This window comes from Haematobia irritans, chromosome 2 (genome assembly GCF_050003625.1).
Source record: "Haematobia irritans isolate KBUSLIRL chromosome 2, ASM5000362v1, whole genome shotgun sequence".
NCBI lineage: Eukaryota > Metazoa > Arthropoda > Insecta > Diptera > Muscidae > Haematobia > Haematobia irritans.
In genome coordinates, this window is record NC_134398.1 from 63,470,895 (window position 1) to 63,542,983 (window position 72,089).

The 72,089-nt window shown below is 33.0% G+C and overlaps 1 protein-coding gene across 1 annotated transcript; it reads left to right on the forward strand.

Annotated features, from left to right (window-relative positions):
* The first annotated feature begins 19,667 nt into the window (after positions 1-19,667).
* LOC142225261 (serine protease inhibitor 77Ba-like) lies at positions 19,668-47,355 on the forward strand. The gene is made up of 6 exons (XM_075295034.1): positions 19,668-19,830; positions 35,029-35,413; positions 35,495-35,771; positions 35,828-36,023; positions 46,197-46,375; positions 47,019-47,355. The coding sequence occupies exons 1-6, from the start codon at positions 19,812-19,814 to the stop codon at positions 47,283-47,285; spliced, it is 1,323 nt and encodes a 440-aa protein (XP_075151149.1). The 5' UTR covers positions 19,668-19,811; the 3' UTR covers positions 47,286-47,355.
* Positions 47,356-72,089: the final 24,734 nt, after the last annotated feature.

Genomic DNA, 72,089 nt, shown 5'->3' on the forward strand with positions numbered 1-72,089 from the left:
TGAAAAATGACATCACTACTTTACATCTTAAGTTTTTGAATAGTTTTTAGTTTTATTGCTTCACTTTTATTCATAGCGCGCTATCACCCAAATGAGAAGTAGCATAGACTTGCATAAAAAAATAGAATAAAGGAATACACTCAAGCACATTATAAAAGACAATTTAATGCCGCGAACGGAAATTTTACAACTTCAATGAAACTTCTTCGTTATTTCAAAGAAAATGTTTCGTACTTTTTATGAAGAAATTTTAACGCAGAATGTTTCGTAAAATATTCGTAAAAACTTCTTCACAAAATTCATGAAATGTGAAGAAAGTTTCGTTAAAAGTACGAACTTTTTACGAAGAAAAGTTAATGTAGAATGTTTCGTAGAAGTTTCGTATATTCGTAAAATGTTCTTCGTAAAATTTACGAAAATGAATGAAAATTTCGTTATTTTAATGAAGAATTCAGGAAGAATAGTTAATGAAGAATTCTTCGTAAAATTAACGAAGAGAATTCTTTCGGTGTGAAAGAAATCATCCAAATCGGTTCATATATATATATATATTTATATATATATATATATATATATATATATATATATATATATATATATATATATATATATATATATATATATATATATATATATATATATATATATATATATATATATATATATATATATATATATATATATATATATATATATATATATATATATATATATATATATATATATATAATATATATATATATATATATATATATATATATATATATATATATATATATATATATATATATATATATATATATATATATATATATATATATATATATACCAATTTTGGCCATAATACTCTAATTATTAACCAATGGTTTTCAAGTTTCAAATTTTTATGTATTTTCCGATCATATCTAGACCTACGTGTAACTCTTACATTATAACATTTCCCGATTTTCACGAATTTGCATTTATTACCCACATTAATTGAGCGATTTCCTCTTTTTTTTAATAATGGACTCAATATTAGTTACACTCAGAGACGAGTGAACCCAGTTATTTTTAACTAACGAGGGTTAATATTGAACTTCGTATGTCGCTAAAGAAGCATGTACACATAGCAAGTTCAACATTTTCTTATAGGTTAGTAATTTGTTTTAACTTTTGTCAAGTTCAAATTTAACTATTCAGAAGTAAAAAATTAACTAAATAATACATTTTTTAAAACGAAAAAATTAATGTTCTGGATTTCCTAGTTCACCTGGTGACTTGGAGCAAGGAAACCTCAAGGGGAGGATCCCCATTTCTACATTTCATATTATATTATTTAGTACTCTGTAGTACAAATCCTTTAGAATCATTTATTAGATTTTATTTTTATCATTTTATAAAATTTTACCTGTCCGGACGGAGGATCGAACCGCGTACCATCAGTTTTCTAACTAAACACACTATCCACTGGGCCACTTAGCTCTTTACTCATCAACAACCAACAGTTACGACGTTCAATTTTCTGAGTGTATAGACTAACTTTGTATGCGCAAATTCAACTATAGCTACAAGTATATATAAAATCAGACATTTGCCCCTTTATGTTCTTAAATATGGAAATGCGGTTTATCTCTCAAACCTATACCAATGTTACCGCACAAATGCTTATATTTACTAACATAATAGGGGTGGTTTAGGCTATGATATAGTCGGCCCCGCCCGACTTTCTACTTTACTTACTTGTTTAAACATTGTTTTAATATTTTCCGCAATTTTCTTTGAGGTTTACGGGGATTATTTTTTACCATATTGACCACTTTGAGCTCTTCCGAACGGATAATTTTTTGGACGCCCAGACCGAGGCTTTGAAGCTAGAATGCCTGTTTCTTTGTAATTATTAATTACGCGCTGGACAGAAGAATACGTTCTTCCAATAATTTCACCAATTTTTCTGAAGCTTTGTCCTTCTTTCCACAATTTAATAATTATTTTCCTTTCAGATATGCTTTTTAAATTTATTAATATTTATAAAAAAGCATGTGTAACTTAAACTTGTAATGATAATGAACTGAAAGTGATCAACAATAAGAAGGAACATCTTAAAATGTAACGGTAGTTTCGAAATTACAAAGTGAACTCAGATTTTTTGGTTGTCGACATTTTTTCTTATGAGACAAAAGTACCGTTAGATCAAAAATGCAAAAGCAAATTTCTATTTTTGTTTTCTAATTTAAGAAATATAAAGAAACAACATATACAACAAAATTTAACTTGATTTATTTTTATGTTGTTTATTAATTAATAAAATATCAATTGCAGACTTTATGGGCTATGTGTATGTAGAAAAATGCACCCACAGTTACATTTTTCAACAATCTTGGTACAATTTTATATATGGGCATAACTCTTCGATACATCAACGAAAGTTTAAAATCCCTGACCCATTATGTCAGACTTCTCTAGGCCTGACACAAATGTAACGTTTTTGGGATTTTTTAGCACAAATCTGTGGCGGAACATTGTTTTCTGGTCTATGGTAACACTAGTCACGAACGTCAACATTAGCCTAAAACAAAATTTTAACTTAACGCTTACAAGTTCAAATTCATTGATAACGTCGATGAATTAACAACCTCATATCAAAACAGGTTTTCTCAATGCGATACTCAGTCACATCTTCTCTTCACTTTGGCATATATACAATCAACAGCTTTGATTTATACGTCACGAGTATTTCTCATCATTGAATGAGTGCTAAAGTCTGACGTATTCTCGAATCAAATGTAGTCAGAGAGAGAGAGAGAGAGAGAGAGAGAGAGAGAGAGAGCCAAGTATGCATTGGGGCATAACACATTTTTATTAATGCATGCTATACACGATACAATTTTATTGTATGATTAAACATTTAAGCGTTGAGTTTTGTTTTACACATCTCCAGCTCTAAACCACACTATGGCTTGGAATAAGAGTCGAGTGTATGGACACTATACCAGCCTTCTAAACAATAAATTATTAACCCTATTCGTACCAAGCTATATTTTATGTGTAACGTTAAGTACCATGCATTGACTATAAGTTACTGGTATTAAAAAAACGAGAAATTCTAAAAACTTTTTAATATTTTATTTTTTTATAAGGTAAATTAAAAAGACAATTCATGTTTAAACACACAAAAAACAAAACCCTTTTCGTATCATTTTAAAGTTATAATGTATAAAATATAATGTCTATATCAGAGCTCCCGACCCAATTTGCTTCGCGACATATATTTTGACTTTAAGTCTAAAAGTGACGAAAATGGTTTCAAAATTTTTAAAATGTGTGAATACAAAAGTGGGTACTGGTTCTGATATTTTAGCAAGAAATTTAGCCGTTACAAATATAGTGAACGACCAATAATGGAAAACTTACAACAAATTATAGAATTGCATGTAACTTCTATTCTTTTCTCACTGTGTTTATAAATGAACATTTCGAAATGTACGAATGGTATGCTCTTTTGTAGTATATTATTGATGTTTTGTTGAACTTAACAATTAGTGTTGTTTTAACAAATTTAATGATACAAAACCTGCTCAACCAAAAATGACGCTGCGGCCCCATGGAGCCTCGTGGTTCCCCCCTAGGGGAACGCGCCCCCCATTTCGGAAGCTCTGAAACTGTACAATCACTAAACAGAAATAAATTGTTGTATGTTTATCGACTTTATATCTGTTACTAATTGCAATACTGTTAGTATTTCACATTTTTCCTTCTCTTCATCAGTGCTTGGGATTTTACACAAGTAATACACAAAAAGGTTGATAAACACAACAAAAAATTTCAACAAAAAAATCATATTTGATTGTTTTCTTAACAAAACTATTTAATGGAGGAATACGTGGAGATATGGGTCGATCTGACTTAACTGTCATCAAATACGCAACTTTTAATTTTAAAAGTGATCCAAAGTCACTGCTTTGTAAGAATAGGGTTAAATGAGAGTATTAGGTTAGGTTAGGTTAGGTTAGGTGGCAGCCCGATGTATCAGGCTCACTTAGACTATTCAGTCCATTGTGGTACCACATTGGTGAACTTCTCTCTTATCACTGAGTGCTGCCCGATTCCATGTTAAGCTCAATGACAAGGGACCTCCTTTTTATAGCCGAGTCCGAACGGCGTTCCACATTGCAGTGAAACCACTTAGAGAAGCTTTGAAACCCTCAGAAATGTCACCAGCATTACTGAGGTGGGATAATCCACCGCTGAAAAACTTTTTGGTGTTCGGTCGAAGCAGGAATCGAACCCACGACCTTGTGTATGCAAGGCGGGCATGCTAACCATTGCACCACGGTGGCTCCCAAATGAGAGTATTAAGTCCAAATGACTTCAAGTAGAAATTATAATATGTTTTAAGCAAAAATGTGGAAAGGCATCTCCAATTTTTTTAACGTTTTTACCTTTGTAGTAAAGATGCAAAAAGTTAAAAAAAATTTAAAGACGATCGCATTAAATTTTTTTTTAATTTTTGCATCATTAAAATCCTAAACGACACAGTTTTAATTTATTTATATTTAATCAAAAAGTTGATTAAAGTTAAAATCGTTATAATTTACCCAAAAACATACATATTTCTTCCAAAATATGTTTGGGGCATATGTCAAAGACGCAATTCTTTGAGGGGGTACAAACGTATATAGATGCACGCAAAGAAAAAAAAAACGTTTGGAAAACGTGTACCGAAAACGTTTTTCTTTTGTTAGAGTTTTTTGAATTTCTTCGAAAATTTTAAACTTTATCACCAAAAAAATTATTTGTTGCAAAACTTTTTATTTTTTCAATAACAGAAAATATTTTTGAACCAACAACACAGTCAGTTTCGTTTATATCAAGCACTGTTCTTTTCTGTCTTTAAGTCTTTAATAAGACACATTTTACAGTTTCATAGTAAAAATTTAATATAGTAGTATGTAACATATCTGGAATATATGCAAAAAACGAAGCAGGGATCAGACGTACAAACCATTGCTCCACGGTGCCGAACTAAATGTATGTTTTTGTTAAATAAAGTTTGTTTAATCGACTCGTGGGCGCCGAAAACGATTATATATAAATATAACTGTTTGATTGTTGATGTCAATAATAGCCTAGTGGATAGTGTGTTGGCTTACAAATTGTATGGTCCGCGGTTCGATTCTCCCTCCAGGCGAAAGGTAAAATTTATAAAATCGAATAATTTCTTCTACATTGTTTGTATTACAGAACAAGTATATAAAGTAGAAAGCAGTAAGTTCGGCCGGGCCGAATCTTAAATACCCACCACCATGAATCAAATATTATAGTTTCCTGTGAAAATTTCAGGGGGATTTGATGACAAGCAGATCAGTTCAACCAGTACACTTCCCGAAGATAAATTCAAAGATTTTACCTATGAAGACTAGATCAGATTCTGAATTTAAAAGAACCATATTTGTTTGAGTTTTAGAGGAATCATAAACATCGTGTGCAAATGTGCAAGAAAACGTTGAAATAGCGCCTTGATTTAAAATCTAACATCTGTAGATTTTTACCCTCATTATTTAAATGATTACCAGAAGTAAAATCTGGAAACTATAATTCAGTTTCAAGCAATTTTCATTATCAGTGCACATGGACCGATATTCACCATTTACAGCACACCTCTTTATGTTCCCAAAATACTTCTAGATTTAAAATTTCATGCAAATTTGATAAAAGCTATGGTTTCTAAGAGCCCAAGAAGTAAAATCGGGAGATCGGTCTATTTGGGAGATAAACCAAAACATGGACCAATACACGCCATTTTCGGCTCTCATATTTAAGGTCCTAAAATACCTCTAGATTTCTCATTTCAGGCAAATTAGATAAAAACTACGGTTTCTAGAAGCCCAAAAAGTAATATCGGGAGATCGGTCTATATGGGGGCTATATAAAACATGGACCTATACTCACCATTTTCGGCATACATTTTTATGGTCCTAAAATACCTCTAGATTTCCAATTTGAGGCAAGTTGGATAAAAACTACGGTTTCTAACATATAAGCCCAAGAATAAAATCTGGAGATCGGTCTATATGGGGGCTATATAAAACATGGTCCGATACTCACCATTTTCATCACGCCTTGGATAGAAACTAAGGTTTATATGAGCCCAAGACCCCAAATCGGGAGGTCGGTTTATATGGGGACTATATCAAAACTTGGACCTATATAGCCCATCTTCGAACTTGACCTGCCTGCAAAAAGACGAGTTTGTGCGAAATTTCAGCACGATTGCTTTATTATTGAAGACTGTAGTGTGATTACAACAGACAGACAGACAGACGGACATGGCTATATCGTCTTAGAATTTCTCCCTGATTAAGAATATATATACCCTATATGGTCCGAAATTTCGATGTGTTACAAACGGAATGAAAAAACTTATTATACCCCCGTCACCATTCTATGGTGGTGGGTATAAAAAGGTGCTAAAAACTAAAAAAAAAACACATGGAAGTGCGAAAGATTTGAGGGAGTATGTAATTAGCCAGAAAAGATTGCTTTTTATACCCTCCACCATAGGATGGGGGTATATTAACTTTGTCATTCCGTTTGTAACACATCGAAATATTGCTCTAAGACCCCATAAAGTATATAAATTCTGGGTCGTGGTGAAATTCTGAGTCGATCTAAACATGTCCGTCCGTCCGTCCGTCTGTCCGTCCGTCCGTCTGTCTGTCTGTCCGGCTGTCCGTCCGTCTGTGGAAATCACGCTAACTTCCGAACGAAACAAGCTATCGACTTGATACTTGGCACAAGTAGTTGTTATTGATGTAGGTCGGATGGTATTGAAAATGGGCCATATCGGACCACGTTTACGTATAGCCCCCATATAAACCGATCCCCAAATTTGGCTTGGGGAGCCTCCCGGAGCAGCAAAATTCGTCCGATCCGGTTGAAATTTGGTACGTGGTCTTAGTATACGGTATCTAACAACCATACAAAAATTGGTCCATATCGGTCCATAATTATATATAGCCCTCATATAAACCGATCCCCAGATTTGACCTCCGGAGCCTCTTGGAGGGGCAAAATTCATCCGATCCGATTGAAATTTGGTACCTGATGTTAGTATATGGTCTCTAAGAACCATGCAAAAATTGGTCCATATCGGTCCATTATTATATATAGCCCCCATATAAACCGATCCCCAGATTTGACCTCCGGAGACTTTTGGATGGGCAAAATTCATCCGGTCCGGTTGAAATTTGGTACCTGATGTTAGTATACAGCCTCTAACAACCATGCAAAAATTGGTCCATATCGGTCCATAATTATATATAGCTCCCATATAAACCGATCCCCAGATTTGACCACCGGAGCCTCTTGGAGGAGCAAAATTCATCCGATCCGGTTGAAATTTAGTACGTGGTCTTAGTATACGGTTTTTAAAACCATGCAAAAATTGGTCCATATCGGTCCATAATTATATATAGCCCCCATATAAACCGATCCCCAGATTTGACCTCCGGAGCCTCTTGGAGGGGCAAAATTCATCCGATCCGGTTGAAATTTGGTACCTGATGTTAGTTTACGGCCTCTAATAACCATGCAAAAATTAGTCCATATTGGTAAATAATTATATATAGCCCCCATATAAACCGATCCCCATATTTGAACTCCGGAACCTCTTGGAGGAGCAAAAGTCATCCGATACGGTTGAAATTTGGTACATTTTCTCAATATATGGCCTCTAACAGCCATGTAAAAATTGGTCCATATCGGTCTTTAGTTATATATAGCCGATGACTTATTACACAAAAATTGGTCCATATCGCCAAAAATAATCTACCAAAACTTTATTTCCATAGAAAATTTTGTCAAATTTTATTACTATAGAAAGTTTTGTCAAAATTTCATTTCTATACAAAGTTTTGTAAAAAGTTTATTTCTGTACAAATGTTTGTCAAAATTTTATTTCCATAGAAAATTTTGTCAAAATTTTATTTCTATAGAAAATTTTGTAATCTACCAAAACTTTATTTCCATAGAAAATTTTGTCAAATTTTATTACTATAGAAAGTTTTGTTAAAATTTCATTTCTATAGAAAGTTTTGTCAAAAGTTTATTTCTATAGAAATGTTTGTCAAAATTTTATTTCTATAGAAAATTTTGTAAAAAATTTATTTCTGTAGAAAATTTTGTCAACATTTTATTTATATACAAAATTTTGTCAAAATTTCATTCCTATACAAAATTTTGTCAACATTTTATTTCTATAGAAATTTTTGTCAAAATTGTATTGCTATAGAAAATTTTGTCAACATTTTACTTCCATAGAAAATTTTGTCAACATATTATTTCTATAGAAAATTTTGTCAAGTTTTTATTTCTATAGAAAATTTTGTCAAATTTTTATTTCTATAGAGAATTTTGTCAAAATTTTATTTCTATAGAAAATTTTGTCAAGGTTTCATTTCTATAGAAAATTTTGTCAAAATTTTATTTCTATAGAAAATTTTGTCAAACTAGATTATATACGTATTTAATCGGCCTTTTTATACCCTCCACCATAGGATGGGGGTATATTAACTTTCATCGAAATATTGCTCTAAGACCCCATAAAGTATATATATTCTGGGTCGTGGTGAAATTCTGAGTCGATCTAAGCATGCCCGTCAGTCCGTCCGTCTGTCCGTCTGTCCGTCCGTCTGTCCGGCTGTCCGTCCGTCTGTGGAAATCACGCTAACTTCCGAACGAAACAAGCTATCGACTTGATACTTGGCACAAGTAGTTGTTATTGATGTAGGTCGGATGGTATTGAAAATGGGCCATATCGGACCACGTTTACGTATAGCCCCCATATAAACCGATCCCCAAATTTGGCTTGGGGAGCCTCCCGGAGCAGCAAAATTCGTCCGATCCGGTTGAAATTTGGTACGTGGTCTTAGTATACGGTATCTAACAACCATACAAAAATTGGTCCATATCGGTCCATAATTATATATAGCCCCCATATAAACCGATCCCCAGATTTGACCTCCGGAGCCTCTTGGAGGGGCAAAATTCATCCGATCCGATTGAAATTTGGTACCTGATGTTAGTATATGGTCTCTAAGAACCATGCAAAAATTGGTCCATATCGGTCCATTATTATATATAGCCCCCATATAAACCGATCCCCAGATTTGACCTCCGGAGACTTTTGGATGGGCAAAATTCATCCGATCCGGTTGAAATTTGGTACCTGATGTTAGTATACGGCCTCTAACAACCATGCAAAAATTGGTCCATATCGGTCCATAATTATATATAGCTCCCATATAAACCGATCCCCAGATTTGACCACCGGAGCCTCTTGGAGGAGCAAAATTCATCCGATCCGGTTGAAATTTAGTACGTGGTCTTAGTATACGGTTTTTAACAACCATGCAAAAATTGGTCCATATCGGTCCATAATTATATATAGCCCCCATATAAACCGATCCCCAGATTTGACCTCCGGAGGCTCTTGGAGGGGCAAAATTCATCCGATCCGGTTGAAATTTGGTACCTGATGTTAGTTTACGGCCTCTAATAACCATGCAAAAATTGGTCCATATCGGTCCATAATTATATATAGCCCCCATATAAACCGATCCCCAGATTTGACCTCCGGAGCCTCTTGGAAGAGCAAAATTCATCCGATCCAGTTGAAATTTGGTACATGGTGTAAGTATATGGTCTCTAACAACCTTGCAAAAAATTGGTCCATATCGGTCCATAATTATATATAGTTCCCATATAAACCGTCCCCAGATTTGACGTCCGGAACCTCTTGGAGGAGCAAAAGTCATCCGATACGGTTGAAATTTGGTACATTTTCTCAATATATGGCCTCTAACAGCCATGTAAAAATTGGTCCATATCGGTCTTTAGTTATATATAGCCGATGACTTATTACACAAAAATTGGTCCATATCGCCAAAAATAATCTACCAAAACTTTATTTCCATAGAAAATTTTGTCAAATTTTATTACTATAGAAAGTTTTGTCAAAATTTCATTTCTATACAAAGTTTTGTCAAAAGTTTATTTCTATACAAATGTTTGTCAAAATTTTATTTCCATAGAAAATTTTGTCAAAATTTTATTTCTATAGAAAATTTTGTAATCTACCAAAACTTTATTTCCATAGAAAATTTTGTCAAATTTTATTACTATAGAAAGTTTTGTTAAAATTTCATTTCTATAGAAAGTTTTGTCAAAAGTTTATTTCTATAGAAATGTTTGTCAAAATTTTATTTCTATAGAAAATTTTGTAAAAAATTTATTTCTGTAGAAAATTTTGTCAACATTTTATTTCTATACAAAATTTTGTCAAAATTTCATTCCTATACAAAATTTTGTCAACATTTTATTTCTATAGAAATTTTTGTCAAAATTGTATTGCTATAGAAAATTTTGTCAACATTTTACTTCCATAGAAAATTTTGTCAACATATTATTTCTATAGAAAATTTTGTCAAGTTTTTATTTCTATAGAAAATTTTGTCAAATTTTTATTTCTATAGAAAATTTTGTCAAAATTTTATTTCTATAGAAAATTTTGTCAAGGTTTCATTTCTATAGAAAATTTTGTCAAAATTTTATTTCTATAGAAAATTTTGTCAAACTAGATTATATACGTATTTAATCGGCCTTTTTTTGTTTAATATATACCCCGTATGGGCTAACTTACAATTTAGAAGACAGTGTTAAAAAGTTTTACGATACCTTACCATCGGCAAGTGTTATCGCAACCCAAGTAATTCGATTGTGGATGACAGCCTTTAGTAGAAGTTCCTACGCAATCCATGGTGGAGGGTACATAAGATTCGGCCTGGCCGAACTTACGGCCGTATTAACTTGTTTTAGTTAGTCTTTATGAAATTGTTTTTACATCTTCCGAAGAAACTTCCCTACAGCGAAAAGCAAATGGGAAACGATCTTTGTTTGTCTAAAATTTCGCTTGGGAGGAAAGAATTATTTTGTGTGTGTGTGTGTAGCATTCACACCCAAGAAAAAATACTTTTCTCCGAAAGGGAATTCTAGACAAACGAAATCCCCTTTACTATATCGTATTTTTTATAGAGCAAATAAACTCGAATTTATGAAAAGCAAAGCAACGGTTATCTTTGATATTTTTTAGCGTTAAAAGAAAACTTTGCTTGCCTAAAAATTCGTTCCTCAGAAAAGAAAAATCTTCTTTCGGTGCACTTAGGTTAGCTTAGTTATAGTGGCAGCCCGTAATTTCAGACTCACTTAGACTATTGGGACCATTGTGGTGAACTTCTTTCCGATCAATGAGTGCACTGAAAGAAAAGTACATCATCAAATTAATGAAACAAAATCATCAAAAAATCTTCATCAAATTGATGTAGAAATTACATTGTTTTTATGAAATCGTTATTCAATTTGATGTTTTCTGTTTTCAGTTGAAAAACCCCGTCATCAACTCAATGAAGAAATTTACATCAATTTTTGGTCATCATTTTGATGAAAATCTTTCATTCATTTAATGAAATCAGTAATCAAGTTGAAGAAAATTTTCATCACATGTTATTCATTTATATTTTTCCGCCCCCCATATATGACAAACTCTAACAATTACAATTATTTCCAAATATTTTAATTATAATAAACTTTTTTAAGAGATGATTTAATTAAAATTTGGAAAAATAGAAAATAAAACAAAAATCTTCAAATGGGACATACTTGTGTTTTTTGTGCTTTTATCGCTAAAACACACACACAAAAGCAATGCCTTTGAGAAAATCCGTTATGTCTGCTGCGTGTGAAATTTTTTGAAGAATAAATAAATTCATTTGTGAAGTGACATTTATTGTGATCGCACGTTCATAAAATAGCTTTTAATACTTTTGCGAATTTGAGATATTTTAAGTGTTGTAAGTTTAACATAAACGGAGTGCTATATAGTTCGAGAAATTTTAGTAATATATAAAAATATTTGTGGCGTTTACAAACATTTTAAAGGTTTCTAAAATACGATATGTAACAGCGCATTCACACAAAAATTTCCTGTAGAAGGCATCTTGCAGGAAATACATTGCGGCTCCAAGAGAAACCCCAACGGCCTGCGAGATTAGCGATTTGGAAAAAAATATAGTAAGCAAGAAGTATATACCACAAGAAGTAAGCATCGAGAGGCACTGTGAAGAGACTTTTCTCACCCTGGAAAATTAGGTGAAGTACCCGTCATAGAAGACCTTTTCTGACTGAGAAACTGAATTCCTACCGCATCGACAGATCTGACGATGGGATATTGACGTACTGAATACGTCAAAAATTTGACGAATACGATAACCACACGGATGAAAAAGACTGTTTTTCATATGTTTGGCTATAAACATTATATGTTTGGAACACAAATTTTTAAACACAATATTTTTGAGTGCAAGCATATAATGTTCAAAAAATAGCATAACATGTTTGGGACATATATGTTAATATGTTAGAACATATTATGTTTGGGACATAAAATGTTTGTAAATATAATATGCTTGGATGCAAACATATATTCATTTAGAAATAGCCTATAAACATATATGTGTTTAGTAGCTTGGAGCGCTATTTAACAGGGAGCGATATTGAATTAAGTTGGTGGTTGTTGCTTGTTATTACAAAATTAACATTTTATTTTTCCTTGGGCAATTGATCAGCTACTTCTTTGATCCTTACAAACTGTGTGGTCCGCTGTTCGAATCCCCGTCCGGCAAAACGTAAAATTAAAATAAAAAAAAATCATACAATTGAATAATTTCTTCTACAATGTTTGTATTACAGAAAAAGGTGCTAAGAACTAAAAAATCTCGTGGAAGTGAGAAAGATGTGTGGGAATATACAATTGGGCAGAAACAAAATTTTGAGCATTCAGGTCGAAAACCTATCTTGTTAGCACCTATATTACCTGTTTAGTTTCATAATTCATTATGATTGTAAATATATAAATAAATAATTAAAATTTTGAGCACAATATTGTTTGGGAGAATTTTTTTAAGCATATAATATTTTTGGGTGCAAAATGCTTCCAAACATATTATATGTTCACATAATAACATATTGTTTTTTGGAAGACAACATTATTGAATTTGGATGCAAAAATACGAAATGTTTGGAACTTAGACTACCCAAACATGTATTGTTTATACCAATATGCTTTCAAACATATTATATATTGGAAGAGATCAAACATATAAATGTTTGGGCAATACCCAAAAATGTATATGCTTGAAGCAAAATATGTTTGGGAGTACATGTTACAGAAGCGATTTTTTGTGAGCGTGCATAGTGATATATTTAGGGCCTGGCCACAGTATAAAGAATTTCGAGGAGCACAGTTGGTAAGTAACTAAATTTAAACGTTCACCTTAATTTAATATTCTTACTACATGTATATGTTGTTATTTCGTTTAGATTAACATGGACTTCGGAGTACTGCATAAATACTGCACATCAATATTAGACTGGGTACACGGACGAAAAAGACTGTTTTTCATATGTTTGGGTATAAACATTATATGTATGGAACTCAAATTTTTAAACACAATATTTTTGAGTGCAAACATATAATGTTCATAAACTAGCATAATATGTTTGGGACATATATCTTAATATGTTAGAACATATTATGTTTGGGACATAAAATGTTTGTAAATATAATATGCTTGGATGCAAACATATATTAATTTAGAAATAGCCCATAAACATATATGTGTTTACAAAGAGAGACAAAGTGTATGCTGGAAGTAAAATAATGAAAGTAACCAATTGGCGCATTACAAATATATATACACAAAGAAAATTTCATTAAATATAGGAAAAATACTATGTGTGAATATAAACAAGTATAAATTTACATATTATGAGTAAAAATATATATTTTGTGATATAAGACTTCGCCAAAAATTGTATATGCTTAAGTAAAATATTAAAATGAGTATTCGGAGAGAAAACTCATTCGGAACCAAGATAAAATACATTTGAAAAAAGAGCATGAGTTTTGTTTATCATTTTAGCATTACGGGCACAATTTTTTTGTTTCGTCAAAACAAATCGGAACGTAGGACGAGTAAGTCAAAATATTCAAACAAAGGTAATTAAAGGGATCTTCATAAAAACTAACGAAAGGGCAATTTTGATATTGATTCCGAACCAAAGAAGCGGAGAATACAAGTAAGGATGCTTTTAAGACACAATTATCTTTTAAATGGGGTTTTGTGTACTTGACTCTACGAAGCACATTTCAATTTTTCGCTTTTTCAGCTTTTTTTCATATGCTATAAAATGTCCGTTAAAAACAAGACTTCCAGTAGAAATTACGCTATGTTTCAAGTAAAAAATGTCTTTAAAATAAAGTATTGAACAAGTATATACGGCCGTAAGTTCGGCCAGGCCGAATCTTATGTACCCTCCACCATGGATTGCGTAGGAACTTCTACTAAAGGCTGTCATCCACAATCGAATTACTTGGGTTGCGATAACACTTGCCGATGGCAAGGTATCGTAAAACTTTTTAACACTGTCTTCAAAATTGTAAGTTAGCCCATACGGGGTATATATTAAACAAAAAAAGGCCGATTAAATACGTATATAATATAGTTTGACAAAATTTTCTATAGAAATGAAAACTTGACAAAATCTTCTATAGAAATAAAATTTTGACAAAATTTTCTATAGAAATAAAAACTTGACAAAATTTTCTATAGAAATAAAATGTTGACAAAATTTTCTATGGAAGTAAAATGTTGACAAAATTTTGTATAGAAATGAAATGTTGACAAAATTTTCTACAGAAATAAATTTTTTACAAAATTTTCTATAAAAATAAAATTTTGACAAAACTTTCTATGGAAATAAAATTTTGACAAACATTTCTATAGAAATAAACGTTTGACAAAACTTTCTATAGAAATGAAATTTTGACACAACTTTCTATAGTAATAAAATTTGACAAAATTTTCTATGGAAATAAAGTTTTGGTAGATTATTTTTGGCGATATGGACCAATTTTTGTGTAATAAGTCATAGGCTATATATAACTAAAGACCGATATTGACCAATTTTTACATGGCTGTTAGAGGCCATATACTAACACCATGTACCAAATTTCAACTGGATCGGATGAATTTCGCTCCTCCAAGAGGCTCCTGAGGTCAAATCTGGGGATCGGTTTATATGGGAGCTATATATAATTATGAACCGATATGGACCAATTTTTGCATGGTTGTTAGAGACTATATACTAACACCACGTACTAAATTTCAATTGGATCGGATGAATTTTGCTCCTCCAAGAGGCTCCGGAGTTCAAATCTGGGGATCGGTTTATATGGGAGCTATATATAATTATGAACCGATATGGACCAATTTTTGCATGGTTGTTAGAGGCCGTATACTAACATCAGGTACCAAATTTCAACAGGATCGGATGAATTTTGCCCCTCCAATAGGCTCCGGAGGTCAAATCTGGGGATCGGTTTATATGGGGGCTATATATAATTATGGACCGATATGGACCAATTTTTGCATGGTTGTTAGAGACCGTATACTAACATCAGGTACCACATTTCAACCGGATCGGATGAATTTTCCCCTCCAAGAGGCTCCGGAGGTCAAATCTGGGGATCGGTTTATATGGGGGCTATATATAATTATGGACCGACATGGACCAATTTTTGCATGGGTGTTAGAGACCGTATACTAAGACCACGTACTAAATTTCAACCGGATCGGATGAATTTTGCTCCTCCAAGAGGCTCCGGAGGTCAAATCTGGGGATCGGTTTATATGGGAGCTATATATAATTATGGACCGATATGGACCAATTTTTACATGGTTGTTAGAGGCCGTATACTAACATCAGGTACCAAATTTCAACCGGATCGGATGAATTTTGCTGCTCCGGGAAGCTCCCCAAGCCAAATTTGGGGATCGGTTTATATGGGGGCTATACGTAAACGTGGTCCGATATGGCCGATTTTCAATACCATCCGACCTACATCAATAACAACTACTTGTGCCAAGTTTCAAGTCGATAGCTTGTTTCGTTCGGAAGTTAGCGTGATTTCCACAGACGGACGGACAGCCGGACAGACGGACAGACGGACGGACGGACGGACATGCTTAGATCGACTCAGAATTTCACCACGACCCAGAATATATATATATATATATATATATATATATATATATATATATATATATATATATATATATATATATATATATATATATATATATATATATATATATGACAAAGTTAATATACCCCCATCCTATGGTGGAGGGTATAAAAACATATCCTATTTTTGAATCACTTTTGCCTTGTAGTCAAGATGCAAAAATGCAACAAGTTTAAAGACAGTTTCATTAATTTTAAAGAATTTTTCTGAATTATTAAAGTCAAATTGACCTTAGTCCAAAATTTGTTCTTTCATTTTATGATACCCATTTTTAAGTCAAATCACTTAATTATAACAACAACACGACTTCATTGAAAGTATCGACCTTTGAAGATCTATAAAAACAAAGATTAGTTCCTCTTTATTAATGAGTAGTCCAAGAGGAGTTGACGGATTTTTTCGAAAATAAAAGTGGGCATTGAGTTCGAGTTTTGCCGCTAAAATTATTTCTCATTTTATCGGCAAAACCAGAATAACATTACAATTTTTTCCGGTAAATTGTATTATAACATGGTGGGGAAAGATCCAAAGCAACAATTGAATAAGTTTATTTTCTTTAAAAGAAATTATTAAAGAAAAGTAAAAGGGTAAACATGGCCATTTTAACGTGATAATGCCAATTTATACCGGCCTTTAGAATTAAATGAAAACAGCACCAAAATAAATGTATGTGCTGTTTTAAAATTACTGTTTAGAATTTAAATATAATGTGCTTTTGAATGGTTATCGTTAACCTTAGGATTCGATTGAAAAATATTTATATATACTCGACTTCACGTTCTTCTTTTGTAAGAGTTTTTGAATTTCTTCGAAAATTTTAAACTTGTATACAAAAACCTTTATTTGTTACACAATTTTTATTGTTGCAATAAAAAAATAATATTTGATTTGAACTCAGTACATTTCGTTTATATCAAGCACTTTTCTTTTCAGACTTTAAGTCTTTTATAAAACACACTCTACAATTTCGTAGTAAAAATTTAATATAATAGTATGTAATGCTGAACACCTTTTCGGGAACTTCCGAACGTATCTGGAATATATGTTAAAAAATATATTTAAAAAAAAATGGGATCGAACCCAGGTCCCCTGTCACGCAAGGCGGACGACCAACCACTGCTCCACGCTGCCAACAAATGTATGTTTAACAATGTTATGTTGTTAAACAATGTTATGTTTGCATCGGCTCGTGGGCGCCGCAAGCTATGCTATATAAATATAACTTATAACGATAATTATCTCTTGATGACCATAACAGCTACGTAGGCCAGTGGTTAGTGTGCTGGCTTACAAACTGTGTGGTCCGCTGTTCGAATCCCCGTCCGGCAAAAGGTAAAATTAAAAAAATTATAAAATATAATAATTTCTTCTAAAATGTTTGTATTACAGAAAAAGTGAGAAAACTGTGAGGGAATACACAATTAGGCAGAAAAAAATTTGAGCACAATCTTCTTTGGGAGAAAATTCTTCTAAGCATATAATATTTTTGGGTTCAAAATGTTTCCAAACATATTATATGTTCACATAAGAACATATAGTTTTTTGGAAGACAACATTATTGAATTTGGATGGAAAAATACAAAATGTTTGGATCTTAGACTACCCAAATATATTATATTGTTTAGACCAATATGCTTTCAAACATATTATATATTGGAAGAAATCAAACATATAAATGTTTGGACAATACCCAAAAATTTATATGCTTGAAGCAAAATATGTTTGGGAGTATATGTTACAGAGGCGATTTTTTTTGAGGGTGTAACCAAACTGATATAGTATATTGGTACAATTTAATTGAGAAAGAACACTAAGTTAAAAATGCTGGCATTAGACAGGTTTTTGGTAAAATTGATGTGCCAAACTCAGGTTTGTTATGAAAAAAAAAATTAGTACAATTATGCATATCATTAAATAACTAATATTTAAATCTGCCTTTATAGCCTCATCATTTATGATGCGTTTGACTTGGTGTCTATATGGCTACTTATTTCCTACATCAAAATACGTCCGAAATGATAAAAATGGAAAATACGTATGAAGAATACTCCCAAGAATCGTCAATATTTCTAGCAGAAAGTAAATATCCCAGAAGTAGATGACCACCTACATTTTTTAAAAAAGACAAATTGGAATATTAAACCTTTTATTGTTGTTATTGGAGATATCAATTTAGAAAATGGTGACTACAATTATTATATTAATATAGACCAAGAGTAAAATATTAAATCAGCTAACACAAAACACTTTTCGAAAATATTAATAATTTTAAGCGAATAATAATGGCTTATATTCCAATAGGGCCAATAAAAAGATTTCTCATTTATAAGTATATTTATGTTAATATTATATGAAACGCTGAAAACGTCTTATATTTATGTCAATTTGTGATTAATATCATATGTATACTTTTTCCATTCACAAATCTAAGTTAATATTGAAATTTATAATCCATTAATAATCGCAAGTGTAGTGAATATTATTTTTAAGATTTTTTGATAAAAATAATATTTCCTAATTCACTTAAAATATTTGTAATTATATTGGATATAGTACAATTTAGAACTAGTTTCTAAGGCGGAAACCAAAGTTCAGTTCGATGTCAGTGTTTCATGGGTTAAATGTAAAATATACATTAGTTTGTTGCAATGTAGTCATTGAAGTAATGTAATTTTAATGAATAAATTACGAACTTTTGATGAATACTTTCCATTGGAATGATGCAGAATTTTCATTGTATAGAGACTATCGGACATCAATTTGAATACCGTTTTTCATCGAAAGGAAGATACAAATACATCAATTAAATGACACTTTTTCTTCAAGATGATGCAATTATTTTATTAAATTGATATATTTGATGAAAAATTGATGTAAAATTCTTCATTACGATGATGAAATGCGTTGTAAGCTCAAAATCGAAGAAACATTTCATCAAATTAATGTTGAAAATCATCATATTGATGAAGTTTTTCCGTTCAGTATGCTGCACGATTCTATGTTTAGCTCAATAGCAAGGGAGCTCCTTTTTATAGCCGAGTGCAAGCGACATTTCAAGGTGGACATGCTAACCATTGCACGACTATGAATTGACGTTTGTTGTAGCGTATATGGTTCTTCCGACATTAGGTCTTTCTGGTTTGAATTGAGTGAATTTGCTTTTCCATTCATTAGATGCGAATGATCATTCTGTTGGTTTAAGACGCAACGTGTATACCCCGCATGGATGAGAGCACACATCGCTCATTGTTAGATTTGGGTGCTGAGCGAGTATTTATTTTTAAACTTAGTATTCAGTTGCCAAACTGACTTACGGGTGTGTGGTCAGTGAAGTTCTTACTGGCGCGTTATTATTTTCATTTCATTGGAGTTGTCACCGGTAGAAGCCCAAAAGAACAACGAAAACCCCCTTAAAAATATATAATATATTTTGGATTACAATACATAATATCAATGTCTTAGCTGCAATCGATTTCCTTATCACAATTCATAATTATACAGTGTTAAAGATCAAGTCTGTGGAATATCGTCACAAACGTCAAGTATTTTTAAGTGACCACCAGTGTGTAGTGAATGTAAATAATACCAGCAAATCGTTCTTAATTGCGGAATTAAGCTTCTATAAAATATGGATATCCATACGTCAGGTAAGTTAGTGAAGGATCGAAATGAATGAGTACTGTTTGTTCTCCCAATTGGTCTTTTTTTTAGTTTGATGTAAAATAAAAATAATCATGCGTTAATATAAATGTCCACACCGAGAGTAAAACCAATTTTAGATTAGTTTTTGAAGCCTTCAAAATAAACAATAAACACGGCTGACTGGTTAGTTACATTATTGCCATATACGAAATAAATGCAAAAATTGTGAGATTTCCATTAAAAATGGCATGCGTGCTTTTCAATACTGAACAACGAAAATAAATGTTTACTCATACAAAATTATTCCTTTCCGGTACCTTCCGGATAAATGATTCAATGTTGTCTTCCAATGCGTCAACTGAAATGGTCTTGTATGTATGCACTAAAAAAAACATATTGTCGTGAGGCCAAAGATTGAGGCCGTAAATAAGTGAGGTCCTTAAAATAAGAATGCCAATTTTGCTTACCATAGAAGTCGCATTTCTCTGATATAAGGTTTTTTCCTTGTCGATAAACTTTCAATGAAGTCGTTTTGTCCATAGTTAAGAGATTCAATTTAAAATTGGGATATTGAAGAACATTTTTCGTTCTACTAAATTCTACTTGGCTTTAATATTTCTGAAAACCTTCAAAACTAAAGAAATTATCTTTAAATTTGGTGACTTTTTGCATCTTGGCTACAAAGCTAAAAAGCGTTTAGAAATAGGAGATGTTTTTCAACACTTTATTTTAAAGACGTCTTCTACTTGAAGTCGAGTCAAAATTTAGAAATTTAAGTTGCCGTTAACACGTTTTTAATGGACTTTAATAGCTCAAGAAGAAAAAAGCTGAAAAAACGAATACATTAAAATTTGTTTCGTAGAATCAAAGTACCCAAAAATCAAATTTAAAAGAGAATTGAGTCTTAAATGTGTCCTTACTTCAATTTTCAAATGTGTCCTTATTTTCAGTTTTGATGAGTATCAGAGGCCCAATTACTGCGAACAGGTGAATCGATGATTGATGGTCATTATTAACCCTTTAAGTATACAAAATTTCATCGAAAGCAGTTCATATATACACTGTTAGAAAAATATGTTTTTCATATGTTCCGATATAAACAAAATGTTTTTCAGGCACAATTTTTAAACACAATATATTTAAGTGCCAACATGTAATGTTCCTAAACTAACACTAAATGTTTGGGACACATATGTTAATATGTTAAAATATATTATGTTTGGGACATGAATGTTTCATAAAAATAATATGTGTGAATGTAAACATATATAAATTTACAAATTTCGAGTAAACATATATATGTTTACAATTTCTGTGAACCGGTTGTATCTTGTTTCGGGAAACTGCTTTATGATAAGGCCAAAAATTTGATATGCTTAAGTCTAAATATTATTTAATTTGAATATTAGAATGAGTATTTGGAGTAAAGAGAATAGACATTCGGAACCAAGAGCATAGAGATTTGAAAAAAACAGCATGTGTTTTCGCCTTGAGAGGAGAATTTTATGTATGCGAGGACAAGTGTTTTGTTTATCATTTTGGCATTATGGACACACATTTTTAACGGTCTTAAAGGTAAAAATGAAATTAAGTACAAAACACGATAAGTTTTAAAGGCATTTAAAATGGTGTAAAATGCTAGTAAAAAAACGGTTCACGCCTAAATAAATTTATGTGTACATTATAAAATTATTTATGTATGTTTATACACACAAACAAATATTTTTCTGATTCAATCACGAAATTAATTGATCCAATTAATTTTTTTAATTGAAATGTCTTCAATGACAAAAATGATAGTATCAATCACAGTTTTAATTGGGTATAGAAACAATCCTTGATTAAAAAATTAATTGATGTCATTAGCAATTTTCAATTAATTTTTTAATTGATTCAATTAAAAATGTAATTGATTTTGAATGCAAACCCCAATTAATTGTTTATTTAAAAAGGTAACTATTTTCAACTACTTTCTGAATTGACTTAGAGTTTTTATTTTGATTAAGAAATGTTCACCACTTTTTTTAACTGACACTGGCTATTAGTCTTCTGAATTTGATTAAAAAGTTAATTCTATCCATTAATTTTTTAATTAAAAATTTTTAAATTTTCAATCATTGACTTAATTAACCTAATGTTTCTATCTTGATTAAAAAGTTAATTGTATCAATTAATTTATTACTTGAAAAAACATTCAACTTCAATTAACTTTTTAATTGGAAATATTCTGGTGATATTTTTTTCTGTGTACTCTTCTTTTGTTAGAGTTTTTGATTTTCTTCCAAAATTTCAAACTTTTATACCAAAAAAAGTTTTTTGTTATAAAATTTTTATTTTTGCAATAAAAAAAATAATATTTTATTCAAAAGCCATTTCGTTTATATCAAGCACTGTTTCTGACAGTAAATATTTAATAACCCACATTTCGAAGTTTCATATAAAAATTTAATATAGTATAAATGTCTAAATTACAAAAAAATTGGTTCGGTCGGAGCAGGAATTGAACCCACGACCCTTTGCATGCAAGGCAGACATGCTAACCACTGCTCCACGTGGCCAATAAATGTATGTTTCTTTTAAATAATGTTATGTTTGCATGGGCTCGTGGGCGCTGCAAACTATGCTATATAAATGTAACTTATAACGATAATTGTCTACTGGTGACTATAACTGCTACGTAGCCCAGTGAATAGTGTGTTGGCTTACAAACTGTATGGCCCTCGGTTCGATTCTCCGTCCAGGCGAAAGGTAAAATTTAAAAAATTTTTAAAATTTAATAATTTCTTTAACATTATTTGTATTACAGAAAAAGGTACCAAGAACTAAAAATTTCGTGGAAGTGAAAATTATGTGAGGGAATGAGCACAATCTTCTTTGGGGAAAATTCTTCAAAGCATATAATATTTTTGGGTTCAAACGCTTCCAAACATATAATATGTTCACATAAAACAAACATATTAATGTTTCGGCAGTATCCAATAATATATGTGCTTCCTGCAAAATATGTTTGGAACATATGTTAGAGAAGCGATTTTTTTTGAGGGTGTAGATATAGCTCGCTCGATTTTCCCAATTTTTGCCATAAAACCTTTATTATTGACCGATCTGACTCTACGTTGGCTAAATCTAATCTTCTAACCTAAGGATGTCAAAAATAATAGAAATGGGTTAAGGTTTAGATATAGCTCCCACATATATGTATCTTTTCAAATTTGGCCATAATACTCCTATTTATTATATAGATATTTTCAATTTCAAGCAAATGGGATTGAAATTTATGTCCGTAAAGAAAGGTGCCGAATTTGGTATTTCACTGACAAAAAAACATGCCCTGTTCCAAAGATTTTGTCTTTACACTAATGATTTTGGTATTGATTCCGAACCAAAGATATGGAGATTTGCAGTAAGTAAAAATGCTTTATTTTGTCAAGCTTGAGATCTAAAGTAAGAATAAATTTAAAACACAATTCCCTTTCAACCAGATTTCACCTATGAAGACTAACTCAGATTCTGTATTTATAACATAATTTTCGTTTGAGTTTTGAAGGAATCATAAACATCTCGTTTACGTATGAAAGAAAACAAGTATAAACGGCCGTAAGTTCGGCCAGGCCGAATCTTATGTACCCTCCACCATGGATTGCGTAGAAACTTCTACGAAAAACTGTCATCCACAATCGAATTACTTGGGTTGTGGTCTCTTAAATCGTTTTCTAAATTGTGAGTTAGTCCATACGTGATATACATTAGACAAAAACAAGTATGTGTAGGTAAGTCTACAAATAATTACGAATCGATATGGACTTTTGCACGGTACGTAGGGAGCCAGAATTGAAATATGGGGGTCTCTTATATGGGGGCTATAAACAATTATTGATATGGACCAATTTTTATGTGATTGGGAATCTATTTATCTGAGGGCTATATATAACTATAGACCGATATGGACCTAGTTAGGCATGGTTGTTAACGGCGATATACTAGCACAATGTACCAAATTTCAACTGACTCGGATGAAATTTGCTCCTCCAAGAGGCTCCAAAACCAAATCTCGGGATCGGTTTATATGGGGTCTATATATGTTTATGGACTGATATGGACCACTTTTGGCATGGTTGTTAAATATCATATACTACCACCACGTACAAAATTTCAACCAGATCGGATGAATTTTGCTTCTCCAAAAGGCACCGGAGGTCAAATCTGGGGATCGGTTTATTTGGGTGCTATATATAATTATGGACTGACTCCTGCATGGTTGTTGGATACCATATACTAACATCACGTACCAAATTTCGACCGAATCGGATGAATTTTGCTCTTCCAAGGGGCTCCGGAGGTCAAATCAGGGGATCGGTTTATATGGGGGCTATATATCATTATGGACCGATTCCGACCAATTTTTGCATGGGACCATATACTAACACCATGTACCAAATTTCAGCCGGATCGGATGAAATTCGCTTCTCTTAGAGGCCTCGCAAGCCAAATTTTGGGGTCCGTTTATATGGAGGCTATACGTAAAAGTGGACCGATATGGCCCATTTGCAATACCATCCGACCTACATCAATAACAACTTGTGCCAAGTTTCAAGTCGATAGCTTGTTTCGTTCGGAAGTTAGCGTGATTTCAACAGACGGACGGACGGACGGACATGCTCAGATCGACTCGGAATTTTACCACGACCCGAATATATACACACAAAAAAAATAAAATATGAATTTGTACATAAATTGGTACATTTTTAATAATTTATGGACTCTTTCATAAAATAGATGTACGTTTACGTAATATATTTTTGCGTAAATATTTGTTATTATAATTCATGAAATTTACATAATATATCCAAAATACTGGTTTTCTCTTAGCGTGAGAGAGCCACAATATAGTGTTACTCTCATAGGTATTCAATACAAGCATACCATAGGTATTCAATACAATTGTATATACGAGACAATAAAGCCAAACATAGCGTTTTCTAAGTTAACACATGTCTTTACTGTGTTTGGTTTGTTCAGTCCAGTTTGATTCGCCGTCGTGATCGGAAGATTATTTATTACTGGAAAGGATGATGAAATAAAGCAACTTTAACCACGCTTCAATTGCTCATGTTTATAACTAAATTAAAATAAGATAAAATTATGTTTTCTTGCTTGCTGGGCTTTAACGGATTTGTGTAATTAATGGGCCCTTTATGTATGCAATTAGGGCAAATGAAATGCAAAAGAAAAAAAGAAAAGTTACATTTAATGTATGACGTTTTAATGACTATTATGTAAAAGTAAATATTTTGTCAGTATCGAAAAATATGTATACTTCATTTATAATATAAAAAATTTCATTAAAATTATGTATTCATTCGTACTCATTCAAAACCAGTATTTTTTAAAATTATGAATCGTTTTCATACAAGTTATGAATTCAGTGTTTGGAAAATTTTTAAGAACACTATTCATAAAATAAATGTATTATTTTTTTGTGTGTATACTTTATGGGGGTCTTAGAGCAATATTTCGATGTGTTACAAACGGAATGACAAAGTTAATATACCCCCCATCCTATGGTGAAGGGTATAATGATGAAATAACGCCTTGATTTGAAATCTAAAGTCTTTATATTTTTACCCTAATTATTAAAATGATTAGAAAGTAAAATCTGAAAATTTTACATTCAGTTTCAAGCTATTTTACATTCAGTTTCAAGCACTGATCATGAAGTGCGCCTTCCATATCCTCAGGAAGTGAAATCGGACTATATGAAGGCCTTACCACATGGACCGATAAAAACTAAAGACCAAAGATTTAAATCGGAAGATCAGTCTATATGGGTGTTATGCCAAAAATATTCACCGATACACACCAAATTCACCACACCTAATTGTGTGTACAGAATCTAGACACCAAATCGGATGGTGGGTTTATAAGCGGAATATATCAAATCGATACACAATATATTCGGAACACTTATTTATGGTCCTAAAAAACCTCTAGATATCCAATTTCAGGCAACTTGGATAAAAGCTACGGTTTCTAGAAGCCCTAGAAGTAAATTCGGGAGATCGATCTATATGGGGGCTATAACAAACCATAGACCGATACATACGAGGGCAGTTCGGAAACTTCTTAGCCTAGCACAAAAAGCGCGGTATAAACAGAAAAAAGTTAAGTGTTTTGGAAACTTCCATCTCTGTTATGAATACATGTTAAATTTTGTTTCGATCTGGAAACTCCTTCATATAGAATCAGGTGTTCAAAAAAGACGCATCCGCAATTTTTTTACAATGGAAAAATTAGTAATGAAAAAATTAGAAAAAAGGTTTATCGGGACAAGAAATTCATAATGATGTGGTGAATGTGTTAGGTGAAAGTGCTCCTTCATATGTAACGGTAACAAATTGGGTTGCTGAATTTAAACGTGGTCGTACGAACCACGTAGTGGACGTCCAAAAACAGCAACAGCCACAGAACTTGTAGCCAAAGTGCATGATATGGTATTAAATGATCGAGTCCATTTAACAGACAAAAGAACAATCTAAACAATGGACTGAAGTTGGAGGAAGTGCCCCAAAGAAGGCTAAAACAATTCAATCGGCTGGTAAGGGTATAGCAACGTTGTTTTTTTTTTTTTAGGACTTCAAAGGTATTTTATTGATTGACTATCTGCAAAAGGGTAAAACAACAAATTCAGAGCACTATTGCAACCTTTTGGATCAATTAAATGTACAAATTCGAGAAAAACGTCCTGGCTTACAACACAAAAAAATAATTTTTCATCAAGACAACGCACCAGCGCAGAAGAGTGTTTTAACAATGGCTAAAATCAACGAATTAACGTACGAGTTGATTGACCAACCACCTTATTCTCCTGATTTAGATCCCAGTGACTTTTACTTTTTCCCAAATCTAAAAAAAATCCTTGCTGGCAAGCGTTTTACCTCAAATGAAGATGCAATTACAGTTGTAAACCACTAGTTTGAAGACCTTGAGGAAAACTATTTTAATCAAGGGATAGAATTGCTAGAAAAGCGTTGGACTTAGTGTATTGAAGTTTCAAGAGATTATATTGAAAAATAAAAACATTTTTGAAAATGTAACTATTCTCTTTCATTGATAGGCTAAGAACTTTCCGAACCGCCCTCGTACCATACTATGAACATCCTAAAATACCTATAGATTTCCAATTTCAGGAAAATCGGATTGAAAATACGGTTTCCAGAAGCCCAAGGATTTAAATCGGGGATCGATCTATATACCAAAACATGGACGATAGACATCATTTTCGGCACACCTATTTGTGGTCCTAAAATATCTCTAGATTTAACATTTCAGGCAAATCGGATTGAAAATACGGTTTCCAGAAGCACAAGACGCCAAATAGAGAAGACCCCAAATAGGGGAGTTATTGAAAGCTGTGGCGTGATTAAAACAGACAGATGGATATATACTTTATATAGCCGGAAATCGATATTTCGATGTGTTACAAACGGAATGACAAACTTAAGCCCCCATTACCATTCTATGGTGATGGGTATAGCGAAATATTGCGAAAACTGCGTATACTACATGAATTTATACATTAAAGAAACTCTTTCCGAGGTGAAAATTAAATCTATTTCCAAATTTTGATAATAATTGTGTTTTTTCTTTTTTAATTTAGAAACCAACTAGAGTATATGATTAGTTGTACAATCGATCTAAAACCCTGTCAGTGAAAATTCTTATTAATAGATATAACCATCCGATTTACAAATTGGTATCGCCATTTCAATGCTATTGAGGTTAATAACCATCCTCCGCTGAGAAAGATGCTTCGAACTCTTTCTCTGATAATGACAGCGCCGGATTTTACAATCAGTAAAAAAATTCTACTAGACTAAGTAATATTTCGAATATATGACAATGGGTATACCCCGAATGGTATTTTACAATATAAATGTGTGATAAGGCGAAAGCACCATTTTTGCAACAAGTTCTCAGAAAACTATCAGTTGAAAAGTAGATTCTAAATATTTACTTATCAATTTTCCCTAATGTTCCATTTCATTTAGTAGTGTAATTCACACAATTTGTATACCCTCCACAATAGAATGGGAAGGTGAGGGGTATACTAAAATTTTTATTCCGTTTTTAATTCATTGAAATATATTGCTCTAAGACCCCATAGTGTATATACTCTGGGTCGTAGTGAAATTCTGTATCGATCTAGCTATGTCGGTCCGTCTGTGGAAATCACGCTAACTTTCTACACGCAGAGAAGAAACATGATTGTCACGATCTATTCGAAGAGCAAAATAATATGATAGGAGCTATTTTTGCGGCGACCATGTAAAATTTTCACCTACAACCATGTTTTTCTACGAAAAATAAAATTTTTCTCATCTTAAATGTTATTATATTGATAAAAAGAATTTTGTTTGTGTGTTTAAATCAAAAGACGATGGTCGCGATTTAAAATGTTATGTTTTTCTTCCAGTTATAAGAACATGGTCACAAGATAAAATGTTCTGATCTTTATGAAAAAACTTTTTCGTCGTCGAAAAAAGGACACCACTTGAGAAAACAAAACACAACATTAACTTTATTTATATTATTTAACTTTATTTATAAACTAATTTATTGTTTATTTGTATTTATATTGTCGTGCAAGCAAACATCACATATTTTTACACAATCTATTTTGGTTAAATTTCAACAACAAGTAATCATTCCATATATACTTCGTGCCTGTGGTGACCCTTAGTTACTGGAGAAAAATTTGCATCATGTAACTGCAAGGCCGTATTCAGGGGGGGATGGGGGGGATCAACCAATTTTTGCATGGTTGTTAGAGACCACATACTAAGACCATGTACCAAATTTCAGCCGGATCGGATGAAATTTGCTTCTCTTAGAGCAATCGCAAGCCAAATTTGGGGGTCCGTTTATATGGGGGCTATACGTAAACGTGGACCGATATGGACCAATTTTTGCATGGTTGTTAGAGACCATATACTAACACTATGTACCAAATTTCAGCCGGATCGGATGAAATTTGCATCTCTTCTCTCTCTTGCACAATTCATAGAATACTAGTTGAAAAGTCCGTCAAATGACGGTCGAAAAAATCAATTTTTTTTTTGATCTCGCACCACAAATTTCATTTTTGGAAAATGTCTTTCTGCTTTTTATGTATGTTTGTTGTTCTTTTTGTGAACATGACTCGCTTTGTTTGGCCATAGCAACCAACAAACACGAAACAGCCAAACACACATTTGTAAATTAAATGGCGCAAAACCTGCGAAAATAACCTGCCTAATTCAGCGATGGAAGCACTTGGAGAGTGCAATAAAGAGATATTTCCAAACGTGCATATTCGTTTAAAAATTTTGGTCACTTTGCCAGTTACTCAGGGATAGAAAATACAATTTTTAAGAAAGTACAAAAAAGGTATTTTTTGAGCGGAAAGGTACTTTTTACTAAATTTCAAAAAAAATTTCACTGGAAGATTATTGTCAAGAGACTGAATTGTAAATAAAATAAAATTTGGACAAAATTTTCTATATAAATAAAATTTTGCAAACATTTTCTATAGAAATAAAATTTTGCAAAAAAATTCTACAGAAAAAAAAATTTGCAAAATTTTTTCTATAGAAATAAAATTTTTACAAAATTTTCAATTGAAATAAAATTTTGACAAAATTTTCAATTGAAATAAAATTTTGACAAAATTTTCTATAAAAATAAAATTTTGCAAAAATTCTATATAGAAATAAAATTTTGACAACATTTTCTACCGAAATAAAAAATCGATAATATAGAATCGCATTCTTTTTACGACTAAAACTTTCTTGAAGTTCAATAAAATCCTGTTTTTGACTATGTCTTTTACAAAATCGAGATTTTCTTCCCACATGAACATGTCTGTTGTGCCATATTTGTAAAAGACTATTAGCAAATAAGGTTGATAATAGACTTTCTCAAAATATTAAAATATTTTGTCAAAGCTATTGTACCATAAATCTGATATCGACTCAAAAATGTCTACACAAAAGGTACTAAATCCTTCGCGGGGGTACTACGGTACTGACCGGGGTGAAAAAGTATTGAAAAAAGTACTGTAGTACTGCATTTCCATCCCTGCAGTTACTACGTGCTAATCCGAACGTTCATTTTCAACAATGAAGAGATTAAAGACGTATCTTAGAAATTCGACTACACGGATGAAAAAGACTGTTTTTCATATGTTTGGCTATAAACATTATATGTTTGGAACACAAATTTTTAAACACAATATTTTTGAGTGCAAGCATATAATGTTCATAAACTAGCATAACATGTTTGGGACATATATGTTAATATGTTAGAACATATTATGTTTGGGACATAAAATGTTTGTAAATATAATATGCTTGGATGCAAACATATATTAATTTAGAAATAGCCTATAAACATATATGTGTTTAGTAGCTTGGAGCGCTATTTAACAGGGAGCGATATTGAATTAAGTTGGTGGTTGTTGCTTGTTATTACAAAATTAACATTTTATTTTTCCTTGGGCAATTGATCAGCTACTTCTTTGATCCTTACAAACTGTGTGGTCCGCTGTTCGAATCCCCGTCCGGCAAAAGGTAAAATTAAAATAAAAAAAAATCATACAATTGAATAATTTCTTCTACAATGTTTGTATTACAGAAAAAGGTGCTAAGAACTAAAAAATCTCGTGGAAGTGAGAAAGATGTGGGGGAATATACAATTGGGCAGAAACAAAATTTTGAGCATTCAGGTCGAAAACCTATGTTGTTAGCACCTATATTACCTGTTTATTTTCATAATTCATTATGATTGTAAATATATAAATAAATAAATAAAATTTTGAGCACAATATTGTTTGGGAGAATTTTTTTAGCATATAATATTTTTGGGTGCAAAATGCTTCCAAACATATTATATGTTCACATAATAACATATTGTTTTTTGGAAGACAACATTATTGAATTCGGATGCAAAAATACAAAATGTTTGGAACTTAGACTACCCAAACATATATTGTTTAGACCAATATGCTTTCAAACATATTATATATTGGAAGAGATCAAACATATAAATGTTTGGGCAATACCCAAAAATGTATATGTTTGAAGCAAAATATGTTTGGGAGTATATGTTACAGAAGCGATTTTTTGTGAGCGTGTAGCGAGAGTAGACTCAATGGATTGGCATTAATGTCGGTTCATCGCCGAATAAATGTGCCGACTGAAGAAGTCATTGATTTATTTGCTGCCCAAAAAGCCCGTCGGCTCAATTTAATATTATAAAAATATTGTATACATACCTATGCATAAATACAATTTTTTACACATGAGATTATATGAATATTTTTTTAAAGTTGAACGCCCCCGAATTAAAATCCTGGCTACGGCCTTGTGTAACTGCAAATAAATAAAAATAATTGATACCATATAGCAAAAAGCAGAACAAAAACAGGTCAATTTTTTCAATTACACTTCCTATTTCTGTGTTCACATAAAACCACACAGAAAAAAATTTCACGACAATTTTTCCAATTTAAATTGTAATTGAATTTTAAATAATATTGAATTAAATATTTAATTGATTCAACAAATTTTTTAATTGAAACAAAAATTAATCACAAAATTAATAGTATCAATTAATTTTTTAATTGGATCAATTAATTTTTTAATTGACCTTCAATTAGTTTTTTAATTGATACTATCATTTCCGTGATTGAAGACATTTCAATTAAAAAATTAATTGGATCAATTAATTTCGTGATTGAATCAGAAAAAAATTTTGTGTGTGCATGTGCAATTTCTGAACAAATACTTAACACAGTAATTCCGTATTCTCCGTCCGTTCCGACTGACGCGCAAAATGAAAACCGTGTGTACCTGCTCAACGTTTTATAAAATTCTTTTCGCTGCAAACAAGTTAAAAAATTAAATGGTCACGAAAAAATGTACATGGCCTTTATGGCCATGTAATGGTTCTAGATGTCTATACGTAGCCTATAAAAATACTTTTTTCCCTGCAAAAAAGTTAAAAAATTTAATGGTCAAGTACATAATTTTTCGATCATGTAATGGTCTCAAATTCAATAACATTTAATTAATACAGCATGTTTGCGGCGTTTGAGAACCATTTAAATGCTTATTGCCAGCATATATTTTTCTCTGCTCGAAAATTATTTTTTCAAAGACAAAATACATGGTTTTCGTGACAAACACATGCTCTAGACAAGTATTAAATGGATGTGGCAACCATGTCCAAACATGTTTTTTCTGTGCGTGTAATGAAACAAGCTATACACTTGATATGTTGATATGATGTAAACCGGATGGTATTGCAAATGGACTATATAAAATGTTTTACTTAATGGTCAAAACATCTTCATTAAACATTTTGTCGACTTTCGATCATGGAAAAACTAAAGTAAGTCAAACTCTCATTCGTATTTTAAAGATAATAAATCTTCGCACTCCAGACAATATCAGTGAAGGTATATATGCCGACATATAGCTAGATCTACTGAATTTACTTCTTGAGGGTTTACATGTCGTAATTATCATCCGATTTTTGTTAAATTTGTGTTATATTTTACTAGATTTGCTGAAATGTGAAATCAGTCTAAATTCTGATAGAACCCTAACATAGTCCGATCTACCGTTTTGATTTTTTGAGGACATACAGAAGCAATATTTATTCGAATTGCTTGAAATTTCTTCTATGCTCATGGAGGGAAATCAGATCAAACTTGACACACTTAAATATCATATTAAATATATTCTCTGTGGAAAATATCCAATCAACTGGAGGAAAATCCCATTGAAAATGGGTCTAAAATATGAAATAGTCTACCATACTTTCCCAACTCTGGTGTACATATATATGGGAGCTATATATAATCTGAACCGATGTTGACTACATTTGATAGGCATAGTTAGAACAATCATTCTGCTATCTCTGCAAATTTTCACGTAAATGGGAGTATAAAACTGGCCGACGTGGTCACTTGAGTGTAAATCGGGCGAAAAATATATATTTGGTAGCTATATCTAAATCTGAACCGATTTCAACCAAATTTGGCACACTTACCGATACTGTTAAACGTACTCCTTGTGCAAAACTTGAAGCAAGTCATGGCTTTTGAGGCCATATAAGTCCAAATCGGGCGAAAGATATATATAAGAGCTATATCTAAATCTGAACCGATTTTAACCAAATTTGGCACACATAGGTTAGGTGGCAGCACGATGTATCAGGCTCACTTAGACTATTCAGTGGATTGTGATACCACATTGGTGAACTTCTCTCTTGTCACCGAGTGCTGACCGATTCCATGTTAAGCTCAATGACAAGGGACCTCCTTTTTATAGCCGAGTCCGAAACGGCGTTCCACACTGCAGTGAAACCACTTAGAAAAGCTTTGAAACCCTCAGAAATGTCACCAGCATTACTGAGGTGGGATAATTCACTGCTGAAAAACTTTTTGGTGTTCGGTCGAAGCAGGAATCGAACCTACGACCTTGTGTATGCAAGGCGGGCATGCTAAACATTGCACCACGGTGGCTCCCTTTGGCACACATAACGATACCATTAAACGTACCTCTCGGTCAAAATTTGAAGCACGTCAGGGCAAAACTCTGGCTTTTGAAGCCATATAAGTGCAAATCGGACGACAGATGTATATGGGAGCTATATCTAAATCTGAACCGATTTTAATCAAATTTGGCACACATAACTATACGATTAAACGTACCTCTCGTGCAAAATTTGAAGCAAATCACGGCAAAACTCTGGCTTTTGATGCCATATAAATGCAAATCGGTCGAAAGATATATATGAGAGCTATATTTAAATCTGAAATGATTTCAATCAAATTAAGTACATTTACCGATACTATTAAACGTACTCCTTGTGCAAAATTTGAACGAAATCACGGCAAAACTCTGGCTTTTGAGGCCATATAAGTTAAAATCGGACGAAAGATATATATGAGAGCTATATCTAAAACTGAACCGATTTTAACCAAATTTGGTAAACTTACCTATACTATTAAACGTACTCCTTGTGCAAAATTTTAACTAAATCACGGCAAAACTCTAGCTTTTGAGGCCATATAAGTGCAAATCGGACGAAAGATATATATATGGGAGCTATATCTAAATCTGAACCGATTTGTCTGATATTTTGCAAATTTTTCGAGACTCATAAAATATTCGAATGTACGGAATTTAAACATCGGTTGATAAACACGCCAATTATGACCAGATCGGGGATAAATATATATGACACCTATATCTAAATCTGAACCGATTTTTTCCAAAATCAATAGCGATTGTCTTTGTCCCAAAAAAACGACCCTATGCCAAATTTGACGACGATCGGAATTAAACTGCGACCTGTACTTTTCGCACAAAAATACATGAACAGACAGACGGACATCGCTAAATCGACTCAGAATTTGATTCTAAGACGATCGGTATACTAAACAATGGGTCTCATACTTTCTTTCTTGGCGTTACGTACAAATTTTTTGATCTTCACCTCAAGATGTAGGAATTGGTTTCGCCTAAAAAATGCGGCTTCTTTGAAATTGAGGCATTGCTAGGATTCAACCCATCTTTAAACCTAGATTCTACACCGAAAAAAAGTGAACTGTTTTATAGAAAGAATGAACTACCTCGTACGAAAATTTAACTAAATTTTACTCCCCATTTTGAGATTTCCACAAAGCGTTATTAAAACCAGGAAATTTTAATGCCCTGTTGTACTTTTTAACTGCAGTTCACGAAATTACATCATCTCATAAAAGAAAAAATTAACTGAAAGTAAAGAAAAAAATCATTGGCGCCAAATCATGGCCATTTTAACCATACAGTAGTTCTTTCTTACTATTTTTGGGAATCGTAAGAAAATCTTCCTTTGGTTTAGTTCATATTGAACTTATGTGTACGGTCATTGAACTTTATACTCCCGTTTAATTCAACAAATTTTTGAGACATACTTAAAAAAAGTAAGATTTCATTAAGCTCTGGAAAATTTCAATAAAAATAATAAAATTTAACTACAAGCAAATAATTTTTTTCTAACAAAAATAAGTTAAATTTAGCGTTAGTTTAAATACGAAAAATTTTTTTGTGTATTTTAAATTATGATAACAGTCTCAAATATCCAAATTTTTGTTATCTTTGACCATATTTTAGTTATAGCGGCAATATGCCTCTTACTACAAATGCTTACATCTACAATTGGCCAAAAATCAGTGCCACCTGTTCTACAGTCTAATATAAGGCCAAATTCACCATCTCGTACAAATATTGACAATAGTGCCCTATTGCAAAGTCAGCTACGGATTGCAGTGGGAACGGAAAGATTTGCCCTTGAGATATGGAAACACATGTCAGACGCCCATCAGGCGAATTCAACAAAAAGTTATATGATATCTCCATTTGCAGTCTGGTCCTTGCTCCTTCTTTTGGCCGAGGGAGCTGGTGGCAATACACTTAAGGAATTCCATGACACTTTACACTTGGATAGTGATCACCAGGCCGTACGAATGGCCTATAAACAAATTGCACAAAAACTTAAGTATGCTAAGTGAAAAAATATTATCTTTGGAAAACCCCATGGAAATAAAATTCGTACTAATTGATATCACCTTTATTGCAGAGTAAACACCACCACCATAGAGGTAGCCTCATTTCAAGCTCTTTTCACAGATATTAATAAACCAGTAAATCGAGATTATGAAAGCCTTGTCACCCGTATTTATGAATCAGCTTTAATACCTGTGAATTTCAGTGAAGTCAATAAAACTTTTACTCAAATTAATGACGACATTAACAAAGCAACCAGAGGTTTATTGCCGCACAGTGTTCAACCACAAGACTTCAAAGATGCAGCGCTTTTAATGATTTCAGCTTTGTATTTCAAAGGCAAATGGAAGGTGAGTGATTAATAAAATTCAATATGCTTCATTGATTGACCTTTTAGAGTTCTTAGTATCCCTTCGAATCTGATCAAACAATATCTGCCCCGTTCCATGACGAGAAAGGAACTGTATTGGGAAACGTTCAAATGATGACCCAGATTGGTCCATTTAATTATGTCAGCATGAAATCATTGGAAAGCTACATTTTGGAACTACCCTATGGCAAAGAGGATCGTCTATCCATGTTGGTTATCTTACCACGAAGATGTAAGTTATTACAACACAAAAAAATTAATCATTTTAGTGAATTACATTTTCGGGATTTTAGTCAAATATTTTGAAAAATCTAGGGAAAAATAGCTAGGGTATTTTAAAAACTCTTAACTTATTCTGGCAAATCAAGTTCGTATCTTGCAAAGTAATCCATCCACGTGCAGAGGATAGAGAGTTTACTATGTGATGGCGTTTATGTTATAATGCATCAATATGTTGGTCTCAACCCTCAAAAAGTAAATATATACTTGGCAGTGGTGAAATTCTAAGTCGACCTAGGTTAACTTAGGTTAGGTTTATGTGGCAACTTACTTTTGTTTACCTACTACCATGGGATGGTGATTGGATATAGTAAGTTTGTCATTCCGTTTGTAACACATTGATATATCTATTTCCGACTACATTCTTGATGAGGGAGAAGTTCTAAGGCGATCGTACGATGTCTGCCTGGATATCTGTATATTGTAAAGACGCTTCAGCTTTCAATAATGATGCTATCGTGCTGAAATTTTGTACAAGTTAGTCTTTTGTCTTCAGGCAAGTAAAGTCCGAAGATGGGCTGTATCGGACCATGATTCGATATAGCCACCATATACACCGATATCCCTATTTGATATCTTAACGGCATTTTCAGCAGTGGATTATCTCCTCTCAGTAATGCTGGTGACATTTTGGAATATTTCAAATCTTCTCTAAGTGGTTTTAGCGCAATGTGAAACGCCGTGCGGACTTGGCTATAAAAAGGTGGCCCTTATCATTAAGCTAAACATAAAAACTATCTCCCGAATCAACTTCTTGGAGCATGGAAGCCCCAAGTTTTTATCCTATTAGCTTGAAATCATGTTTTTTAATATAGCTCATATATATAGACCTATATCCCAAGTTGAGGGCATGGAAAGAGCAATTTGTTTTGTATTTTAGATCCAAAAGGAGCTATGTCAAATAAACTTTATATTGACCAATGTTTCGCTTTAAGTCCTTACAGACCAATCTCCCGATTTCTCTTCTTCAGAGCATGGAAGCCCCAAGTTTTTATCCTATTAGTTTGAAATTTTAAATCTAGAAATATTCAGGCTCGTATGGAATTGTGTTAAATGTGTATATATCGCGGCATGGTTTGATGTTGCCCTCATATAGACCTATTTCTCTTTTGCACGAGTACAAGGCTACCGTGTGGGTCGGGTATTCTTCCTTTGGACTATCAAGGAGTAATTTCAGTTTAAAAATGAAAAAGGTCCCAAAGACCTTCTCATCCGTCCGAGAGTTAAACAGTTTCAATGCATATTAAAGCGTACAGTAGGTAACGGATATAGGCACATCTCATATAAGAAAAATATGCATATAAGAAAGTTAGTTAGAAAACTTTTTCTTTTGTTAGAGATTTTTGAATTTCTTCGAAAATTTTAAACTTTTATCACCAAAAAAATTCGTTTGTTACAAAATTTTTATTTTTTCAATAAAAAAAAGTTATTTTTGAAACCACAACACAGTCCATTTCGTTTATATCAAACACTGTTCTTTTCTGACTTTAGGTCTTTAATAAGACACATTTTACAGTTAATATAAAACAATGTAATGTTGAACATTTTTTCGGAATCTTCCGAACATATCTGGAATATATGTAAAAAAAAAAAAAAACTTTGGTCGAAGCAGGGATCGAACCCAAGACCCTTGGCATGCAAGTCGGACGTAGCAACCACTGCTCCACGGTGCCAAACTAAATGTTTGTTTCTGTTAAATAAACTTTGTTTATTCGGTTCGTGGGCGCCGCAAGCTATGCTATACAAATATAACTTATATGGATATTTATCTATTGATGACCATAACAGGTACATAGCTCAGTGGTTATTGTGTTGGCTTACAAATTGCATGGTCCGCGGCTCGATTCTCCGTGCAGGCAAAAGGTCAAAACATTTTAAAAATTTATAAAATCGTATAATTTCTTCTACATTGTTGGTATTACAGGAAAAGGTGTAAAGAACTAAAAAACTCCTGGATGTGAGGGAAAATGCAATTAGCAAGAAAACCATGTTTTTTTTTTTTGAGTTAGTCTTTATGAAATTGTTTCTACATCCTGAAAAAGAATAAACGTTTATCACAAAAAGTATACACTTTTCTTCCAAATACACTTCCTTACAGCGAAAAGCAAATGAGAAACGAACTTTATTTGTCTAAAATTTCGTTTGGGAGGAAAGAATTATTTTTATATAATTATATCCGTTATCTACTGTTCATAGTTATATTTTTACCAATAGTATAGTTTTTACTAATATTAAGGAATAAAGTTGCCTAAATAAAGGGTGTGAAGTTAAAGTTGTTTTTAAAGTTGTTTTTAGCCAAGACACAAACCACCAGAAAAATTTTTAATTTTCACTTTTCAGCGAAAATTCGCACAAAATCAAACGAATTTCATCTTGATTTGTTGCTGTTTGACTAAAAGCAATAAAATATGAACACATTTTGTTAATTATTTTATATTTAGACCTTTAAACTATAGGGAGTTAAAACCGAAAAATACGACTAAACTGTTCAAAGCTGATTTTGGCTATTTCTGATAGACGATAATGAACCAAAGGGGGTACAAGTTGGTTACCCCAACTGAGGAGCGTACCCCAGTGAAAAGCCCATGGGCGTACGTAACCTGTGAGTGGAGAAATCAGGGGGGGGGATTCAAATCAACTTTATGTCTATTTTTGAACGCATTATGAATACAATTTCTTTTAAATTTTAAAACCAGTAGACATCCCAGACTGAGTAGAAAGCTACAGTTGCATTTCCATAACCGTAGCGTATTAAATTTTTAAAAGGGGGCCTAAGTAATTTTAGTAAAAATTTCGATATGGATTTTCGCCTATTTACACCTCACGACAACGAACTAAAGTGGGTATACGTAGGTAGCTGCACTCTTGGAGCATCCCCCAGTGAAAGCCCCATGGGCGTAGCTCATCTGTGAACGGAGAAAAGTCAAAGGGGGTAAAAGTACTTTTTGTTACAATTTCAACTATTTTCAACACCGATTTTCACCTATTTACACCCCACGACAACGAACTAAAGTGGGTATACGTAGGTAGCTGCACCCTTAGAGCATCCCCCAGTGAAAGCCCCATGGGCGTAGCTCATCTGTGAACGGAGAAAACACAATGGGGGTAAATGTTATATTTGTCACAATTTCAACACTGATTTTCGCCTACTTACACCCCACGACAACGAACTAAAGTGGGTATACGTAGATAGCTGCACTCTTGGAGCATCCCCCAGTGAAAGCCCCATGGGCGTAGCTCATCTGTGAACGGAGAAAAGTCAAAGGGGGTAAAAGTACTTTTTGTTATAGTTTCAACTATTTTCAACACCGATTTTCACCTATTTACACCCCACGACAACGAACTAAAGTGGGTATACGTAGGTAGCTGCGCCCTTAGAGCATCCCCCAGTGAAAGCCCCATGGGCGTAGCTCATCTGTGAACGGAGAAAAGTCAAAGGGGGTAAAGTACTTTTTGTTATAATTTCAACTATTTTCAACACCGATTTTCACCTATTTACACCCCACGACAACGAACTAAAGTGGGTATACGTAGGTAGCTGCACCCCTAGAGCATCCCCCAGTGAAAGCCCCATGGGCGTAGCTCAGCTGTGAACGGAGAAAACTCAAAGGGGGTAAAAGTACTTTTTGTTACAATTTCAACTATTTTCAACACCGATTTTCACCTATTTACACCCCACGACAACGAACTAAAGTGGGTATACGTAGGTAGCTGCACCCTTAGAGCATCCCCCAGTGAAAGCCCCATGGGCGTAGCTCATCTGTGAACGGAGAAAACACAATGGGGGTAAATGTTATATTTGTCACAATTTCAACACTGATTTTCCCCTAGTTACACCCCACGACAACGAACTAAAGTGGGTATACGTAGGTAGCTGCACTCTTGGAGCATCCCCCAGTGAAAGCCCCATGGGCGTAGCTCATCTGTGAACGGAGAAAACACAATGGGGGTAAATGTTATATTTGTCACAATTTCAACACTGATTTTCGCCTACTTACACCCCACGACAACGAACTAAAGTGGGTATACGTAGATAGCTGCACTCTTGGAGCATCCCCCAGTGAAAGCCCCATGGGCGTAGCTCATCTGTGAACGGAGAAAATCAAAGGGGGTAAAAGTACTTTTTGTTATAATTTCAACTATTTTCAACACCGATTTTCACCTATTTACACCCCACGACAACGAACTAAAGTGGGTATAAGTAGGTAGCTGCGCCCTTAGAGCATCCCCCAGTGAAAGCCCCATGGGCGTAGCTCATCTGTGAACGGAGAAAAGTCAAAGGGGGTAAAGTACTTTTTGTTATAATTTCAACTATTTTCAACACCGATTTTCACCTATTTACACCCCACGACAACGAACTAAAGTGGGTATACGTAGGTAGCTGCACCCCTAGAGCATCCCCCAGTGAAAGCCCCATGGGCGTAGCTCATCTGTGAACGGAGAAAAGTCAAAGGGGGTAAAAGTACTTTTTGTTACAATTTCAACTATTTTCAACACCGATTTTCACCTATTTACACCCCACGACAACGAACTAATGTGGGTATACGTAGGTAGCTGCACCCTTAGAGCATCCCCCAGTGAAAGCCCCATGGGCGTAGCTCATCTGTGAACGGAGAAAACACAATGGGGGTAAATGTTATATTTGTCACAATTTCAACACTGATTTTCGCCTACTTACACCCCACGACAACGAACTAAAGTGGGTATACGTAGATAGCTGCACTCTTGGAGCATCCCCCAGTGAAAGCCCCATGGGCGTAGCTCATCTGTGAACGGAGAAAAGTCAAAGGGGGTAAAAGTACTTTTTGTTATAATTTCAACTATTTTCAACACCGATTTTCACCTATTTACACCCCACGACAACGAACTAAAGTGGGTAGATGTCGGTAGCTGCACCCTTGGAACATCCCCCATTGAAATCCCCATGGGCATACCTAATCTGTGAACGGAGGAAAGTCAAGGAGCGCTAAAATATTTTTTTAGTACTCTATAGCGGCAATTTTTTTTTAACAAAGGTTTCATATGTGTACCAGTAATATTCGTTTTCGCTTAGTCATGATTTTATCGAATCTATATATTATTATCCTTGAATCATTTATTTAAAAAATTTAAATATTTATTGTTGAAAGTTTAATATTTCTACTCGATCATTTTTGCTAACAAAGTTCGCGAACCGAACTGTTGTCACTAGAGTTCATACACGGTGTAGATGCCAAGTAAGAAGAAGATTATTAAAATTGCGCGCTTTTGATACTGCGTGTAGTTTAATATAACTTTAAACGTGAAAGACAAGGATGGCAATATAGAGTACCATGCCGCCCTTTTTTGTTTTGAAACATTTCAATATATCCAATGTGCAAAACAAGGACGGAGGTATAATTATAGCATTTTGCCGCCCTTTACCAACATTTTAATGCGAATGCCAACCCAGTAGAATAAATATACTTTATCTTTGCTAATGAAGCTAATATTGTAATATCGTTTATGTAGTTGTTGTTTATAGGACTTCTATTATGATACAACAAAATTTCATTAACAAAATAAGATATGCATCTTTTATGGGCAATGGTAATTTCGCACGATATTCGACAAATCTGTGGCGTCTGAACGACACACAGTAAATATTTGATTTCCAAAATTTTGTCTCGTTTAGTTGGCACCACTTTTCACATGATTGTAACCTAGGGCACAAACATGCAAAGATAATCGAATTCTATTGCAAAACACCAAAAAGCCCAAAAATATATATATTATTTCATGTATTCTACATAAAAAGCCATAAATACAAGTAATTGAATTTTATATGCAGAATTATTAGGACGCGCACATCGTTATACGGAGGCAAACATGTATATGAAGAAGCGTTCACATTACAAGATTATTTGTACAAAATTTTGGGGATGCCATATAATGAGCCGTCCAGATTATAAGTTTATTATAAGTTTATCCCGGATTTTTAAAATATTGCTGAAAACTCTTTTGTAATAGAGAAGGGATCTATTAAAGTAACCGACATAATTAAAGACCCTATTTTGCATGAATGAAATTTTCTGCTCATAACGTCAATTTATTAGAGAAAACAAACAACCAAAAAATCTTCGTGGTTTACTTAACGATGTATTTATTGTTATCTGCACAGAAAATAACACAGCTAACGATTGTAAATATAGTTTAAAACGTCTACCGAATAGCTTTGATGTTATTTTTCTTGTTATCCCATCTTAACTATGCGATTCATCGTTAAAATTGAATACAGAATCCCACAGAATATTGACAATACTTTTAATTTATGTCCGATATCATAATCGATACTGCTACTTGTTAATGTGATCGACAACACATTTATCGATTTTTTAGTCATTCTGTACAACAACATTGCGTCCTGATAAACTTATTATCTGGACGCGGTATAATGCACATGGTATTTCCAAAAAGTTGTACAACTAATCATGTAATATGAACGCTTCTTCATATACATGTTTGCCTCCGTATAACGATGTGCGCGTGCTAATAATTCTGCATATAAAATTCAATTACTTGTATTTTTGGCTTTTTATGTACAATACATGAAATAAATATATATATATTTGGGCTTTTTGGTGTTTTGCAATAGAATTCGATTATCTTTGCATGTTTGTGCCCTAGGTTACAATCATGTTAAAAGTGGTGCCAACTAAACGAGACAAAATTTTGGAAATCAAATATTTACTGTGTGCCGTTCAGACGCCACAAATTTGTCGAATGTCGTGCGAAATTACCATTGCCCATAAAAAAATGCATATCTTATTTTGCTAATGAAATTTTGTTGAATCATAATAGAAGTCCTATACAAAACAACTACATAAACAATATTACAATATTAGCTTCATTAGCAAAGATAAAGTATATTTATTCTACTGGGTTGGCATTCGCATTAAAATGTTGGTAAAGGGCGGCAAAATGCTATAATTATACCTCCGTCCTTGTTTTGCACATTGGATATATTGAAATGTTTCAAAACAAAAAAGGGGGGCATGGTACTCTATATTGCCATCCTTGTCTTTCACGTTTAAAGTTATATTAAACTACACGCAGTATCAAAAGCGCGCAATTTTAATAATCTTCTTCTTACTTGGCATCTACACCGTGTATGAATTCTAGTGACAATAGTTCGGTTCGCGAACTTTGTTAGCAAAAATGATCGAGTATAAATATTAAACTTTCAACAATAAATATTTAAATTTTTTAAATAAATGATTCAAGGATAATAATATATAGATTCGATAAAATCATGACTAAGCGAAAACGAATATTACTGGTACACATATGAAACCTTTGTTAAAAAAAATTTGCCGCTATAGAGTACTAAAAAAATATTTTAGCGCTCCTTGACTTTCCTCCGTTCACAGATTAGGTATGCCCATGGGGATTTCAATGGGGGATGTTCCAAGGGTGCAGCTACCGACGTCTACCCACTTTAGTTCGTTGTCGTGGGGTGTAAATAGGTGAAAATCGGTGTTGAAAATAGTTGAAATTGTAACAAAAAGTACTTTTACCCCCTTTGACTTTTCTCCGTTCACAGATGAGCTACGCCCATGGGGCTTTCACTGGGGGATGCTCCAAGAGTGCAGCTATCTACGTATACCCACTTTAGTTCGTTGTCGTGGGGTGTAACTAGGCGAAAATCAGTGTTGAAATTGTGACAAATATAACATTTACCCCCATTGTGTTTTCTCCGTTCACAGATGAGCTATGCCCATGGGGCTTTCACTGGGGGATGCTCTAAGGGTGCAGCTACCTACGTATACCCACTTTAGTTCGTTGTCGTGGGGTGTAAATAGGTGAAAATCGGTGTTGAAAATAGTTGAAATTGTAACAAAAAGTACTTTTACCCCCTTTGACTTTTCTCCGTTCACAGATGAGCTACGCCCATGGGGCTTTCACTGGGGGATGCTCTAAGGGTGCAGCTACCTACGTATACCCACTTTAGTTCGTTGTCGTGGGGTGTAAATAGGTGAAAATCGGTGTTGAAAATAGTTGAAATTGTAACAAAAAGTACTTTTACCCCCTTTGACTTTTCTCCGTTCACAGATGAGCTACGCCCATGGGGCTTTCACTGGGAGATGCTCTAGGGGTGCAGCTACCTACGTATACCCACTTTAGTTCGTTGTCGTGGGGTGTAAATAGGTGAAAATCGGTGTTGAAAATAGTTGAAATTATAACAAAAAGTACTTTACCCCCTTTGACTTTTCTCCGTTCACAGATGAGCTACGCCCATGGGGCTTTCACTGGGGGATGCTCTAAGGGCGCAGCTACCTACGTATACCCACTTTAGTTCGTTGTCGTGGGGTGTAAATAGGTGAAAATCGGTGTTGAAAATAGTTGAAATTATAACAAAAAGTACTTTTACCCCCTTTGACTTTTCTCCGTTCACAGATGAGCTACGCCCATGGGGCTTTCACTGGGGGATGCTCCAAGAGTGCAGCTATCTGCGTATACCCACTTTAGTTCGTTGTCGTGGGGTGTAAGTAGGCGAAAATCAGTGTTGAAATTGTGACAAATATAACATTTACCCCCATTGTGTTTTCTCCGTTCACAGATGAGCTACGCCCATGGGGCTTTCACTGGGGGATGCTCTAAGGGTGCAGCTACCTACGTATACCCACTTTAGTTCGTTGTCGTGGGGTGTAAATAGGTGAAAATCGGTGTTGAAAATAGTTGAAATTATAACAAAAAGTACTTTACCCCCTTTGACTTTTCTCCGTTCATAGATGAGCTACGCCCATGGGGATTTCACTGGGGGATGCTCCAAGAGTGCAGCTATCTACGTATACTCACTTTAGTTCGTTGTCGTGGGGTGTAACTAAGCGAAAATCAGTGTTGAAATTGTGACAAATATAACATTTACCCCCATTGTGTTTTCTCCGTTCACAGATGAGCTACGCCCATGGGGCTTTCACTGGGGGATGCTCTAAGGGTGCAGCTACCTACGTGTACCCACTTTAGTTCGTTGTCGTGGGGTGTAAATAGGTGAAAATCGGTGTTGAAAATAGTTGAAATTATAACAAAAAGTACTTTACCCCCTTTGACTTTTCTCCGTTCACAGATGAGCTACGCCCATGGGGCTTTCACTGGGGGATGCTCTAAGGGTGCAGCTACCTACGTATACCCACTTTAGTTCGTTGTCGTGGGGTGTAAATAGGTGAAAATCGGTGTTGAAAATAGTTGAAATTGTAACAAAAAGTACTTTTACCCCCTTTGACTTTTCTCCGTTCACAGATGAGCTACGCCCATGGGGCTTTCACTGGGGGATGCTCCAAGTGTGCAGCTACCTACGTATACCCACTTTAGTTCGTTGTCGTGAGGTGTAAATAGGCGAAAATCCATATCGAAATTTTTACTAAAATTACTTAGCCCCCCTTTTAAAATTTTAATACGCTACGGTTATGGAAATGCAACTGTAGCTTTCTACTCAGTCTGGGCTGTCTACTGGTTTTAAAATTTAAAAGAAATTGTATTCATAATGCGTTCAAAAATAGACATAAAGTTGATTTGAACACCCCCCCCTGATTCCTCCTCTCACAGGTTACGTACGCCCATGGGCTTTTCACTGGGGTACGCTCCTCAGTTGGGGTAACCAACGTGTACCCCCTTTGGTTCATTATAGTCTATCAGAAATAGCCAAAATCAGCTTTGAACAGCTTAGTCGTATTTTTGGGTTTTAACTCCCTATTGTTTAAAGGTCTAAATATAAAATAATTAACAAAATGTGTTCATATTTTATTGCTTTTAGTCAAACAGCAACAAATCAAGATGAAATTCGTTTGATTTTGTGCGAATTTTCGCTGAAAAGTGAAAATTAAAAATTTTTCTGGTGGTTTGTGTCTTGGCTAAAAACAACTTTAAAAAACAACTTTAACTTCACACCCTTGCCTAAATACAGGTTGTTTTTAGATTTAGATCTTTTAAACATAAAATTGTAACTCTTGTTAGAAAACCTGTATTTTTACATTTATTAAAGATTTTCTAAAAACAGTCTAACGAAGTTATAACAGCTTGTGGCCGAGCGATCTCTGGCTCTTTTCTATTTTAAAGTGTTCGAATTTAATGTCAAACCATTATTAATTTTTAAAACTTTTACTTGCAGCCGTAAGCCTAAACAAAGTAGTTGCTAACTTGGCTACTGTAGGAGTTATACCCATTATTCAAGAACTGAAAAAAATTGAAGAATCGAATGAGGAAGAAGATATTCAAGATCAAGTTGAAGTATTTCTACCTCGCTTCAGCACAACGTCTCATTTTAGTTTGAGGCCAATTTTGACAAAGGTATGTAATACACCAATATTTTTCTAATAGTCTCCCAGCAAAAAAATTTGGAAGTTCTTCCAAAGGCACAACTTTAAAATCAATTCCAGAAGATGTACTCCCTATAATGTTCTTTATTTTAACTACACAAGAAATTAAATTAAAAAAAAAAAATATAACTAGCTTTTTTCATATTTTTAATGGATAATGTTAACTTTTTTGTTTTAAAAAGGTTAAAAACAGAGTAAGAATTCATAAAATGGTACGAATTATTTAAATTTTGTTGAAAAAAAAAAATGCTAAATCCAATTTGAAAAAAATGCGAATTTTTGAAAATATTTGAAATCAAACGTTTCAGACAAGCGTTAGAATGCATTAAAAATTATAAAAAATATTTATTTGACAAAATATCATAGAATTTTTTAATTTACATCCAAAACATTGAATTCTGATTACACCTAAAGAAGTGATGCAAATTCAGTGCAACGGCTGTTGAAATGGAGGACTTCCATCCTATGACAAGCCCATGTTAAATTCATCGCTTCTGGGTCAATTTTGCACCACTTCCGGATCCAAAAAGAACATTTTCATTACTTTTTTGGCGACGCTTTTTTTTTGCTGGGTTTATATTAATTTTCCATTTAATTTTTTATTCAACTTCCAGATGGGCATTGTGGAAGCATTTGAGCCAAGTTTAGCTAATTTTGATAACATGGCCAAAAACATCTACGTAGGAAGTGTTTTCCAGTCTACCCGAATTATTGTCAATGAAGAAGGAACAGAAGCGGCTGCTGTAACTACAGCAGTTTTGGTTAATAAAGCTTCACCTACGAAGTTCTATTTGGATCGGCCCTTTGCCTATATGATTGTGGAGAAAAAATCTGGACTGTTGTTGTTTGCTGGCGAAGTCAAATCGCATCACTTTGATTAAGCAATTAAATTAGTTATAGTATACATTTAAGACATTTAAAAATAAAATTTGTAATATTTTTACATCTAAATATCGGATTAAATGTGAATTACATTACCTCTATGGCAATACCAATTAATGTTGGTTCAGATTAACCTCAAATCAAGCATATCGAGTAACCAGATATATTTATCACCGGTCTGTCCACAATTAACGTATTTGTTAACGGATGAGCTATTAATTACCAAAGAATAATATTTGAAGCTCGTAAGGAGTATTAAGAGAAGCTACGAGGGCAGTTCGGAAACTTCTTAGCCTAGCACAAAAAGCGCGGTATAAACAGAAAAAAGTTAAGTGTTTTGGAAACTTCCATCTTCCATTATGAACACATGTTAAATTTTGTTTCGATCTGGCAACTCCTTCATATAGAAACAGACGCATCCGCAATTTTTTTACAATGGAAAAATTAGAAATGCGTGTTATCATTAAATATTTACATAAAAGAGGTTTGTCGGGACAAGAAATTCATAATGAAATGGTGAATGTGTTAGGTGAAAGTGTTCCTTCATGAAGAACTACAGATGAAAAAGCTTTCTGCAAAATGGGTGCCGCATTTGTTAACAGTCGATCAAAAACTCATAAGAATGAACATTGTTTGGATAGTTTTAAGCGAAATAAAATGGATTTTAAGCGTCGTTTCATAACTGTTGATGAGACATAGATCCACCACTATACTCCAGATACAAAAGTACAATCCAAACAATGGACTGAAGCTGGAGGAAGTGCCCCAAAGAAGGCAAAAACAATTCAATAGGCTGGTAAGGTTATGACAACGGTTTTTGGGACTTCAAAGGTATTTTATTGATTGACTAACTACAAAAGGGTAAAATAATAAGAGTACTATTGCAACCTTTTGGATCAATAAAATGTACAAATTCGAGAAACACGTCCTGGCTTATAACACAAAAAAATAATCAAGACTATGCACCAGCGCACATGAGTGTTGTAACAATGGCTAAAATCAACGAATTATTTAAAGTACGAGTTGCTTGACCACCCACCTTATTCTCCTGATTTAGCTCCCAGTGACATTTACTTTTTCCTAAATCTAAAAAAATTCCTTGCTGACAAGCGTTTTACCTCAAATGAAGATGCAATTACAGTTGTAAACCACTATTATGAAGACCTTGAGGAAAACTATTTTAATCAAGGGATAGAATTGCTAGAAAAGCGTGGGACTAAGTGTATTGAAGTTTCAGGAGATTATATTGAAAAATAAAAATATTTTTGAAAAACTAACTTTCTCTTTCATTGATAGGCTAAGAAGTTTCCGCCCTCGTATATCTAAATCTAAATCGATTTTGCAAGGTTTGTCGGATCATAAGATATAATTTCTTGCCAATTTTTAATAAAATCTGTCAACAAATGAGGATAATATGGCCATATTTGTAAAAATTGGGTCATATATGTACACCCTCAAAAAAAATCGCTTCTTTAACATATGTTCCAAACATATTTTGCAGGAAGCACATATATTATTGGATACTGCCGAAACATTAATATGTTTGTTTTATGTGAACATATTATATGTTAAGCATTTTGAGCCCAAAAATATCATATGCTTGGAAGAATTTTTTCCAAAGACGATTGTGCTCATTGCCTAACATACTCGTAATTTTCACTTCCACGAAATATTTTAGTTCTTGGCACCTTTTTCTGTAATACAAATAATGTTGAAGAAATTATTCACTTTTATAATTTTTTTAAATTTTACCTTTCGCCTGCACGGAAAATTGAACCGAGGACCATTTTTTATATTTGAAGGTATCCGTCAACTCCTCGTGGACTACTTATTAACAAAGAGGAACTAAACTTTGTTTTTATACATTTTACTGTTTAATTTTTCACTATTTCCTCCTTATTTCATTTTACTGTCCCAACTCTAAAAAGAGTATAGTGCCCTTTCGTTATTTTTATGAAGACCCCTGATTTATTTTAACGAAAAATTGTGCCCATAATGCCAAAATGATAAACAAAACACATGTCCACACATACATAAAATGCTGCTCTCAAGGCGAAAACATATGCTGTTTGTTTTTCAAATGTCTATTCTCTTGGTTCCGAATGTCTATTCTCTTTATTCAAATTAAATAATATTTAGACTTAAGCATATCAAATTTTTGGCCTTATCATAAAACAGTTTTCCGAAACAACATACAAGCGGTTTCACAGAAATTGTTCTCTTTTGATTCTTTCGCTGTGTTATGTTGATATCTTTCGTCAACTCTCCAGGTTTCCATCTCTATTTCTTTCTCTATACTCTCTCTGTCGCTTTGAATAAAATATCACAACATATGTATGTTTATTTGAAATTTGTAAATATATATAAGTGTGCATTCACACATATGATTTTTATGAAACATTCATGCCCCAAACATAATATATTCTGACATATTAACATAGATGTCCCAAACATTTAGTGTTACTTTAGGAACATTACATGTTTGCACTTAAATATATTGTGTTTTAAAATTGTGCCCGAAACACATTGTGTTTATATCGGAACATATGAAAAACATATTTTTCTAACAGTGTAGTTATTTTTAGATCTGAACCGATTTGCATGACACCTATCACACTTTACGAGGCTTTTCAAATATTATTCTACGCAAAATTGAAAGCAGATCGATTAGTAATTACAACTGTAGACAGATCGATAACAAAATACCTAGAAAAAATACTTTCCTCCGGAACGAAATTATAAACAAACGAAGTTCATTTGCAATAATGTATTTTCATAATGAACGACTGTCTTTAATCTTTCTATTTTTATACCCTCCACCATAGTATGTAACTCATCGAAATATTGATCTCAGACCCCATAAAGTATATATATATATATATATATATATATATATATATATATATATATATATATATATATATATATATATATATATATAATATATATATATATATATATATATATATATATATATATATATATATATATATATATATATATATATATATATATATATATATATATATATATATATATATATATATATATATATATATATATATATATATATATATATATATATATATATATATATCCGTCCGTACGTCCGTCTGTTGAAATCACGTTAACTTCCGAGCGAACTATCGACTTGAAACTTGGCATCAGCGTTGCCAGAATTTTTCACCAAAAACCGCTAGATTTGTCCAAAAAACTAGCCAAAAAAGCTAAAAATTGTAAAAAAATAGCTAGATAAAAAGCTAAATTTTTTGGTATCAAAAGTCACATTTTTGATTGAAATTTAACAAACTTAAAGGCTTATTTCACTTAAAATGCATATTATTTTAATTGTCTTCATTTTATTTCCATTTCTGTGAGACGGTAAGAAAATCTAAGTCATATTAGCTCTGTTTGCGTACTCGATACATTTTGATTACTATCACAAATTTTTACTGGAAGTCCTTCATTTATATTTCCTAGTAAATAAAAACTTTTTTATTACTAGGAATAGCAATAAGCAGCTGGTTAATCATCAACAAGTCCAATGTCACATAGAACTGCATTAGAAAATATCAATATATTTCGTTTTAACTGAATTAATGATAAATTCGTGAACGTATACACTTCTCCTAATATTACCCAAGAAAATAAAACCCATTCTAACTGTCTTGCAAGTTTATACTGAATAACTTTTATTCGAAAATTTCCCATACACTGTTAGAAAAATATGTTTTTCATATGTTCCGATATAAACAAAATGTATTTCGGGCACGATTTTAAACCACAATATATTTAAGTGCGAACATGTAATGTTCCTAAACTAAAACTAAATGTTTGGGACATCTATGTTAATATGTTAGAATATATTATGTTTGGGGCATGAATGTTTCATAAAAATCATATGTGTGAATACAAACATATATAAATTTACAAATTTCGACTAAACATACATATGTTGTGATATTTTATTCAAAGCGACAGAGAGAGTATAGAGAGAAATAGAGATGGAAAACGGGAGAGTTGACGAAAGATATCAATATAACACAGCAAAAGAGTCAAAAGAGAACAATTTCTGTGAAACCGCTTGTATGTTGTTTCGGAAAACTGTTTTATGATAAGGCCAAAAATTTGATATGCTTAAGTCTAAATATTATTTAATTTGAATAAAGAGAATAGACATTCGGAACCAAGAGAATAGACATTTGAAAAACAAACAGCATATGTTTTCGCCTAGAGAGCAGCATTTTATGTATGTGTGGACATGTGTTTTGTTTATCATTTTGGCATTATGGGCACACTTTTTTTCTTGGTTCGTTAAAAGAAATCAGGGGTCTTCATAAAAATAGCGAAAGGGCACTATACACTTTTTAGAGTTGGGACAGTAAAATGAAATAAGGAGGAAATAGTGAAAAATTACACAGTAAAATGTAAAAAAAAAAAACTTTAGTTCCTTTTTAGTAGTCCACGAGGAGTTGACGGACACCATCAAATATAAAAACGGGCATTAAGTTCGAGTTTTACAGCTAAAACAATTTAAAAAGTTTGTTTTCTTTAAAATGAATTATTAAAGAAAAATAAAAGGAATTTTAGAGCGATGGTGTTAAATGCTAGTAAAAAACTTTTCACTCCTAAATAAATTTATGTTTATATTATAAAATTATGTATGTATGTTTATACTCGACTCCACGTTCTTCTTTTGTTAGTTTTTGAATTCCTTCCAAATTTTAAAGTTTTGTCCAAAAACAGTTTTTTATTACAAAATTGTTATTTCTGCAATAAAAAATAATATTTTATCCAAAAATCAGTCAATTTCGTTTATATCAAGCACTGTTACTGACTATAAATCTTTAATAACGCACATTTCGAAGTTTCATTTAAAAAAATTTAATATAAAGGGTGATTCTTTTGAGGTTAGGATTTTCATGCATTAGTATTTGACAGATCACGTGGGATTTCAGACATGGTGTCAAAGAGAAAGATGCTCAGTATGCTTTGACATTTCATCATGAATAGACTTACTAACGAGCCACAACGTCGAATTTTCAGTGAATGGGCCCTAGAAAAGTTGGCAGAAAATCCGCTTTTTTATCGACAAATTTTGTTCAGCGATGAGGCTCATTTCTGGTTGAATGGCTACGTAAATAGGCAAAATTGCCGCATTTGGAGTGAAGAGCAACCAGAAGCCGTTCAAGAACTGCCCATGCATCCCGAAAAATGCACTGTTTGGTGTGGTTTGTACGCTGGTGGAATCATTGGACCGTATTTTTTCAAAGATGCTGTTGGACGCAACGTTACGGTGAATGGCGATCGCTATCGTTCGATGCTAACAAACTTTTTGTTGCCAAAAATGGAAGAACTGAACTTGGTTGACATGTGGTTTCAACAAGATGGCGCTACATGCCACACAGCTCGCGATTCTATGGCCATTTTGAGGGAAAACTTCGGAGAACAATTCATCTCAAGAAATGGACCGGTAAGTTGGCCACCAAGATCATGCGATTTGACGCCTTTAGACTATTTTTTGTGGGGCTACGTCAAGTCTAAAGTCTACAGAAATAAGCCAGCAACTATTCCAGCATTGGAAGACAACATTTCCGAAGAAATTCGGGCTATTCCTGCCGAAATGCTCGAAAAAGTTGCCCAAAATTGGACTTTCCGAATGGACCACCTAAGACGCAGCCGCGGTCAACATTTAAATGAAATTATCTTCAAAAAGTAAATGTCATGGACCAATCTAACGTTTCAAATAAAGAACCGATGAGATTTTGCAAATTTTATGCGTTTTTTTTTTAAAAAAAGTTATCAAGCTCTTAACAAATCACCCTTTAGTATAAATATAAATGTGTAAATTAAAAAAAAAAAAAAAACAAAAAAAATGTTCGGTCGGAGCAGGGATTGAACCCACGACCCTTTGCATGCAAGGCAGACATGCTAACCACTGCTCCACGTGGCAAACAAATGTATGTTTCTGTTAAATAATGTTATGTTTGCATGGGCTCGTGGGCGCTGCAAACTATGCTTTGAAATGTAACTTAAAACGATAATTATCTACTGGTGACTATAACAGCTACGTAGCCCAGTGGATAGTGTGTTGGCTTACAAACTGTATGGTCCTCGGTTCGATTCTCCGTGCAGGCGAAAGGTAAAATTTAAAAAATTTATAAAAGTGAATAATTTCTTCAACATTATTTGTATTACAGAAAAAGGTGCCAATAACTAAAAAATTTCGTGGAAGTGAAAATTACGACTATGTTAGGGAATGAGCAAAATCGTGTTTGGGAAAAATTCTTCCAAGCATATAATATTTTTGGCTCAAAATGCTTCCAAACATATAATATGTTCACATAAAACAAACATATTAATGTTTCGGCAGTATGCAATAATATATGTGCTTCCTGCAAAATATGTTTGGAACATATGTTAAAGAAGCGATTTTTTTGAGGGTGTACAAACATATTGTTGTCCAATTTTCGTAAATGTAAATCCATTCCATTAATAAATAGCAGATTTGTTTTGATCCTATCACTACGAATTTTTTTATTGCATTGTTTTTGATGTTAAAAAAATAATTCCACATTCAAAACTTTATTTCCTTAATTATTTCTATGTTCGCTTCCAAAGATTTTGTACACTTATGATTTTGGTATTGATTCAGAGTCAAATTTGAATTTATTCGTTTTTTCAGCTTTTTCTTCATGAGCTATCACAGTGCTTTAAAAACGTGCTAACAGCAACTTAAATTTAATTCAGACTCGACTTTAAGTAAAAATTATTCTGTGTATACGTTTTTAAAATAAAACGTTGAAAAACCTCTTCTATTTTTGAACGCTATTTTGGTTTGTGGTCAAGATACAAAAACTCCACAAATTTAAAGACTTTTTAATTAATTTTAAGAATTTTTTAGAATTGACCCTAGCCTTCTTTCATGAAAAGATACCCATTTTGAAGTTGAATCATTTAACTATGAGGACAAAAGGATTTTATCGGCTTTTGGACTTTTGGAGGAAAACATATAAGAGAAATTCACAAATGCTATTATAACCAATGACAATATTTTTTCAGTGTACAAAGCAATTCGCATCTACTATTTTAATTTAGTAATATCATAATAACTTTAGAATACGTATTATAATAACATAAAAAGGATAAACGAGTCAAATGCTATTATTCCTAATAATTTACTGACAGTTTATATAAGGAATTTGTATGGTAATAGTAGATTGTATGGTAATAGTAGATAGTTTGTATGGTAATATTAGATATTTTAGATAACTTTTATGAATACTAGGAAAAAACTTTACAACATAATGGCTGGAATAATTATTAAGGCTTAAATTGAGCTTTGAAATATGCGGAGACCCTTATTCTTGCAGCAAGACTTACATAAAAACGAAGTTTTATCCATATTTCAATAGGAACATGTCGAAAATAAAAAAGGCCAAAAATAGCTAAAAGGGTGATGAAAAAAAGCCAGAAAAAAAGCTAAAAGCTAAATGCATTTTTTCCCCGCTAAACGTCTTCAAAAAAAGCCAAATCTAGCGGGAAAAAAGCTAAATTGGCAACGCTGCTTGGCATAAGTAGTTGTTATTGATGTAGATCAGATGGTGTTGCAAATGGGCCATATTGGACCACTTTTACCTATAGCTCCCATATAAACCGACACCCAGATTTGGCTTCCGGAGCCTATTAGAGAAGCAAATTTTAACCGATCCGGTTGAAATTTGGTACGTGCTGTTAGTTATGGTATCTAAGAATCATGCAACAATTGGTCCATATAGGTCAATAATTATATATAGCCCCCATATAAACCGATCCCCAGATTTGACCTCCGGAGCCTCTTAGAGGAGCAAAATTGATCGGATCCGGTTGAAACTTGGTACGTGGTGTTAGTATATGGGCTCTAACAACCATACAAAAATTGGTCCACATCGGTTCATAATTATATATAGCCCCCATATAAACCGATCCGCACATTTGACCTCCGGGACTTCTTAGAGAAGCAAAATTCATCCGATCCGGTTGAAACTTAGTACGTGGTTTTAGTATATGGTCTCCAACAATCATGCAAACATTGGTTCATATCGGCCTATAACTACACGCAAACAAAAAAAAAACGTTTGGAAAACGTGTACCGAAAACGTTTTTCTTTTGTTAGAGTTTTTTGAATTGCTTCGAAAATTTTAAACTTTTATCACCAAAAAAATTCGTTTGTTACAAAATTTTTATTTTTTCAATAAAAAAAGTTATTTTTGAAACAACAACACAGTCCATTTCGTTTATATCAAACACTGTTCTTTTCTGTCTTAAGGTCTTTAATAAGACACATTTTACAGTTCAAAATTTAATATACTACAATGTAATGTTGAACATTTTTTCGGAATCTTCCGAACATATCTGAAATATATGTAAAAAAAAAAACAAAACAAACTTTGGTCGAAGCAGGGATCGAACCCACGACCCTTGGCATGCAATTCGGACGTAGCAACCACTGCACCACGGTGCCAAACTAAATGTTTGTTTCTGTTAAATAAACTTTGTCTATTCGGTTCGTGGGCGCCGCAAGCTATGCTATATAAATATAACTTATATGGATATTTATCTATTGATGACCATAACAGGTACATAGCTCAGTGGTTAGTGTGTTGGCTTACAAAGTGCATGGTCCGCGTTTCGATTCTCCGTGCAGGCGAAAGGTAAAAAAAATTAAAAATTTATAAAATCGTATAATTTCTTCTACATTGTTGGTATTACAGGAAAAGGTGTTAAGACTAAAAAACATCGTGGATGTGAGGGAAAATGCAATTAGAGGGAAATGCAATTGTTTTTTTTTTTTTTTGAGTTTGTCCTTATGAAATTGTTTTTACATCCTGGAAAAGAATAAACGTTTATCACAAAAAGTATATACTTTTCTCCCAAATACACTTCCTTACAGCGAAAAGCAAATTAGAAACGAACTTTGTTTGTCTAAAATTTCGTTTGGGAGGAAAGAATTATTTTTTTGCGTGTATATATAGCCCCCACATAAACCGATCCCCAGATTTGATCTCAATCCGGTTGACATTTGGTAGGTGGTGTTAGCATATGGTCTCTAACAACCATGCCAAACTAGGTCTATATCGGTCCATATGGCTTCGTAATTATTTGAAGACTTACCTATATATATCTTTTTTTGTCTAATATATACCACATATGGCCTAACTTTCAATTTAGAAGACGATGTTAAGAAGTTTTAAGATACCTTGCATGACAGTCTTTCGTAGAAGTTTCTACGCAATCCATGGTGGAGGGTACATACGATTCGGCCTGGCTAAACATACGGCCGCATATACTTGTTTTACAGAATATTTACCGTCAAAAAAAAAACTTCTCAAATCTGGGGATCGTTTTACAGCCCCAATGTAAAACGATCCTTAGATTTGATTTTCGGAGCTTCCTAAGCTCCCATATAAATAGACATCAAGATTTGAATTCTGGAGACGCATGGAGGAACAAATTTCATGTGATCCGGTTGAAATTTGGCTCTCTAATTAACATGCGAAAATTAATTTATTTAAGCGTATATAGACCCCATTTGTTAATAAGTTGTAAGATATCTATTATTGGCAAACGTTACCACATCCCAATGATTGTGGATAATATAGTATTTTGTAGAAATTTGTACGTAATCCATGATGGAGGGTACATAAGATTCGGCCTGGCTGAATTTACGGCCGTATATGTATACCGCTAGGACGTGAGCGTCAAGGTAGGAACATTTGTTGGGAACGAGCCCTTAATTTTTATTTTGTTTGCTAAGACATTAGTAAAAAAAAATAGGATACATATGTACATCAAGTCATTGAACAGACAACTTCATATTTGTTCATCCTTTTGAAAATGTCGAATTTTGTACCAGAAAGTGATGAAATGCTGAAAGCATACATTTTTTGTTTTCATTTGAAGAAAAGTGCTGCAGAGTCGCATTAAATGTCAATATATCAGAAGCAACATGCAACATGTGACGGTTCAGAAATAATGATTTTGATGTGAGAAATGAACAACGTGGAATACCACCAAAAAAGTTTTAAGAAGCCAAATTGCAAAATATAATGGGTGGAGAGTCAAAAGCAAGTGCCAGCAATGTTAAATATTGCACAACAAAAATTTTTGACCGTTTAAAAAGCTATGGGAAAGATCCAAAAGTGTGGAAAATGGGTGCCACATAAAAAACAACGCTCATTTCATACCGGTATACCTGTTTTCTAATAAAATAAATAGGCGTATACCAACAAACATGACTGTCACTATCATATTGGAAGAGCAAAATAATATTTTTGTGGCGTGTAACATTTTCACCTGCAACCATGTTGGCTCAGTGAACATAGTTCTAAGAAAAACATAATTGTCCTCATCTAAAATGTTATTATATCGACAAAAAGAATTTTGTTTAAATTAGAAGACAATGGTCACGATGTAAAATTTTATGGTATTCTCCAAAAATGTTTTTCTCACAGTTAAAAGAGCATGATCACAACCTAAAATGTTATGATAATTATGAACAATTTTTTCGTCGTCGAAAAAAGGACGTCACTTGAGAAAAGAAAACACAGAAGTGACTTTATTTATTTATTAACTAATTCCTTGTTTATTTGTATTTATAATGTCGTACAAGCAGATTTTACATATTTTTATACACTCTATTTTGGTTCAATTTCAACAATAAATAACACATGTGAACAAAATTGTAATTTTTTTGTGTTGATTTGAAATGTGCAGCAAATTTTTAGTAATTTGAAGTCGCTGAATCCAAATCTGCACTTGTTGTTTTTTTTTATGAGCTCGACTTTTCGAGATATACTGTTATGTTCAAAATTATGGCACTTCCGCTACATATATTGGAATAACTTGAAAACGGTTGACCATTTTAAATTAAAAAGAAATGCCAAACTATAGTCTCTTTAAGCCGTATCTACATTGTTTTTCAATTTTCCAAGTAGTTTTAGAGATATCGTTCAGGTATTGCAAAAAAAATTTAAATTTTTACAAAAAAAAAAATTTTGTTCTTAAAAATTCCTAAAAAATAAAAATGTGATAAAAATCATAGTTTTGGTCCGGAAACAGTTAGTCAAATATATTTTAAATTTAAACAAAAGTTTTGCACCGATTGTAATGAATTAAAGCTCATTTTATTGGAAATATATTTAACTAACTGTTTCTGGACAAAAACTGTGATTTTTTTCCCATTTATATTTTTTAAGAATTTTTAAGAACAAAAATTTCTTTTTGTTTGTTAAAAATTTCAATTTTTCTTTCAAATATTAAATTTGGATCCGGAAGCGATGAATTTAGCATGGTCTTGTCATAGTACGGATATCTACCATTTCAACAGCCGTTGTACTGAATCTGCATCACTTTTAAGGTGTGCTTCGAATTTAGTGTTTTCGATGTGAATTAAAAAAATTAGTAATATTTTGCCAAATAAATAATTTTTATAATTTTTTATTATTTTTAATGCATTCTAACGCTTGTAAGTTTTCTAGAATGGATTTAGCATATTTTTGCTATAGCAATGTGAAGGATTTTCCACACGAAGAGGTAACAGCAAACACGTAGCTATAATTAGAATAAGAAGTATTTTACGTAGTATATAAGTCATTGTAAATTTAACAATAAATTTGGTTTCCATTAAACCATCAAGGCGAGCACATCGTTTCCTTTTTCGTCCTTCTCCCGTGTCTTCGATATACAACCAGGAGTCGTTGTACAATAGTAAAAAAGAAAAAAAAAATGCTACAAGTATAATTTTCGACTCGTGAACTCGATTACTTGTTAAGAACACAATCATTTCTATAACCTTAACGCTATTTACGATCCAAATGTGTAAGATATATTCCAGTACAAATTTATGTAATTAAAAAGTGGCACAGTACGACAAAAAAGTGACACAAAAAAGTAAAAGGTATCATATTTAGTGGCACAAAATTATCACCGCTTGAAAAAAAGTGGCAAATTTGGCACTAATCGGCACAACGGTAACACTGGTAGAGATATTAAAACCGCTTAAGTACTATTTTCAATATAATATTGATACTTCACAATACCGTATGCTACACTGTTAGAAAAATATGTTTTTCATATGTTCCACTATAAACAAAATGTGTTTCGGGCACAATTTTTAAACACAATATATTTAAGTGCAAACATGTAATGTTCCTAAACTAACACTAAATGTTTGGGACACATATGTTAATATGTTAGAATATATTATGTTTTGGGCATGAATGTTTCATAAAAATAATATGTATGAATGTAAACATATATAAATTTACAAATTTCGAGTAAACATATATATGTTGTGATATTTTATTCAGAGAGCGGCAGAGAGAGAGAGAGAGAGAGTATAGAGAAAGAAACAGAGATGGAAACCGGGAGGGTTGACGAAAGATATCAACATAACACAGCGAGAAAATGAAAAGAGAGCAATTTCTGTGAAACCGCTTGTATGTTGTTTCAAAACAGGAATCCGGAGCGGAGCGTGGAGCGGAGCGGAGCAAGCCCTTTTTTGCCGGAGCGGGAGCGGCATTTCTAAAATCCGGAGCGGAGCGGTTTCCAAATGAAAAACCGCTCCGCTCCGAATAAAATATTACTTGAATGAAATGTGTAACTTTGAAATTACACTGTGTAGGTAATTTCAAATATAAAGGGTGATTTGTTAAGAGCTTGATAACTTTCTTTTTAAAAAAAACGCATAAAATTTGCAAAATCTCATCGGTTCTTTATTTGAAACGTTAGATTGGTCCATGACATTTACTTTTTGAAGATAATTTCATTTAAATGTTGACCGCGGCTGCGTCTTAGGTGGTCCATTCGGAAAGTCCAATTTTGGGCAACTTTTTCGAGCATTTCGGCCGGAATAGCCCGAATTTCTTCGGAAATGTTGTCTTCCAAAGCTGGAATAGTTGCTGGCTTATTTCTGTAGACTTTAGACTTGACGTAGCCCCACAAAATATAGTCTAAAGGCGTCAAATCGCATGATCTTGGTGGCCAACTTACCGGTCCATTTCTTGAGATGAATTGTTCTCCGAAGTTTTCCCTCAAAATGGCCATAGAATCGCGAGCTGTGTGGCATGTAGCGCCATCTTGTTGAAACCACATGTCAACCAAGTTCAGTTCTTCCATTTTTGGCAACAAAAAGTTTGTTAGCATCGAACGATAGCGATCGCCATTCACCGTAACGTTGCGTCCAACAGCATCTTTGAAAAAATACGGTCCAATGATTCCACCAGCGTACAAACCACACCAAACAGTGCATTTTTCGGGATGCATGGGCAGTTCTTGAACGGCTTCTGGTTGCTCTTCACTCCAAATGCGGCAATTTTGCTTATTTACGTAGCCATTCAACCAGAAATGAGCCTCATCGCTGAAGAAAATTTGTCGATAAAAAAGCGGATTTTCTGCCAACTTTTCTAGGGCCCATTCACTGAAAATTCGACGTTGTGGCTCGTTAGTAAGTCTATTCATGATGAAATGTCAAAGCATACTGAGCATCTTTCTCTTTGACACCATGTCTGAAATCCCACGTGATCTGTCAAATACTAATGCATGAAAATCCTAACCTCAAAAGAATCACCCTTTAGCTAGTACTTAGCGTAGTGTGAGTAAACGTTTAAAATGTACGATATGTATTTTTGTACGTACGTACATTGGGGAAAACACAACGTGTTTTTTTAATAATTGTTTTCAAAAACGGAAAATGTCAAAATATATCTCTAGTATGTGTTGTAAAAGTAACAACAGTACTTTCGATCAATTTCATCTCGTATTACTACAAAGATGTTTGTAATGAACGTCAAATAAATGCAATTAAACGATCTTATTTATATTTAATGTTTTAGTTTTCTACACTGAAAAAAATATTATCGTGAAGTCAAAGATTTCATGTCCTTAGAATAAGAATGCAAATTTTGCTTAACATGGAAGACGCATTTCTCTAAAATAAAGTTTTTTTCCTCGTCCAAAAGTCAATAAACTTTTGAATGAAGTTGTAATGTCCTTATAATTAAGTGATTTTACTTAAAAATGTGTATCATAACATGAAAGATAAAATTTTTGAGGTAAGGTCAACGTGACTTTAATAATTAAGGAAATTTCTTTTTTTTTCAGTGTAAGGACATTCATATTTGCTTTACTATTGTACTATATCCTAGCATTCTCTTATTTCTGATATTAGTTCTCGAAAATTTAATTAAAATTATGGATAGTTTCAATTTTGGTTGAAAAATGTGCGCATATACATTTATTTTAATTTTTTTCTCACATTGAAAAATAATGACTTGATTTGTATTATTGCATGTTATCTACTTTTTTTGAGAACGAACATTTCTCAAAAACGCTGTTCGAAAATGCATTTTTACAATAAAGTGAAAAAAAGCGAAATTAGGTAACACTAGATCTGAGTAAGAATATTCGTAGGTATACCACGGACTGATTTCGATGGAGGTTGTTGCAAACATAAACATAAACATACACACACATTACAAATATAACAAAACCTCTTCTCTACGTCTGTTGCAAAACAAAAAAAAACTTTCGGAGAGTAGTTACTTCTAGTCTGAGTATAGACTTTCAATTCCAATCAGCATTGCCGTTTTGGTCCGATCGGACCAAAATTGGTCCAAAAGATTTCTAATTTTTTAATTTGGTCCGATGGTCGGACCAAACAGAATTTGGTCCATTTTGGCCCATTTTCATAAATTTGGTTTCTATCACATATTAAATAGTAGATGGTGCACCGCAAAGAATATTGTGGGGAGGCCAAATATTTCACATGCTTAAAATACGAATACGAATTTTGCATAGAATAGAAGACGTATTTCTCTGAAATAAAGTTTTTTCCTTGTCTAAGAGTCTCTAAACTTTTCAATGAAGTCTGTTTGTCCTTATAGCTAAGTGATTCGACATAAAAATGTGTAGCCTAACATGAATGAAAATTTCGTTTTAATGAAGTCAAAATGGATTTAATATCTGAAAAAATCTTCAAAATTAATTAAATGTTTCAACACATTGTTTTAAAGTCATTATACCCTAAACCACATAGTGATTAGGGTATAATAAGTTTGATCTGCCAAAAAATGTGCCTACCAGAAATATTGATTTTAGACCCCATAAAATATATACCGATCGACTCAGAATCACCTCCTGAGTCGATCTAGCGCTTGGTGTCCGTCCGTCCATCCGTCCGTCTGTCCATGTATTTGTTGTTCACAGGATTCCGGTCGCAATTATTAACTGATTTTGATGAAGTTTGGTGCAGGGAGTTTTTTTGGGCACAAGGACGAACGCTATTGAATTTGGAAGAAATCGGATCAAATTTAGATATAGCTCCCATATATATATGTATTGCCCGATTTCGACAAATGGGGTCACGTTGCACTTTTTTACTAACCAATCGTCGTCAAATTTAGCACATAATAATCTTCTGTATCACCCTTTAAGTCTGGAAATTTCATCGAAATCGGTTCAGATTTAGATATAGGTCCCATATATATGTATCGCCCGATTTTGCCAAATTTGGTCATAAAACCCTTATTTGTCAACCGATCTTACTCAAAGTTGGCTAAATGTAATCTTCTATAGCACTAACTATATGTGCAAAAAATCATCGAAATCGGTTCAGATTTAGCTATAGCTCCCATATATGTACCGCCCGCTTTTTCTAAATAAAATAAAACTCAATTGAACAAATAATACAATGTTTGTACTATAATTTTCTCGAGAGGAGCGATTTGTTTTTCTCGGAGCGGAGCGGGTTTTTTTTTTTTCTCCGGAGCGGGAGCGGAGCGGAGCCAAAAAAAAATGGACCGCTCCGGATCCCTGTTTCGGAAAACTGTTTTATGATAAGGCCACAAATTTGATATGCTTAAGTCTAAATATTATTTAATTTGAATATTAGAATGAGTATTCGGAGTAAAGAGAATAGACATTCGGGACCAAGAGAATAGACATTTGAAAAAAAAACAGCATGTGTTTTCGCCTTGATAGCAGCATTTTATGTATGTGTGGACATGTGTTTTGTTTGTCATTTTGGCATTATGGGTACAATTTTTTTTCTTGGTTCGTTAAAAGAAATCGGAACGTATGCTATCTACTGCACCACGTGGCCAACAAATGTATGTTTCTCTTAAATAATGTTATGTTTGCATGGGCTCGTGCGCGCTGCAAACTATGCTATACAAATGTAACTTATAACGATAATTGTCTATTGGCTATAACAGCTACGTAGCCCAGTGGTAGTGTGTTGGCTTACAAATTGCATGGTTCCCGGTTCGATTCTCCGTCCATGCGAGAGGTAAAATTTAAAAAAATTATAAAATTGAATAATTTCTTCAACATTATTTGTATTACAGAAAAAGGTGCCAAGAACTAAAAATTTCGTGGAAGTGAAAATTATGTGAGGGAATGAGCACAATCTTCTTGGGGAGAAAATTCTTCGAAGCATATAATATTTTTGGGCTCAAAATGCTTCCAAACATATAATATGTTCACATAAAACAAATATAATAATCTTTCGGCAATACCCAATAATATATGTGCTTCCTGCAAAATTTGTTTGGAACATAAATATGTCAGAGAAGCGATTTTTTTGAGGGTGTACTTTCATGTAGCGTTAGGTATTATTGTTGTACAATACGTTGTTGACTAACTATCAATAACGTACGGTATCGATTTCAGCCCATGTGTGGTAATAATTTATCTGCGGTTGTGTTTTTCCGAAATTTGTTATTCACGCACTTTCTAATAAATAGACGATTCTAAGACGATGGGTGTCCTCAAGGCCGTAGCCAGGATTTTAATTCGGTGGGGGTTCAACTTAAAAAAAAAATATTCATATAATCATGTGTAGAAAATTTTATTTATGCACAGGTATGTATACAATATTTTTATAATATTAAATTGAGCCGACGGGCTTTTTGGGCAGCAAATAAATCAATTACTTCTTCAGTCGACACATTTATTCGGCGATGAACCGACATTAATGCCAATCCATTGAGTCTACTCTCGCTAGTCGAATTTCTAAGATACGTCTTTAATCTCTTCATTGTTGAAAATGAAAGTTCGGATGAGTACGTAGTAACTGCAGGGATGGAAAATGCAGTACTATAGTACTTTTTTCAATACTTTTTCACCCCGGTCAGTACCGTAGTACCCCCGCGAATGATTTAGTACCTGTTGTGTAGACATTTTTGAGTCGATATCAGATTTATGGTACAATAGCTTTGACAAAATATTTTAATATTTTGAGAAAGTCTTTATCAACCTTATTTGCTAATAGTCTTTTACAAATATGGCAAAACAAACATGTTCATGTGGGAAGAAAATCTCGATTTTGTAAAAGACATAGTCAAAAACCGGATTTTATTGAACTTCAAGAATGTTTTAGTCGAAAAAAGAATGTGATTCTATATTATCGATTTTTTATTTCGGTAGAAAATGTTGTCAAAATTTTATTTCTATATAGAATTTTTGCAAAATTTTATTTTTATAGAAAATTTTGTCAAAAATTTATTTCAATTGAAAATTTTGTACAAAATTTATTTCTATAGGAAATTTTTGCAAAATTTTATTTCTATAGAAAAAATTTTGTAACATTTTTTTCTACAGATTTTTTTGCAAAATTTTATTTCTATAGAAAATTTTTGCAAAATTTTATTTATATAGAAAATTTTGTCAAAATTTTATTTTCTTTAAAATTTAGTCTCTTGACAATAATTTTCCAGTGGAATTTTTGTTGAAATTTAGTAAAAAGTTCCTTTCCGCTCAAAAAATACCTTTTTTGTACTTTCTTAAAAATTGTATTTTCCATCCCTGAGAAACTGGTAAAGTGACCAAAATTTTTAAAAGAATATGCACGTTTGGAAATATCTCTTTATTGCACTCTCCAAGTGCTTCCATCGCTGAATTAGGCAGGTTCTTTTCGCAGGTTTTGGGGTTTGATCCCCCTCATCCCCCCCCCCCCCCCTGAATACGGCCTTGGGTGTCCTAAGCGACGCTCATTCTGACCTGTACATGTATGGAAACATTGCGTATCTATTTCTTAATATCCCAAAATCAAACTGGGTATCAGATATAATGACATTTCTCACTCGAATTCCATTAGCGCTCTTTAATATCCATATGTAAGACTAAATTATTCAGCAAAAATTGTATTCCGTGATGTGGTGTATGAATAACTACAACCTTTCCATTGTTTCAAAAGTGTTGAACACATGGGCAAGCGTAATGCTTATTTGAAACATTATGGGTGCAAGTGTTTTGTATCTGTATTTTGTGGCAAATTTCTTCATTAAATAAACTTAGCGGTCATAATATTGCTGATGATGGGTTTCACTTACCAACAATTAAATTTGTGCAAAGAACCAAAAATAAATCCCTTAATTGGTAACCATAAAATGTACGAGTGCATTGTTGGCATAGCCATACTACTCGGTTTCACAATATTTACACCAACAAACACACACACACACATACCCGCATGAGAACCTTCTATACCGCCCCTACTAACTATGTACGGCCATTGTTTTTCGTACATTCGGAAGCCACAAACGTATGGTACTACAACATCAGGACTACCAAAACGAATGCACAGTGAATTCGATATTAAAAACAAATGCAAAATTAAAAATTTTGAATGGTGATATTTCCATATGGAGAAAGGAAAAGTTAACCGAAAACAATTAAAAATTCGCCACAGCCTTAATTCATGTATAATCCACCAGGGATTTGAGTTCAATGAGTTGTGTACACCGAAAGAATTTTCTTCGTAAAAAGAACGAAAAATTTCGTTATAAGTACGAAATTTGTCATTGTTTTACAACCAAAGAAACTTTTCATTAAAAGTACGAAATATTTCGTACTTTTTACGAAGAAAAGTTCTTCCAAATTGTTCCTAGTTTGTATGAAAAAAATCGTACTTTTTATGAAGAATATTCGTACTTTTCATGAAAATTTTTCGTACTTTTTATGAAACAATTTCGTTCTTTTAATGAATATGTTTCGTACTTTTTATGAAAAATGTTCGTACTTTTTCTGAAACAATTTCGTTCTTTTTATGAAAATGTTTCGTACTTTTTATGAAAAACTTTCGTATTTTTTTTCAAAAATGTTCGAACTTTTAGAAAAAAATTTTATAGTCGGAAGTGCATTTGGTTGTAGTAACAAGTGTGAAAAATGTCATCATTACTTTACATCTTAAGTCTTTGAATAATTTTTAGTGTTATTGTTGCACTTTTCTTCATAGAACGCTATCACCCAAATGAGAAGTAGCATAGATATGCATAAAAAAATAGAATAAAGGAATACACGAAATATTCTACATTAATTTTTCTTGGTAAAAGTTTCGTACTTTTTACGAAACTTTCTTCAAATTTTATGATTTGTGTGAAGAATTTTTTACGAATATATTACGAAACATTCTGCGTTAAAATTTCTTTATAAAAAGTACGAAACATTTTCTTTAAAATAACGAAGAAGTTTCATTGAAGTTGTAAAATTCCCGTTCGCGACATAAAATTGCCTCTGATAATGTGCTTGAGTGTATTCCTTTATTCTATTTTTTATGCATGTCTATGCTACTTCTCATTTGGGTGATTGCGCGCTATGAATAAAAGTGAAGCAATAAAACTAAAAATTATTCAAAAACTTAAGATGTAAAATAGTGATGACATTTTTCACACTTGTTACTACAACCGAATGCACTTTCGACTATAATTTTTTTTTTTCTAGAAGGTCGAACCTTTTACGAAAGTTTTTCATAAAAAGTACGAAACATTTTCATAAAAAGAACGAAATTGTTTCATAAAAAGTCCAAACATTTTTCATAAAAACTACGAAGATTCTTTTTAAAAAGTTCGAATTTGTTTCTTACAAACTACGAAAAATTTGGAAGAATTTTTCTTCGTAAAAAGAACGAAATATTTCTTACTTTTAATGAAAAGTTTCTTTTGTTGTAAAACAATGACAAATTTCGTAGTTTTCAAGAAATTTTTCGTACTTTTTACGAAGAAAATTCTTTCGGTGTGGTGGTTGTGAAACTGCTTGTATGTTGTTTCGGAAAATTGTTTTTGAATGAGTGCTTTTGTTTTGAATATGCGCTTGGAATGGTAATGACCCTAAAAATTTGACATGTCCAAATAAAGGGTGATTTGTTAAGAGCTTGATAATTTTTTTTTTAAAAAAACGCATAAAATTTACAAAATCTCATCGGTTCTTTATTTGAAACGTTAGATTGGTCCATGACATTTACTTTTTGAAGATAATTTCATTTAAATGTTGACCGCGGCTGCGTCTTAGGTGGTCCATTCGGAAAGTCCAATTTTGGGCAACTTTTTCGAGCATTTCGGCCGGAATAGCCCGAATTTCTTCGGAAATGTTGTCTTCCAAAGCTGGAATAGTTGCTGGCTTATTTCTGTAGACTTTAGACTTGACGTAGCCCCACAAAAAATAGTCTAAAGGCGTCAAATCGCATGATCTTGGTGGCCAACTTACCGGTCCATTTCTTGAGATGAATTGTTCTCCGAAGTTTTCCCTCAAAATGGCCATAGAATCGCGAGCTGTGTGGCATGTAGCGCCATCTTGTTGAAACCACATGTCAACCAAGTTCAGTTCTTCCATTTTTGGCAACAAAAAGTTTGTTAGCATCGAACGATAGCGATCGCCAATCACCGTAACGTTGCGTCCAACAGCATCTTTGAAAAAATACGGTCCAATGATTCCACCAGCGTACAAACCACACCAAACAGTGCATTTTTCGGGATGCATGGGCAGTTCTTGAACGGCTTCTGGTTGCTCTTCACTCCAAATGCGGCAATTTTGCTTATTTACGTAGCCATTCAACCAGAAATGAGCCTCATCGCTGAACAAAATTTGTGCGTTTTTTTTAAAAAAAAGTTATCAAGCTCTTAACAAATCACCCTTTATATACGGCCGTAAGATCGGCCGAATCTTATATACCCTGCTCCATGGATTGCGTAGAAAGTTCTACTAAAGACTGTCATCTACAATCGAATTACTTTAGTTGTGGTAATACTAACCACAACAAGGTATCTTAAAGTTCTTAACATCGTCTTCTAAATTGTAAGTTGGTACATACGGGTATATATTACACAAAAAAGCCGATTAAATACGTATATAATTAAGTTCTTTATTGGTATATATAGGTGAGTCTATAAATAATTACGAACCGATATGAACTGTTGCGTAGTAATTAGAGGGCCAAAAGTTATTTGGACCAATTTTTGCGTGGGTGTTAGAGGCCATATACTAACACAACATACAAAATTTCAACCGAATCGAATGAAATTTGCTTCTCCAAGAGGCTCCGGAAGTCAAATCTGGGGATGTAAAACGAACGATGGCGGGCTATATATAATTATGGACCGATACGAAGCAATTTTTGCATGGTTGTTCGAGACGATACAACGTACCAAATTTCAACCTGATCGGATGAAATTTGCTCCTCTAAGAGGCTTCGGGGGACAAATCTGGGGATCGGTTTATATGGGGGCTATATATAATTATGGACCTATATTGTTTGGATTCATGTGCTTCCAAACATATAGTATATTCACATAAAACAAACATCATAATATTCCGGCAATATTCAAAAAAATATATATGTTTTCTGCAAAATATGTTTAGGACATGTGTTACAGAAGCGGTTTTTTGTTTGAGGGTATGGATTTTTATATCAAGTTCAGAGCCAAAAACTTAAAGGTCCAAGTAAAATGACCTGAATCCACTTCATATCATGGATAATATTATACTGTTCTATGATCATTTGGTGTAATGAAAACCTAAAGTGTTCTGTTACCAATGTGCCGGTATTCCCAAACTCCAAATGAAATTGGTGAGTTTAAGTAATGTTTGGCTTGAATTATGTGAGTGTTTGTGTGTGTGTGTCTAATTTCGAAGTGGTTGGGGCTTTGTAATCGTAATTGTGTGAGTGTGGTCCTGTGCTTTGTTTTTAGTGCTTTTTGTATCTGTGTATATATCTCGGTGGGTGTAGCTTTGTCTGTATTATTGTCTATTTGCTTTGTTAAGTACGTTTGCGGTGAAAATAGCAACAAAAGAAGCAAAAGCAACATCAACAAAAAGGCAAATGACACAGCAACCAACCAACCAACCAACAATGCAAGGAAACGAATTGGGAAGATACTTTTTTAATTTGTTAAGCAAAGAAGACACACACACACACAGCCAGGTCATTTGGTTCTTACCGAAATACAAACTCTCCTTTTGTACATTGGGTGATACTGGCAGAATTGGAAACAAAGAACTCATTGAACAACTCAGTCAAATATCGCAGTCAATGTTTGGTGTTCGTAGTTTGACCTTTGACTCTACAACAAAAGGAAAGGTTTAGATTGACCACACCTTAAACGAAACGTTGACAGTTTTTCAAACTAATTGTTAATTTAAGGTGAATAGTATTGTAAATAGTAAAATTGTTCAAATGTTTACTATTATTGGCAAAAGGCACCATTAAAAATCCCACCAAAAAATAGTTGGCCCCAATTGCTTCGATGAATATTATGTACATAATGTGATTTTATTTCATTAAATGCATTATAATTTCAAGTAAAGGGTGATTTTTTAGTTATTATCTTTTTGACAATACTGGTGTAAACAGCTGATGCACGTTTCGTGTTTTGTTTTAGTGTCAAACGTCTACAATTTGTCTATATTTTTTTACCATAAATAGTCTTTAAAACGAAAAACTTATTTCTTCAGAGATGATGCGAATCGTAACGTAATTGTGAATGGTGAACACTAACGTGCCCAAGGTGCCAGAGCTTGACTTGCATGACATGTGGTTTCGAAAAGACGGTGGCACATGTCACAAAGCACACGTAACAATGGAGTTATTGAGAGGCGAGATCGGTGAACATTTTATTTCACGTTCGGGACCGGTCAATTTGCCGCTTAGATCGTGCGATTTAAGGTCTTTAGACTATTTGTGGGGCTATGTTAAAGCTCATGTCTATACACTCAAAAAAAGTGAACCCTATTTCACTAAAGCTAATTTAACTTTTGTTTAGTTAATGGAATTGTTATGTTTGGAGAGTCTCCTTTGCTCTAATAATTTTTTGTATACGTTAGTTAAATTAACTAAAAAACGGGGAAAAAATTATACACAAATGAAGCATACAGATTTACTAATTTCGTAATTCTCACAAAATAGTTCATTATTTTTTTAAATTTGTACATTTTACTACAAATGCATCCATCGTGAACTTCGTATGGCACTAAAGACATTCTTGCAATTTTACAGTCCAATTTTTTCCTCCAAACTACAAAATTGTATTTAACAAGTGAAAAAAAAAATAATTATTTATGTCTAATAAATTTTCTTGAATTTGTCGAAGAATATTTACTTTTTTGTGATGTCAGCGCTTGTAACTACTTAGTTAAAATTTTCCAAAAATAATTTAAATTTTCTAGAATTAGCCAAGTTTTTATGCATTGGGAGACAACATTGAAGCATTTATTAGTACAAAAAATTGGATTTAGCGGATGGACAAATTGAGGTGCAGTCGCGGTCAACATTTACAGAAATAATGTTCAAACAATAAATCATCTGGACCGTAATATAGATTCAAATAAAAATTTCATTTTTTTTTTTGATTTTTCATTAATTTAATTAATAGTTTTCTCTTTAATTTTTTTTCTCTTTAATTTAATTTGAATATCGCAAAAAAAAAATAGAAAATCGAAAAAAGTGCTAAAACCCTGTGATTTGAAACGTTGGCGTTTGGTTTTATTATTCCTTTGTAAGTACTTTTATCATTTGTACGAAATTGGAGGAGGCCTTAACATAAAGGGGTAATTTTTGCACTGGTCAGAGATGGGAACCTACCCCTTGGCCAACTGTTTTTTATGTATTAAAAAAATATAACTTCTCTAATTTGCTTGTAAGTTGCAGAGGGTATTGGAAATGGCCTTGAGGTACAAGTAGGGTTTCTTATTCCTTGACACTCGGTCAAGGAAGGGGTTTCCTCAAGCCTAACTTAGCAAACTATTTGAATTTTTAGTGAAAATTAAACAAAATCTCAATACAAAGTTATTTATTCATTTGTTTTCATGGTGTATGTTGTAGATATTTAAATCTAAAAGAGAACAAAGTTTTTATCACATTTTTTAACTTTACTTACGAAAACTGCTCCGACTTGCTTGAAATTTCCGGACATCTGAATATTTAGTTTTGATTACGTTACAAATAATCAGCTTGACTAGTAATATTTTGTTACATTGTTGAAAGAGAAAATAAGTACAAAAATATCCACTTGATGAACTCTCATTACACTGAAAAAATTATTGACCTAATATGTTAGATAAGAATTGAAAATATGTAACCTAATATGAAAGAATATTATTTAATTAATAGGAATACAATAATCATTACTTTAAAAATTGGTTTCTTTAAATTTAGGACACGAATCAATGAAATTTGCATCTCCTCGTAAAAGTTTTATGTCTCAGAAGTAAAGCAAATTTCCCTTAACGTAAAGAAACCCATTTTTTAAAGAAGTAATTTTTAAATTAACTGATTTATGGAATCTTTGGATTAAAGATAAAAAAATTAAAAATGGACTAATATTTATTTTGAGGATTTTGACACTTTGGCTTAAAGTTTTTTCTTTTTTTTTTTAAATTAAGAAACTATGTATACATTTTTTGTAGATGAATACCTTTGCTGATATATCGCAAAAAGAGAACGAAAATCAGTAAAGAAGAAATTAATTCACAGACAATTTTTTTCTGATTCA

What these genes read in the sequence shown, in the direction of transcription:
- LOC142225261 (XM_075295034.1), top strand. An exon ending in CAAATTGCACAAAAACTTAA is followed by an intron (nt 35,414 to 35,494) that starts GTATGCTAAGTG and finishes CCTTTATTGCAG; the next exon opens with AGTAAACACCACCACCATAG. An exon ending in TGAGGCCAATTTTGACAAAG is followed by an intron (nt 46,376 to 47,018) that starts GTATGTAATACA and finishes TTCAACTTCCAG; the next exon opens with ATGGGCATTGTGGAAGCATT.